The 69,802-nt window shown below is 50.6% G+C and overlaps 12 protein-coding genes across 12 annotated transcripts; 6 read left to right on the forward strand and 6 right to left on the reverse strand.

The window, feature by feature from the left end:
* Positions 1-4,488: 4,488 nt before the first annotated feature.
* UCRPA7_5606 (putative asparaginyl-trna synthetase protein) lies at positions 4,489-6,115 on the reverse strand (the record flags this gene model as incomplete). Its single annotated transcript, XM_007918151.1, has 5 exons — positions 4,489-4,516; positions 4,718-4,778; positions 4,851-5,772; positions 5,845-5,962; positions 6,078-6,115. 5 exons carry the CDS (start codon positions 6,113-6,115, stop codon positions 4,489-4,491), a joined length of 1,167 nt encoding a protein of 388 aa, XP_007916342.1.
* Positions 6,116-8,369: 2,254 nt separating this feature from the next.
* UCRPA7_5607 (hypothetical protein) lies at positions 8,370-9,662 on the forward strand (the record flags this gene model as incomplete). The annotated part of the gene is made up of 4 exons (XM_007918152.1): positions 8,370-8,565; positions 8,629-8,741; positions 8,836-8,974; positions 9,064-9,662. 4 exons carry the CDS (start codon positions 8,370-8,372, stop codon positions 9,660-9,662), a joined length of 1,047 nt encoding a protein of 348 aa, XP_007916343.1.
* Positions 9,663-12,711: 3,049 nt separating this feature from the next.
* UCRPA7_5608 (putative transport protein sec24 protein) lies at positions 12,712-15,549 on the reverse strand (the record flags this gene model as incomplete). Its single annotated transcript, XM_007918153.1, has 1 exon — positions 12,712-15,549. The coding sequence occupies one exon, from the start codon at positions 15,547-15,549 to the stop codon at positions 12,712-12,714; it is 2,838 nt and encodes a 945-aa protein (XP_007916344.1).
* A 733-nt stretch (positions 15,550-16,282) lies between these two features.
* Positions 16,283-19,299, forward strand: UCRPA7_5609 (putative cleavage and polyadenylylation specificity protein; the record flags this gene model as incomplete). Its single annotated transcript, XM_007918154.1, has 2 exons — positions 16,283-16,428; positions 16,515-19,299. The coding sequence occupies 2 exons, from the start codon at positions 16,283-16,285 to the stop codon at positions 19,297-19,299; spliced, it is 2,931 nt and encodes a 976-aa protein (XP_007916345.1).
* A 3,435-nt stretch (positions 19,300-22,734) lies between these two features.
* On the forward strand, positions 22,735-26,054 carry UCRPA7_5610 (putative phosphatidylinositol-4-phosphate 5-kinase its3 protein; the record flags this gene model as incomplete). Its single annotated transcript, XM_007918155.1, has 3 exons — positions 22,735-24,011; positions 24,069-25,035; positions 25,086-26,054. 3 exons carry the CDS (start codon positions 22,735-22,737, stop codon positions 26,052-26,054), a joined length of 3,213 nt encoding a protein of 1,070 aa, XP_007916346.1.
* A 1,238-nt stretch (positions 26,055-27,292) lies between these two features.
* Positions 27,293-27,806, reverse strand: UCRPA7_5611 (putative oxidoreductase-like protein; the record flags this gene model as incomplete). Its single annotated transcript, XM_007918156.1, has 2 exons — positions 27,293-27,403; positions 27,567-27,806. The coding sequence occupies 2 exons, from the start codon at positions 27,804-27,806 to the stop codon at positions 27,293-27,295; spliced, it is 351 nt and encodes a 116-aa protein (XP_007916347.1).
* A 780-nt stretch (positions 27,807-28,586) lies between these two features.
* On the forward strand, positions 28,587-29,312 carry UCRPA7_5612 (putative integral membrane protein; the record flags this gene model as incomplete). The annotated part of the gene is made up of 2 exons (XM_007918157.1): positions 28,587-28,837; positions 28,901-29,312. 2 exons carry the CDS (start codon positions 28,587-28,589, stop codon positions 29,310-29,312), a joined length of 663 nt encoding a protein of 220 aa, XP_007916348.1.
* A 7,048-nt stretch (positions 29,313-36,360) lies between these two features.
* On the forward strand, positions 36,361-37,225 carry UCRPA7_5613 (putative high-affinity nicotinic acid transporter protein; the record flags this gene model as incomplete). The annotated part of the gene is made up of 5 exons (XM_007918158.1): positions 36,361-36,396; positions 36,453-36,856; positions 36,931-36,948; positions 37,011-37,140; positions 37,223-37,225. The coding sequence occupies 5 exons, from the start codon at positions 36,361-36,363 to the stop codon at positions 37,223-37,225; spliced, it is 591 nt and encodes a 196-aa protein (XP_007916349.1).
* Positions 37,226-39,512: 2,287 nt separating this feature from the next.
* UCRPA7_5614 (putative mfs siderochrome iron transporter protein) lies at positions 39,513-41,437 on the reverse strand (the record flags this gene model as incomplete). The annotated part of the gene is made up of 3 exons (XM_007918159.1): positions 39,513-40,444; positions 40,509-40,851; positions 40,919-41,437. 3 exons carry the CDS (start codon positions 41,435-41,437, stop codon positions 39,513-39,515), a joined length of 1,794 nt encoding a protein of 597 aa, XP_007916350.1.
* Positions 41,438-55,155: 13,718 nt separating this feature from the next.
* UCRPA7_5615 (putative mfs monosaccharide transporter protein) lies at positions 55,156-56,772 on the reverse strand (the record flags this gene model as incomplete). Its single annotated transcript, XM_007918160.1, has 1 exon — positions 55,156-56,772. One exon carries the CDS (start codon positions 56,770-56,772, stop codon positions 55,156-55,158), a length of 1,617 nt encoding a protein of 538 aa, XP_007916351.1.
* A 1,261-nt stretch (positions 56,773-58,033) lies between these two features.
* On the reverse strand, positions 58,034-59,667 carry UCRPA7_5616 (putative nicotinic acid plasma membrane transporter protein; the record flags this gene model as incomplete). The annotated part of the gene is made up of 5 exons (XM_007918161.1): positions 58,034-58,121; positions 58,194-58,614; positions 58,679-59,197; positions 59,256-59,342; positions 59,397-59,667. 5 exons carry the CDS (start codon positions 59,665-59,667, stop codon positions 58,034-58,036), a joined length of 1,386 nt encoding a protein of 461 aa, XP_007916352.1.
* Positions 59,668-63,383: 3,716 nt separating this feature from the next.
* On the forward strand, positions 63,384-64,502 carry UCRPA7_5617 (putative amidohydrolase family protein; the record flags this gene model as incomplete). Its single annotated transcript, XM_007918162.1, has 1 exon — positions 63,384-64,502. One exon carries the CDS (start codon positions 63,384-63,386, stop codon positions 64,500-64,502), a length of 1,119 nt encoding a protein of 372 aa, XP_007916353.1.
* Positions 64,503-69,802: the final 5,300 nt, after the last annotated feature.

The following is a 69,802-nucleotide window of genomic DNA, read 5'->3' on the forward strand; positions in this document are numbered from 1 at the left end:
TCCCTTTCGTAGTAGGCGGCGGCTGGGCTGGGCTGGGCTTGCTTGAGCTTGCTGGGGCCATCAATTGGCTATTGGCTGTCCTTTGATTCGCCCAGAGCCAGCCATCCATCCAACGTGCGAGTCGCTTGAGTGAATCACTGGGGTCGTAGCGAGCTACTGTATAGTAGATAGAGAGTGGCTTGCTTGTCGTGTGCTCTCTTCATCGCTCTGTCTCTGTCCTTGTCTCTTGTGACGCGTTGAGCTCACCGAATGCCTCTTCAATCACAGCCATAAGGCGCAATCAGGCAAGGGTCCCATCTCAGACAGCGCCTTTCCAGAACTGAACAGAGCCCCGAAACGCCCGCTTGGCCTTGCCAGACGCCGAAAGAAGATCCAACCTGCGTGCGTGGGATCATGGCCGAGCCCTTGGCGGAATGCTTGGCTCCACACGCCCCCGAATCCATCCATCCATCGAGGGATGCGCATCTCAGAGTGTGGAGCCGGCTCCAAAGGAGGTCTGGCAACCCTGACTACTATGCAGTAAAGCCCGACACAAAGTCGAGGGACCTCCGGGACCTCTTGCGGATCCCACTGAAGCTAAAACAGCCCTGGTTGCAGAGCTGACGCGGCCTCACTAAACTCGGTCCATCAAAGAAGAGAGCCGTCTACTCTAGTCTAAAGCAGTTGATACTTGGCAATAGCCTTCTAAACCCCTTCCACTAATTACCAACTACTACTAAGATAATTGCGAGTCACTGTACTCTTGACCCTTTTGACACCAACCACACCACCAATTGCTCACCATGCACAGTCCATCATGGAAGCCCGGCAAATTCGGAATCTCAGCTCACACGCGCAAATGGCGACACACACATAGCGTACAGACGCTATCGATGCCGGCTTTTCCTGCTGCATAAGGTTCAATGGGATGTGGGAGAGACAGGAACGAGCGGAGCGACAAGCACCACCAACTGCACCAACTACAGTACAAGCGACCGTTGAAAGGACCATTCATTGTTGGCGCTTGCTGTCTCCGAGAGCTGCGAGATACAGCGGAACTTACAACTAGCCGCAGTTGTGACATCTAATAGCACATCTAGTACGCAGTAGGCTGTCCATGCCAAGCGAGCACGCAAGAAGAGGTAGGAAAAGGGGGTCGACCTCGCTCGTAACCGTGATGTTATCTCGACCACTCCACTGCGCGGGTTTACGGCTTTACGTACGGCGTCGCGCCTGACTGACTATTGATGATCTTCGAGATGAGCCTTCGTCTACTCAAGATAGTCTTGGAGATGCCGTGGGTACAAGCTTCGTCACGATCCTCCGCCCCATGTGGATAAAAGCGGTGCCCTATACCCCCCTGAAGGCATCGTGTCCAGGGGGCTTCCCTGGTACGGCGTGGCATACCGGCAACGCATGAAAATGTAAGCTCTACTCTTGAAACCACAGCCCACGACGATGCCCACACGTGCTCCTTTCTAGAAGGCTTTGAGACGAGGCGGCATTGCTCATCATATCATATGGCCCGACTCTTAAACAACGCCTGAGCCTATGAGAGCCGCAATGTCGTCTGATCATCTCCAAAATGTCCCCTGTTAAGGGTGCGATCGTCCATGGGGAAGGGCATGTGTGACACAGAAATCATCATTCATGGCCGACTGAGCCGCCGAGAATCAACAACTGCACCCGCTGCCAAGCTCTGTTATTCGACCTCTCCCACCTCGGGTTGCTTGGCGCCAGACGTGATATCTTCTTGTGTGGGATGCATGATTCGATTGACGCTCTCTTACCATTTCTTGTCTTGGCTTGGCTCTGGTCCCATCTTTCACTTCTCGGCAGCTCTTAAGCTTGATTGTTGCACATACGCACTGTGGATCCGCCCCAAATCCCTGCATAATGTGCTCGCGAATATCGCAAACCTGCTGTCTGTGTAGTCTACTTTGTTAATGGAGCCTGTGACCGACACTACGAAGCGTGTGGCGGACATGCATCCCGCAGCGGGAGCTGGAGTCATGATGAAAGCTGTCTGAAGAGAAAATGTGTCGAGAGGCATGGACCTCGAGCCGGACCGATCATCTACCGGCCCTGTAACCTGATGTTGGAAGAGCCGTGCAGACCACCAATAGCAATCAGACAGCCGGGCAAAGAGCTCACCCGCTGCCAAGGTGCGGCACCGAAAAACCACGCTGCAGATGCAGGTCGTAGAGATGACATGCAAGCAGCTTGCTCGACAAACCAACGAGCCAATGTAACGACCTCGGTTGCGGACAATCTCCAAGTGTCACGGCGGGGAAAAGCAGCGAAGAGTAGGTCATCACCAACGGTTCGAATTACTTCTGCCCATATTCCATTTCTTGTGCAGCTCTGCGGATGGCAGGGTTGCATCTCCCCGTTCGTTCTGGTTCAGATCAGAAGGGGGAACGAACAGACGGCCAGATGGCATCATGGGGAAGGATGCAATGCGGGTCATCTAATCAAGTTTGAATAACCTTGATTAAGCTTCAATTCTCGCAATCAACTCTAATCAACGCCACACCTTGCCCCAGAGACTGGTCAATGGCAATCGTTACCTCTCTGGCGCACCGGCATATGTGAGTGCTGTTAATACTCCTCCCTGTATTAATTGTTCTGTCTCTCTACATTGCTCTCTCCGTCGTGAAGTAGAGTTACTCTTGCCATGTCGACATGAATGCTTTGCGATTTCATTTGTACCTATACATTCCGTTCAAGGGAGATATCATTGCCCCCTCCAGGTCCTCATGATCGTTCATCCACGGCGAAGTTGCTGCATTTGGGGAACAAGGACTGATAACCCGTTGCCGCATGCGTCATGGGCCATCTACACGCACACTATCTTGCGAGCCTCTACTGTCAGGCCGCTGAGATACTCCCATCTAGAGACCTAATGTGTGATGTGCACACCACGCACCCAAAAGCAGAGGGCTGTCACAAACGCAGGATGGCAAACCGTCAGCGATCCTCCTCGTGTTGCCCGATCCGGACTGATGCCCGCTCTGTCTGTCCAGATACATACTTCTCAATCTAGGTACAAGAAGCCGACAACTCGTGTTCGTTTACTCCTCCGCCAACGACGGCCACCAGTGCATCACAGACGAGGGCCCGAAGAGAGTGCCGACTTGCGTCCGCCGTGCCTCCGTATAGTCGATCCTTCTCGTCCCCGAGTCCGAGGACAAAGTATAACAACCTGTGCCCCCCCTTTCGGCTGTTGAGGCGGCTGCATGAGGACGTCTGGATAACCTATTAAAGTTTGAGGCACACCACCCGAACACCAGGCAAGTAGGCTACCCAGGTGCCCTGGAGGGGATGGATGACGAGGGCGGCAAGGATACGCCAGGGCCAATGATGCCGGCTCGGCAGCAGTGGACGGGACCTCTGAATCCGGGCCAGCTTCAGCTATTCGGGAGCCCCCTATAAGACGGTGCTTACTGCACTGCGTATAAGGTAGAGTGGGCGCCGGATGGGTGTGCATCCAAATAAGTTGAAGCTGGGCCGCTAGAGCAGAGTGCTAGAGATAGAGCGATGTGTGCAATATCTGCCGAGGTGGCGCCGCATTCCGTTCGAAACGTCTTTTGTTAACCGAACTGCCCAGTGTCTGCGCCGTGCTCGTGAAGTAGAGAGCGAATGCGCGGGAGCTGGCGGCCACCACATCGTGGGCGCGCCCTATTACTGTACTAGGGGTTTCTTACGAGCAATGGGGACCCATGGCGGAAAGTCGGCCTTACGAGGGCATGACACGCCTTGAGATAACAGGAAGAGAATGTAAGAACGCAATCAGATAGGATCTGACGCTGCGTCTCCAACCGTTGGAGATTGGTGAGCGGACTATCAAGATACGCTGTGCGCGACCAACGTAACGTAGTGATACTGTGTGAAATAGCTTCAGTGCCAGTGAACATACAATTGAAAATCTATCGAGATGGGTGTACAGTACACGCGGGCCTTCATCTAGTCTACCGTCATCAGACATCATACAGTACAGTACATATCTCCGCCGTAATATCGTACACAGGATATTGGTACATTGAGGGTATTTCCCGTTGAAATTGAGCTCCCTTTTCTGCTGCCGCTTCCCAAGACCTGGAAAGTGATCGGCCGGTTCCCGTCTCCAAGTCTCCGTTCAGCCTGATTTGGGGGCCAAAACGATTTGAATTGCACTCAAGAGGCAGGGAGCCGTGTCCGGGGCAATCCACAATTTTGCAATTGCCAGCCTGTACGCAGCCTTGCGCGCCTGGGGCCAGGTAAGGCCGTAAAGGCTCGGGAGACCGCATGGTGAATGGGTGCTCCGAAGGACCCTCGAAACCTGTCATATGCAAGCCTCCTCGTGTCACCGTAGGCGTGTCTCTCGTTTAACAAAGTACCTCGAGGGCAGGCTGCATAGACGATCTTTTCCATGAGTAGGCCATGGGTATCGGCTGCCAGCGTTGAGTCACGAGCGTGATGGCAGCCAGTGTCGCACAAAAGTGTCTCCGAGACCCAGGTAGGTAAGCCTTAACGAACACCGCATAGCAGGAAGAAGCTAGCATCAAGACATGGAGGTCCGATAGAGTTCAGATCCGGTACTTTGTGTCTCTCTCAACAGTCACACCGGCCGAACCAGCGAGGAAAGGCAACAACGTCTCGGATACTTTGCACACCAGAGAGGTAACCGAGGAATCGGTCAAAGCCAAGGCCAAAACCTCCATGGGGAGGACAACCCCAGCGCCGTAGGTCGACGTACCACTCCAAACTGCCTCCCTGAGCATCTGCGCTCATGCTCCCGTCTAATCCTTCAGCACCTTCTAATGGAGAGATCGGTGTCACAATGCCATGCATGCTCATGGCTTCGAGCAGCGGTGCTAAACGGTACTCACGCATCGAGCCGCCCGCGATTTCACAGAACTCTGGAACAAGTAAATCAAAGCAGTCCACGGTGGTGCCGGGTAATTGTATATCAGCGCCAGATCGGCCCGATGGTGATTGACTCGGGAGCATATAGAAAGCCTTGATGTCTCGGGGGTAATGAGTCACAAAGACAGGCTTCTGTCCTCCCCCGACAACCTTGGCGATATACTTTTCATGTTCAGACTGAAGGCCGGCGCCCCAGACAGGCGTGTGCTCGAAAAGGTCCTCCTTCTCCTTTAGAATGTCGATTGCTTCGGTGTACGTCAGACGCGGCCACTCTGGGAGCATCAGACCTTTCCAGCGCCCGTCTACCTCGTCTCCTGGAGCAAGATCAGACGAGCTGCCCTTGCCGCGCCAGCGGATCTCCTGAGCCACCTTGGACTCGTAGAGATTTGTGCTTATATGTCGTAACATGTCTTCCAAGAGATTCATGACGTGAACCATATCATCCACAAAGCTCATTTCTGCTTCAAGCATGTAGAACTCACTCAGATGCCGAGACGTATCACTTTTCTCTGCACGAAAAGTAGGAGACAGTGTCCACACGTTCCCAACAGACTGAGCTAATGCCTCGAGGTGAAGTTGTGTCGACACAGTCAGATACTTGGGGGATCTGAAGAACGACTCTGCCTTCTCGCTGTTCCCTTCCGGAACCGGTACTTCGTTGGCGGGAGAGACAGTGAAGACTTCTCCAGCGCCCTCGCAGTCCGACGATGTGATCACTGGCGGTTGTGTCTGGACAAAGTCTCGGTCCGCGTAGAATTGGGTCAAGCTGCCGATAACCTGGGATCGAAGTCTCAGGAGAGCCGAGTTGAAAGGAGTCCTCGATCGTAGGTGGGGCATGGTACGGAGGTATTCAGGAGTCTGATATTTCTTTTGAATGGGAAATGTCTAAGGAGATATGATGAGTCACTTCCGCCACGTTGGTACAAGGTACGAGCTGGGCCACTATCGAGTGCGTACCTTGGCATCGGATGGCCCTAGGATGTCCACCTCCTGAGCGTGTAGTTCGTGGCTCTGGCCGGTGCCAGGGGAAGGGACCCATGAGCCTCCCAGGCGAACGGCAGCCCCAATAGCCAGGCTGTATGTAGCGGTGTGTCAGCTCTAGATGATCCCAAGACAGGAATACCGGGGCATTGGGCCACTACCCTTCAGCTTGAGCTGCAGGGACGAGTGCCTGCAAAGGCGCGACTGACGAACCGTCCCCGATGGCGACGAAGGTGTTGGACTTCATTGATCGGATGGATCTCACGAAGCCATTGACGATGGCATTGTTAGCCTCGCTCTTCGGCTTCCACTCGAGGAGCTTCGCGATTGATTTAGGCGCCTCTGTAGACACCCAGCGACGGCATGATGAGGGTCTGGAATGAGGTCTGATGTCTTTCCATGGCCTGGCCCATCGCGTAAGACCGATTGGTCGCATGGCTTATCCTCGGGAGTGTTTCGTAGAGCGTTGACCGGACAAGCTACCTCACAAGCATTTGGACAGCTGGTTGGCGCCACATAATTGCGCAGGAAGCTTGAATAAGGCGTCTTCCGTGTTCGTGATGAATGATGTGAGCTTTGTATCATGAAGCTCTCTCGAAGGGGAGCTCCAATGGCTGATAAATTTCGATGTCGGTGGATCATTCATCCGAGTGAGACCTCGGCCTTCACTTGCCTGCCGAGTACGCATGGTCACGTGATAGAGCGCTACCGATTGTTCCCCTTCTCTCCTCTTTTGCAGCCTTAAGCTCCTCCTTCTTCTCTGCGATACTCGCCAGTCATGAGCACCAGGATTTCAGGACAGTCCTACATAAATGAGGATTTACCTGGCTTTGGCAGTTTCCGGTGCCATGAGAACTGCGCAGGGAATCCGGCAGTTGTGAGGGAGAGCGTACTGTATGCTACGCAGGCAGCGGTCGACGGCATGAGATACAAGGAGCTTGCCTGTACCACAGCGCTCAGATCAAGCATCCCTTGAGAACATCAGATCAGATCAGATCAGATCCCGCACACGGCAGCTCCTCTCAGCCTCTTCGCATCCCCCCTTGCGCTAGGGCTGAAGACTAGTCCGGCATCATGAGCTACACTAGATGCGCTTGATCTGCCCATCGCGGGCTGCTATACGCTGCGCTTCATGATCCGACCGACCTACCCTGTCCTTGCGCCTCACCCGGCTGATCATTTTCCAGACATTGCTGCTGCTATTTCTGGTCCGCTCATTAGCTACGCTGTCAAAGCTGGACAGCTAGAGACGCAAGCCACAGGGAATTTTATGCCGGATCCGTGCTGTTGATTGCGCCGGAATGTCTCGCCTGGAGACGCCCCGTGGACCCGGCATTTCTCCTACGGCATCCTTGCGGAGTTCTTGGGACTTTGACTGCAGCTTGGCCTCCAGCCACACACTGGCTTGCTGGGAACGGATGTTCAACATCCTTTTGTCCACTGTCATCTTTCTTCATCTGCTTCTAAGTGACAGGCGCGGCACCGGTGAGTCACGAGGTGTCTTTAATCACGACAAGCACGAAAGCCTGACGACACGGACTTGCCTGCGCAGCCAAGCTTAGTATTCTCACTTGCAACCGCCTCACGGAAGTCTCGAGTGACTTATTCCCGGGTTGACGTGTTTCTCTTTCTCTCTACAGCTCCCAGATGCGTGAACTACGGGATTTATGAGCGTGTTCTCGGCCTTTCCTCGTCCTTCTCCTGGCGCGGCTCGAGGAGTCTCTCCTCTTTTTCTTTGCTTCCTCTCTGCCTATTGCTGTTTCTAGCTCTCGCTAGATGCAAAACATTGCCAGTCCCTCAGCCCATGGACTGGATCTTTTTCAATTACCTTGGCCAATGGGGGATGTAATCTGTCTCAAGCAGGCGGCACTGTTGGACCTTACACAGATCTTGTACACTGACGGGAAGCTGCAGCGGCGCCCCTCATTCACACAATCTCACTAGATCGAGCCATGTTTCCATCTACCATGAACCTGGGATCTTCCCGGTGTAGTGTACCGTTCGGTGCCGCGCCCTGGCTCAATGTGATAAGTATGATATGTTCTGAAAGGACGGAACGGACAAAAAACAATACAGTCTATAATAATCCGGAAAAAGTCCATCTCGAGTCCCCGGGCTTGCCTTTTACTCCTGTCCTAGACAAAGAGTGGATAGCCAGCCCATTTATTGGTGGTACAAGTTCACTTCTCAGATCAACGCTCGCTTCTTTTCCAAGGGGATAGGACACACCTTTTTAACATACCAGCGTCTACCGGCCGCAACCCTATTGTCTTTACGTCGTCTCTTTCGGCCTTCACATCATAGCGCCAATGTATATAAGATCAGGCTAGTGCCTGATCTCCTACCCCTGATCAAATGTCATTATTCAGATGCTTTATCGTAATTCCGCCGAAGTTACTCAAGTCCGTCCTTCACTTCTCCAGACTATCCAGCGGTAGTACAAAACGGATTCGAGCTATTCCTCTCATTCCATATACTTCGACCCACCAGACATATCGGCCATGCCCTCAGGAAGCTCGAAATCTTCAAAGTCTTCAAAACCGAAGCCTTCAGATGTAGCAGCGGAGACCAAGAAATATTACATCCCGCTCATTAAGAAGAACTACTCTGATACATGGAAGACTTCTTCGCTACTCTACATGCGCCCATGCAATCTGGAGTTCGGACGATCAACGAGCCTCGCGCCCCCTAGCTTTTGTGCGTTGGTTGTTGCTGAATTTCACAAATATCGTGACGGATTCATACTGACAGGCCTCACAGATGTCTACAATGATGACCCGGTGGATTTTGCCATACGATGGGCTACCATGAATGAGACCCCTGTTGCGTTCATCTGCGCAGCCAACGACAAGAGACCTGGCGGAGACTGGGAGGTGAGCAACCCTGACGCGCGCGATCGGGCCCACGGACCTGGCTCCGAGCGGTGATCTCTCGGGAATTTACTGACGAGATCTTTTGGTCTGATAGACTGGAGTCATTGGCTACGAAGAGAGGCTATGTCGGCGATCCAATCTTTCGGCAACTTTATCTCACCCAGAGCCGGGAAGTGGAGTGGATTGCAACTACCCCATTCCCATCGAGGGCGGGATTTACTCCGAGTCTGTTGGTATGCTAACCACCTACCTCCCTCCCTGCTCAGCCCCATAAGCACAAGCTACGCTTGAAAGTCACATCTGATAACAAATCCACATTCAGTTGTCTTCCGGGGCCCGCACGACAGGTACGAGAAGCTAGCGCCCGAGGACTGGCGAGCACTACCGGTAGTGTCGGTACCGCCGGAGCGGTGGCCCAAGCTAAACCAGAATGGCACCAAGTACTCGTTCCAGGAGGAGCGAGAGCTGGTCAAGAACAAGCTGCGCGCCGCGCTGACCATTTGCGCATGGCATAGCATCAGCAGCGTGGTGATTGGCGACTTTGGCCTCGGCAATGGCTACCGCAACCCCCCGCAGGAGCTGGCCGAGCTATGGAGGGAGGTTCTACTCTACGACCCCGTGCTTCGCGGTCGGATCCAGACGGTTGCCTTCGTCTTTGAGGACCACTCGCAGAGCACGGCCAAGCTGATCCTGGACGATATCGCCAAAAAGAGCAAAGGTGGCAGCGGCAGTAGCAGCAAGGGAAAAGGCAAGTCGTCTAGCAGCAGCCACTCATCTGGGTCTTCGTCCAGCAGCTCGAGCGCCTCATCCGGTTACCCGACAGACTATCAGATCTTCCAGCACGTCTTCGATCCGAGCGAGATTCAAAGGGTTCTGAGTCAACCAGATCCCCGATTGGGTCTTGGGAACCTCATCATGTAGGGCAGGGGCCGTCCAAAAAGGGAGCGTAGGCTTGATCATTTACGCACCAGTTTGTCCGAGAGGGAACAAGTTTGTACGCACGGCGGCAGATCGTCACAGCCACACACCGAAAAAACTTGATTTTTTGTTTCTTTCCTTTTATTTCTTTCCTGTGTCATCCGAAAGGGAATTACAGAGCAGCTCTCGCGGGTTGCTTCCTTTTCGAGTCGAATGAAGGGGGCGGTGTTGATAGAAAAATGGGCAGCGTGTGGCTGGGGACTTCTCCTGTATCAGATTTCACGGTGAGGCTGGGGGCACAATTCCTCCTCCTCCAGCTCTCGACTTTTTATTTGTCTCTTTTTCGCTAGCTTCCCTCACCGGTCAGCGGATGACGGAATCATATCAAATCCGTCGAGTTTAGATTCCTAATTAAGTACATTGGACCATGCACATTGATTCTTTCTGTGCGCGGATTGCGCTGCCCGGAATCCGGGGGCCCATGACGACTTGGTCAGCCTGCCCAAAAAGCAATGATACAGGCTCACTCTTCAAGTTAGCGCTTGTTTTCGGTACTGTAGGTAGTTTAGAGCACCAATGGTGCAGGATCTGGGCGACTATCTAGGACCCTAGCTGCATTGGTTGGTGTGAGACATAATTGTTTCGCTTCGGTGATCTGCGGTGGCTTGCCGTAGTCTGTTTGTGTCAAAGTCTGCAGCATAGCGGCTATTGGCTCGCGTCAGGGTGTCATGACCCTGTGCGTTTCCCTTTGCTGGGCAGGTGTAATGGTGATGAAATCGTTATTCTCGTCACATTGTGAACATGACGATGGCGATGATGGAAAGTCTGTCGCGGAGACTCACGTCCCTTAGACAAAATGCGAGTGACATGTATTGACGTGTTTCAGAGACACGGTTGAAGGCATGGATCTCTGATGGAGAAAATATGACAAGATCAGATCTAGCGATGCCAGATCAATTCCTGACCAATGACTAACAGTCGAGGAAGCCGGTCGCGATGCACGTCCCCATATGACAGCTGAGACTTGCTCAAAGGGGTTGCGGCGCTCAAGTGATCGACGACGGTGTTGAGCTATTTCAAGATCCAGGGCGACGATCATCCGGATATCAAAGAATCCGATGACCATTCTCATTGAAATCAACCAACAGTACTCGGGCACTGGCTGGATCATATACGTTCTTGGGAAATGGGGCCAACCTCCATGCAATGCTTGGCACACCGATTTCATCCCGAGCGGTGACCGGTGAGGCTAGACGAATACCGACGACTGTTCGCCCACAACCCGCCGGGGCAGCTGCCAACAAATATGGTGATGCTGCGTGAGTGACATTGGATACCCTACCCATTGCATCTAAGCTATCCCTTTTGTTGCCTCCTGCGCCCTCTTCGGCCGTGGGGGTGTGGCTTCAGCTTCTCTAAAGAGGCTTGAAGTGATGAACGCCATCTGCAAGATAGTGAAGACCGATTTGTAATACCTCAAATGCTCAGATATGCCTAGCTTTGCTTGATCCCATCACTGCCCAGCATTCATGTCATGTCCCATGAGTAAGTGCTCCATCAAGCACCAGGTGTCGAGTATTATCAACAAGAGACAGGTCTCGTTACACCGTACGCCTCGAGTGGAGTGTGGCTTGCCTTGACAGATTTCTCCTGCGCAGCCTCCAAGACACGGTGCCAGTTCTGTGTCAAGTAACACCACCGCCTTTCCCCCAGGATGTTGTAGCCCCCCACTCGACGTAGCACAAGGTTTGAGATCGAGTCACACTCATCGTACATGCCGGGTGGCACGAACGGGATATTACGGCCTCAAGGCTCTTTCATTCTTCCTGTCGCAAGCCTCGCCGCAGACCTAGAGTGCTCCCTCACCCACATCCTCCCACTTTCACTCGACGGGTCATCTAGTCATCCCACTTTCTGGCTGATCCTGGGTGATCTACGGTGCATGCAGTTGCATTAGCTCGAGCACCCCCAGCGAAACGCGGGCGTGACCGACGCCTCGTCTCCTTTCAGCCTCCCCGACGGACCAAGGGGCATCCCACGCCCGGAAAGGCAAGTTGCGTGTCCCGGAGAAGGAACTAAGAAACCGTTTGAATGAGCGGCGGAGGCGGAAGCGCCAACAAAGGGGGGCCGGAACTACGCCCGAGCGGTGAAGAAAAGAGCCTCGCGTTCCTCGAATCCGGTTAGCAGCACCTGCCCCGAGGCTTCGGAATCAAAGACAGCCGAGAGAGACCATACCAAGTTAGGGCCTCATTGAGAGGGTGGCGCGGATTTCATGATTGACTTATCATTTGTGACTAGATTCGGCGATATCGATAATTTGATCTGTCTTTGTGAGAAGAGATGATGATGATGCGGCCACGCACATCTGTAAACAGCCGGTCTCGCAACAAAGCTGAGGAGATCGGTCTCATGATGATTGGGGCAGGCTAGACCGCGGGACCTAAGCTGAGACGTAGGTAAGGCGTTAGCACTTGGCCGGAGGTGTGCATGTCTCACCTGTCTCAAGGTCCTCAGTCAAATCTGCCACTATCAAGGTCAATGCTTGGCTTGACTCTGGGGATAGAGGTTCTCGCTTAACGGCCTAACTTCGGACACTCGCTGAAGTCGTACAAGCTGAGAAGAGACGTGCCGCTGTCACTAGAGCTGCTGCCATGGCCATGAGTGATTGTATGGCGTCCAGGAGGACGGACTTTGGTATATTTCTTTCTTTCCAGATATTGCTACATGCTTTAAACCGATGGCCGTTTCAGGCTTGCCCGCTAGACTGTTCATTTTTCCTCTCGCTAACCCACTCCATGAACAATATGCAAACCTTCACATCTATGCTGCCGCTGTCGCCGGTTGCGCCAAATCACAGAGCTGCTGACTGAGGTGGCGAGCTTCCATTGATTCAGACGCTCGACAGAGCCTAGACACTACCAATATGATGGTCTTAGACCAGCGAAATTCGAAAGCGTAGATGCTTCGCTAGAGTCTTCCCTCTTTCTTTGACCAGCCAGCTGTGAATCATCACGTCAGTACGTGAGGAACAGTTTGAGTCTAATTTTGAATTTCAGCTTACCTCGAGCTGCACGCCCTTGTGGATATGCACAAGCCAATCCACATAACTCTGAGCCTCATTGTTCCGGTCCTCCACCAACATCCTCGCGAACTCATACTCGGCACCGTCGATACCCTGTCGTGCGAGCTGAATCGTAAGACCCTTCGAGCCGCGCGTGGTCTTCAAGAACTCAACGATATTCCGCACTTGGGCGTTCAGATGGGTTTGCAGAACCGGTATCGAGGAGGTGTAGGCATCCAGGCTTTGGAGGGATGTCTTGTCGTCCCCAAATAGATCGCTGATGAGTTCGGGTGACGTTTGTGCGTGAAACCATAGCAAGCAGATTTGTCCATTGTCGACCAAGTAAACACCGCCAACCTCCACTCTGCCAAATGATGCCCGGACTGAGGGAGGCACCTTCAAATATCCATTCTCATCGGGGAAGCCATCTTCTGGCTGAAGATTGTGAATCGGAATCATTCGCGGGTAGAGATACAGACTGAGCTCTAAGGCACCTATTGAGCGAATCATCCTCATCTCATGGACACGTCGATCCGAAGTTTCGCTGCCGCCCTTGAATGCCCTTGACTTGATGAGGCCCAGCATGTACATACAGAACTCTTTGAGCTTCTCTGGCATAACCAATTGCCCAGGCGGGTAGTTTTGTGACACGTAGTTCTTGCGATATCCCGCAATGACATCGATTGTCTTTTCTGTAATATTTTGCCGAATTTCCTTCAGTGAGCTGGAGGTGCTGGCCAGCTTACTGGCGGCCTCCTTGGCGATGATTGACACCACGGCGTCCTGGTCCACGAATTTCATGCTTTCCTTCGCATTATCGCTCACACTGGCTACCACATTCGAGCATCGGACTCTGCGCTCTCCGTTTGCTGTTGTGTAGAGCAACGCAGATTGGAAGTGAGCGTCGAGTTTCGAGTCCAGCTTGCCATCGTAGCTGAAAGTAACGCCGATTGCCTTGTCGGCATCTATGACCCCTATCTCGAGGTCGGCACCGAACGTGTGCTGGATGAAATTGCCGTGATATGCGGAAACCTGCAAGCCGTTTGAGCATCGGACCTTCATAAGAGCCTGGTATCCAGTTTCCCTTGTGACTGCATGCTTGATCTCAATTGACAGCTTTGCGTTATCCCTGCCTCCGATGAAGTTGGGATAGTAGAAAGTCTCTCCGCCGGTGACAGCAGAGACATGGCCAACCGTGGCAATATCTAGGTAGCCACCATTTGGCGCTGCCATAAAGAAATCTACACCAATACCTGCCGATGCCATCCTTTCAGCAAGCTTCTTCCAAGCTGGATGTTCGGTTGTATATAGCTTCTTGTCAATCTCGCCACCTGGGTGCTTGCCATCATCACGCATGAACAAACGACCTGGACCCCATGTCGGCAGGGCAGATACCGAGCACACAATTTTACCTCCGGTCTTTTCCAAGGCGGAGACGGCTGAGTTGAGAGTTGACAAAAGGGCAGGCTCGGGGTTCTTTATGCTGGAAAACATCTGTGGTAGTCGGGTAAGGAGCGAAGTAATGACTGCCTTGGACTCGTAAGGATCTACGAAAAGCCCTTCGCTCAGGGGGACGAATGGATCCTCCACGTCTGGCATTATCATCATCTGGGCCTGCTCGAGTGTTGAGCTAACATTGTAGAAGTGAACCTCTTTGTCGAAAGTCACGAAGCCAACCCTAGCATTGGGAGGTATCCTCGGCTTGATCTCGCCATTCTCGTCCCTCTCGTCATTCTCATCAGCTCCATACAGTGATGACAAGATGCCTTCACAGAACGCTTCTAAGAAGCCCTTGTTGAAAGATTCCTGCGTGACGTCTATTAAGAAGAGCCAGCGCAGACCTACCGGCTCTTTAGTCCAGTACTCCTTCGGAACGAGGAACTCAACTGTTCCCCTGGAAAGCTCTGGCCGTTGATCTCGATCGACACGAACGCCTTGAGGGGATGTAGCACAGAAGTACTCTGCTGGCGTGTCGTTGGGATAGGTGCAGAGATTGCAAACGAACTTATTTCCACCCGAGCGGAACATCATGAAGGGATTGATGTAAGCTCGGCACCGCCGGCATCGCGGTGGGCCCTGCTCGCCAAAGTCGAGCACGGGAATCTCAAGCTCTCCAGGCTGCAGAGACGCTAGTGGTTGAACAATGAGTCCAAGGGGAAGGCCGGTACTGTGAAGAGCCTCGGATGTGGCTGGGATGTTGTTGATGGTGAGGCGGGTGAATTTTGGTGATGAGTTGCCCTGGTCAAAGGCAACGAAGGAGACGGTAGCCGGTGGAGGGACATGGCGTTCAAATGTGGGATAGACGTTGTTTAGGTAGTATTGTTGCACAGAGTCCCTAGAGACGGGCACACTGGGCACCTCATCAGGAGAGACCTTGTTCGCTGGCACGAAAGTGGGAGACGGCTCAGGAGCGGCTCCATTCCTGGCCGCAAACTCGGCCGGAGAAGCAGTGCTGCCAGGGATGAATTGAGGGTTCACCGGTGCAGGGAAGCCGGGGTTTGGCTGGCCAAATTGAGGACTGGCCTGACCGAACTGCTGCTGCTGTGGGTTGAACATGGCAGGTTGCCCCACGAATCCGGTAGTTCCTGAGGGATCGGCATTCAAGAAGGCTGTGGCGGGCGTGCCTGGTGGAGGGAGGCCGTTGAAGGCCTGAGACGAGCCTGTAGCCTCGACGGTGTGGTAGGCGTGCCTGTCCTTCTTCTTCCTCCTGGCATGATGAGGCTCTCCCCCGAGCGACATGCCTCCCATCTGGGCAGCAAGGCCATCGTCTGGCTGCTGGGGACTCTGGCCCTGTGGTTGACCCTGTTGAAAATACCCCTGAGAGTCCATGGTCGTGATGGCGTCTTTTGATACGCTCACTCGCTGGACGGACACACAGACTCACTCGCTCGCTCGCTCTCTCACTCACTCAAAAGCCTCATATGAGTTGAGGTGAGATGAGACTGAACGCGGTGAGAATGATATGCTGAAGTCAGGTGAGGTATGAGATTTCTCGCTGTTATGGCGGGCAGCTTGATTGATGCTGGGCCAAATTCGTGGTGGGGTGAAATTGGACACGATATCCTTCCGGCTAGTTTTTCCGGGGCCGAAACGCGCATGGAACGGACCGTAAGTTAGCATTTCCAGCGGCCCAGGCCCGCTGAAGCGGCACCTCTGAAGCGCCTAGACGTTCCCTAGAATCTGGTCTAAATCGGCCGATGATATCACTGCTCAGGCGGTTCCAGGGGAACAGAGGACAGACAGCCGCTAAAATTTCCTGCAAGTCAGATTCCCCACCAATCGATGCGCCTACCAATCACAGCTTCCCATTCTCTCCCGGTCGCGAAAGGCAGGCACGACCGACCGATGCTCAGCTCTTTCCGTTGTTTGACCCAACCAGGCCAGAGCTACGAACTGCAGGCGACAAGGGAGCATCTCTAGCAGACAAAGAAAAGATTCCCAGCACAACATCAAGAACACTCAAACACCATCTTTTCTTGATTATCGTCGTAGATTCGACTGTTGCACTACCAATCGATGCTTACAATGCCTGTGAGGTGATCAACAAGGCCAGACAGCCACCATGTTCACCTTTGTTCCCCTGCAAGGAGCGCTCTCCGAGTCGACGGCATCGCAGCACCTCCTCGAGCTCGATGGCGGCGTCAAGGTCTTGATTGATGTTGGCTGGGACGAGTCGTTTGACGTGGAGAAGCTCAAGGAGCTCGAGAAGTATGTTTCCTCTACTGCCCTGATCCCTTCATTATTTGGGACGGGGAGCTGTAATGCGCCGGCGGCCACTGACAATGTCGTTCCAGACAAGTCCCTACTCTATCGCTGATTCTTCTTACCCATGCGACTGTCTCTCACCTTGCTGCATACGCACACTGCTGCAAAAACTTTCCTCTCTTCAACCGCATCCCAGTCTACGCGACACGACCGGTCATTGACCTGGGACGAACCCTTCTGCAGGACCTCTACGCCTCGACACCAGCAGCGGCTACTACCATCACCCACGGCGCGCTCGCCGAGACAACCTACGCATACTCGCAGCCGCAGACGGGCGAGCACAACTTCCTGCGCCAAGCTCCGACTTCCGAAGAGATTGCTCGATACTTCTCCCTTATCCAGCCTCTCAAGTACTCACAACCACATCAGCCCCTTGGCTCACCGTTCTCGCCTCCCCTGAACGGCCTCCAGATTACGGCTTACAACTCTGGTCACACTCTCGGAGGAACGATTTGGCACATACAGCACGGCCTAGAATCTATCGTCTACGCCGTGGACTGGAACCAGGCGCGCGAGAATGTCTTCGCCGGAGCCGCGTGGCTGGGTGGCGGGCACGGGGGAGCCGAGGTCATCGAACAGCTCCGCAAGCCGACAGCGCTCGTGTGTAGCAGCCGCGCGCCGGCGAGTCTCTCGCGCGCCAAGAGAGATGAGCACCTGCTGGACAACGTGCGGGCGTGTGTCGCGAAGGGCGGCACGGTGCTCATACCCGTTGATTCGAGCGCGCGAGTCCTGGAGCTGGCCTACCTGATGGAGCACGCCTGGCGGACTGATGCTAGCGGGAACGGAAGCGCTTTGTCGACGGCGAAGCTATACTTGGCCGGCCGTAGCGTGAGCAGCACAATGCGACATGCTAGAAGCATGTTTGAGTGGATGGACGACAGCATTGTTCGGGAATTCGAAGTCTTTGCTGAAGGAGCGAAGAAGGCAAACGGCAACGCTGAGGGGACGAAAGGCAAGGAAGCTGGACCCTTTGATTTCAAGTATCTCAGACTGCTCGAACGCAAAGCCCAGATTGAGCGCCTGCTGAGTCAGGCTGCCGAAGATGGGAGTGCAACCGGACGTGTTATTCTTGCCAGTGATACCAGCTTGGAGTGGGGATTCTCTAAGCAGATTCTTCGAACCATTGCCGAGGATCCCAAGAACCTTGTCGTATTGACGGAGAAGCCCAACCTGTCATCTAACGAAAAGACCTCCATTGCAAGGACCCTCTGGCAATGGTGGAATGAGCGACAGGACGGCGTTGCTACTGAACAAACTACCAGCGGGGACACAGTAGAGCAGGTATTCGGCGGCGGCCGTGAGCTGGAGGTTGAAGAAGCAAAACGGGAAGCTATCAAGGGAACCGAACTAAATCTCTACCAACAATGGCTTGCAACACAACGGCAGCTTCAAGCCACTTTGCAGAGTGGCGGCGCCACTGTTCTGGAAACTGTTGGAGATGGAGTTGATGATGCTTCTTCGGAGTCTTCTACGGAATCCGAGGAATCAGAGACCGAGCAGCAAGGACGGGCGTTGAATGTCTCGACGACGATGGGCCAAGCAAGCAGGAAGAAAGTAGTATTGAAAGACGAGGATCTGGGTATCAATATTCTCCTGAAGAAGAAGGGTGTGTACGATTTCGATGTGCGTGGAAAGAGGGGACGAGAAAGGATGTTCCCCATCCCCATCAGGAGAAAACGAAACGATGAGTTTGGTGAGCTTATACGGCCTGAAGACTTCCTCAGGGCAGAAGAGCGAGAGGAGGCGGATGGCCAGGATGCTGCTCAAGGCGATAAGGGCTCGAACGAGGAAGGTCTAGGGAAGAAACGGAAATGGGACGATATTGGTGCCAAGAAGGGAGGTTCCGGTGGACCGAACAAGCGGCCGCAGCCTACTAGGACAGTCTCGGACGACATTGATGTTCTCCTTCCGTCTGAAGGCTCAGCTGGTGTTGCTGACGAGTTGGACGGCGTAGAGGATCCAGAGGAAGAGGAGCTGCTGGGGCCCTCCAAGCTTGCCATTTCCAAGGAGACGATCGCCATCAACCTGCGGATCGCATTCGTCGACTTCAGCGGCCTTCACGACAAGCGAAGCTTGACCATGCTGATACCCCTGATCCAGCCGCGGAAACTCATTCTCGTTTCTGGCAGCGAGGAAGAGACACTGGCTCTGGCAGGAGACTGCAAAAAGCTTATCGGCACGACCGACGGCAATGCGGTCGACATCTTGACGCCTGCGGTTGGTGCCTCGGTGGATGCTAGCGTGGACACAAACGCCTGGATTGTCAAGCTGGCTGATCCACTGGTCAGGCGGCTGAAGTGGCAGAATGTTCGGGGCTTGGGCATCGTGACGGTCACGGCAATGTTACTTGCGACGGAAGCTGCCGAAAAGGAGAAGCACCCGCATGCCATTGGCGACGACGAGGGCGCCAACAAGAGGCAGAAGACGGCGGAGGAAGGCGACGCCAAGGACGGCACGGAGGAGGAGGAGGAGGAGGGGGGGGAGGCCGGCGCGGTCGTGCCGACACTCGATGTCCTCCCGACGACGATGGCCTCGGCGGCGCGGTCGGTGGCACAGCCGCTGCACGTGGGCGACCTGCGGCTGACGGACCTGCGGCGGGCGATGCAGTCGTCGGGCCACACGGCCGAGTTCCGGGGCGAGGGCATCTTGCTGATTGACGGGTCGGTGGCGGTGCGCAAGTCGGCGACGGGGCGCATCGAGCTGGAGAGCATCGGGCTGCCGACGGACGGGGGCCCGGCGATGCAGCAGGGGGGCACGTTCTACGCGGTCAAGAGGATGATCTACAATGGGCTTGCGGTGGTTGCGGGGGCTTAAGGGGATTGATCGATCTATTGATGTACTGCTATCTGTCTGTATTACATGTTACTGTACATCTATACTACGGGGTGCTGTAAAGTGAGGCGCATGTTTACTTGGAGAAGAGATGGAAAATGGTTTATCGAGAAATCCAATGCTATCACGTCCAGCATGTTCATCCTTCCTGTTCCGCCTTGAAGTGTCGACAACGAGAACGTGATATCTTATGTTGTTCTGTCCTGTCCAAGGGTCAAGTCAGGGGGATGCAACCATACCAATCTCCTAAGAATGGTAATGCATCTCTGCACGCCCAGCCACGTGGCAAAAGTCGACCAAGGTAATTTTCCATTCTAGCATGTGATAGCTCGATCATGCCATACCATAGCAATAATCGCACGCGCACACACCCCATCACCAACAGGCCAGAGAGACGCAGAGACGTAGAGAAGCATCAGACTCAATCATCGTTTTGCCATGATGAGGCCTCTCTCGAAAGGACGTACGTACGTATACACACCCCCATGATGTATGTACTTGGTAGTTTAGGGGATGCAACAGCACAGACGGGCCGGCGTGGCGGAAGACATATAATGTCCGAGGCAGCCGCTTTCAAATCACACAGCCTCATTGGTATTAAATAGTAAAAAAAGGTAGTACCCGTAGTAGGCGAGGACCCTGCGCACGGAAGAAGGCACTTGGCGCGTGCGAGTCGCTGCATGTTCGGTGAGAGGAGACGGTCAGATTGGCTGCGAGACGCGTCTTCGCGAAATGAGCTGTGGGGGAGAGGCAGCAGGAAGAAGCAGCACCCAGCGCCGGGAGGGACGGCAATGTGCCCGGGGGACCTTGCTCCTTGTTTTTGCTTCGGGGGTTAGGTCATACGCAGTATGGCAACTACCTGACTGCCTATAGGTATTCTGTTTAGTAGTACAGTAACTGAAGCAAATCAATGAGTGTTCCGAGAGCGAAGAGTGTCTATCTGCCGTAGTCTGTAGCACAGAATAATGTGCAAACAAATGACTTGGAGATGTTGAATCTTGAAAGTTGCGTCATCTTGAAATGCCAGGTTAGGTTATGATATATATCATATACCGGTATCCAGGGTCTTGATGTATGCTTGACTGGATGATTTTGCATTTAGGCACTTTCCCGTCTGGATGAACCCTTTCTTGTCTGGTCGTTTGTTCTCCCCTAAACCAAACCAAGGCCAGGATGATGACCTCATACCTAGGAATGTTCCGCTTTGGGGGGAAAGGAAAACCCATCATCCTGTATCCTGGCCTTGGTTCGGTTCAGGGGACGGCGATCATCGTCACTCTCTGCCATCGCTGCCAGGGCCCGTGGAGAACTTCATGCATGCGTTGTAACCTGCACTATAGACTACACAGTCTACAGTACTCTACTCCAGTTCAACAGGTCGTCATCACATGGACGCTATAGAGAAAAGAGAGAATAGCGGTCAATGGCTGCAAGTTCTATTCGAATATCCCGGATGGTCTTGTTAATAATAAGGGATCCAGGGAGAAGGAATCCCGGAAATACGGGTGTTGATGCTGCGCCTCGTAGATATTTGTCCTAGTGCATGTGAGTCCCTGCCACCGCTGTGCATGCATGTATGCCGTGCCATACTACATAGTGTGCCCTGCCATGATGATCTGTCATATCGCTCTCCTGCAGGGTCTGACTTGCTACGGGATACTCTTCTTTCTTTTGAATAGTATGTACTGTTCGATATCGAACAGGACTGTAGAGAAGAGAAACACAAATCATCCATCAACTGTGCGGTGATGTGTCAGCAAGTACACCAATGAGACGAGACACTTGACTCTCAGCCGCAATTCTGGAGGATTTGAGATTTGATTGACTGCTGAATGCAAATGAGACAATCGAGATATTGATAGAATTAGACGAGTCCAGGTCTGTCTGGGCTGTGAGTCCACGTTCTGTTCCTGTTTCGTTTTCGATATGCCTTCCACTCTCATATCTCATATGCATGTATATATACACATACATACATAGCAATGTTTCACCGGCTCAACTTCTCTTTCTCGAGGTCTATATCGGCAGCTCTATCTCGTCTCCATTCATTATATCAAGTAGAACCGTTGATATACCACGATAATCATGATACTTACTACTACATGTACTGTCCATAGTAATTCAAGAGACTGTTGTGAGGGTAGCACACACCAAATGAAGAGATGGATGGATTTGGATGGATGCGCTATTAGGGGGGGGGGNNGGGGGGGGGGGGGGGGGGCGATCCAAGCGGTCGGTCTCGCTCAGTTGGTGTTTTGGTGCCTGTCGGGCTGAGAATTGCAAGTGGCCCCCCCCGCCAGCATTACCTAGGTAGCATTAGCGCCCCCTCACCCCCCGTGCTAACCCGACTCATACCATGCAAGTATTTTAGGTGGCCCATACACAGTAATTGTGCTGTAGTGTGCATGAAGGGTACATTGGCTTGTTAAAGTGGCTGGGCTAGGGGCTAGGGGTGGTTCTGGCCTTCCGCCCGCCGCCTCCCTTTCTGTTTGGCTTCGCTGTGCTTACTATGATAGTGCTGTTAGGTACCTAGCTAGGTAAGGTACCTAAGGTAGGTAGGTGCTTGATGCTGTAGTCCTGGGTGGTGCTGGCTGGTGCTGGTGGCTGTTGGGCGCCCGAAAACTCGCAATCTCGTCAACTTGGCGACGACAACGCAACGACGACCTCCTCTCCACTCTCCACTCTCTATTCTTCCTCATCTTCCTCCTCCAATCCCCGTCGCTTTCAGCCCACGACTCACGATCTCAGCATCTCCCAATCGCCATTAGAGACTCTGAAGACGACACCGACGACGATCAAAAAAGTTAGCGATAACGAACATCAACGATTTAGCGGACGCACGCAAAAAGGATGCTGGCGTAGAGCGCGAAGGAGAGCGATGCAGATGCGGATGCGGATGCGGATTGCTGCGAATTGCCTCACGTCCGCCGCCTCTTTCTCCTCGTCTCCGTCTCCATCCCCGTCTCCCTTCCTTCTCCAACTCCACCAATAGCAGCATTTGCAGTATCTAGGTCGAACGGCAATAGCATCACTCACCCGATCATCATCCATCCCCATCATCGCGTATACACGACCACCGACAGAGACGACTAGGACGAGGACGACACCATCCCCCAGGTCGATTCAATCCCTGAACCTCAATCAAGCAGCTTTTTCTGGGCTGCCTTGACAACGGGGCCAGGATTGACGAGCCCTTCAATCTCCCCTGTTTCTGGCCATTCTTTGCGAAGGCCTTCTTCCATTGGCGGTGACGATCCCCTCGGCCGGCGTGTGTAGTCTTGTCAGCTGCACTCTGATCGCGCCCCCTCGACGACACGACTCTCCGGCTCCATAGACCATCGAAGAGCGGCGGCAACACCAGCATCGAAGACGTCCGGGTAGCTCATGCATCTCTCCCCCGAGAGGATGCCAACCTTCATGAACAGCCACGCTTCGCCCGACGACACTCAGGTCAACGGCATCCTCCGCCTCGATCCCGCCAGCGAGTTCGACCTCGCCCGCGAAAAGGCAAACGGCCAAATCACCTACAAGGCCCAGTCCAGCCGCTCCCACAGGACAAATGACAGCTACGACGACTCCTCCACACACTCTGCACAGTCTTCAACCTTTTCAGAGACAAAACCTCGGATCAATGGGGATTCAAACTCGACCGCCTCGCCGAGCATGAGTAGTCCCGCCGCAACGAATGGAGTCAATGGCGGAGGAGTCAACGGGATAAGGCAAGGAGAGAATGGAAAGAAGCCACTGCCAAACGGCATCTCGACGACGACAACGCTGGTTGACCGCACAGTGTCTCACCCTCAACATCAAGCCCAACATCCACCACCACCACCACAACAACAACAACTGCAGCCGCCCCTGACCATTGGCACCAAAGAGAACGAGCCCCTCGAGTCAAGCCCCAAAGATGCCATCCCACGCACCTCTGTTGGCTCCTCTGGGGCTGCTGGCTCCGTCCAACAGTCTCCTGTCGAGATGTATATCAAGCAGGTAAACAAGGGAGATGTCACCACCGTAGACAATGGCACATCAGGTCTCACAACCATCCCGTCCAACGGCACCGTTCCGGGATTTTCAGCTACCAGCCAATCCAGCCAAGCCCCCTCAACCCCCAGCCCGGACCCCAATGTACAACAACAAAGACTCTCACCACATCGCTTCTCCTCCCCTCCCGCCTACCATCCCGCCGGCTCGAACCCAACCACCGGCGCTCCTAGTGCTTTGCATCCCCCTTCCGCAGGCCTGAAGCACCGTCACACCCTCGAGGTACCCAAGCTCGCACCGCCCCGCGGATCACGGGATGGGATGGACTCGGCCATTGCCAGCGGCCGCTTCTCCCCCACCGCTGCCTCAACACCGCTCGGCGGCCGGCGGGCCTCACTCAGTCTGGTTAGACGGACGACGCGATCGCTCCATAGTGAGGTGCCTCGCGACGAGATACTGCCAGATGAGGACGCTCTGAGATGGGCGGAGGCGTACCGGCAGAAGAGGGCCAGCAAGAGGAAGAGGCGCGAGGAGGAAGACGATGACAGAGTTCTCGTGGGCACCAAGGTCGACGAGAAACATGCCAACTGGGTCACCGCATACAATATGCTAACGGGCATTCGCGTCGCCGTGTCCCGCACAAACGCGAAGCTGGACCGCCAGCTGACTGATGCAGATTTCGAGGCCAAGCAGAAGTCTACCTTTGATATGTAAGTAAAAGTGCCCCTGATGGCTGACCAGCAAGGATACTAATCATTTGCCTGTAGTGCCGGCAACGAGCTTGTCCCATCCGCAAAATACGATTTCAAGTTCAAGGATTACGCTCCCTGGGTATTCCGTCATCTCCGCGCTCTATTCCGACTCGACCCTGCCGACTACCTCATGTCTCTCACTGGCAAATATATACTATCCGAACTAGGCTCACCTGGCAAGAGCGGCAGCTTCTTCTACTTCTCGAGAGATTACAAGTACATTATCAAAACGATCCATCACGCCGAGCATAGGTTTCTTCGCAAGATATTGAAAGACTACTACAACCACGTCACCGAGAACCCGAATACTCTGCTCTCCCAGTTCTACGGCCTACACAGGGTGAAGACGCCCTTTGGCCGCAAAATTCATTTTGTGGTCATGAACAACCTCTTTCCCCCACACCGAGATATTCACATGACCTTCGACTTAAAGGGTTCGACGATCGGCAGAGATTACAAGGAGGACGATCTGAAGAATAACCCGAGGGCGACTCTCAAGGACCTGAACTGGCTGAGGCGGCAGCGACATCTAGAGCTAGGACTGCAGAAAAAGCGGCTATTCCTAGAACAACTGCATAAAGATGTGCGGTTGCTGCAGAGGTTACAGATCATGGATTACTCCCTCCTGATCGGCGTCCATGATCTGGAAAAGGGGAACGAGGAGAACCTCCGCGCCAAAACTCTCCAGGTCTTCAACCCCGGTGGCGAAGTCTCGGATGAATTCGATCCTCACTCCATCCTCATGCGAACGCCGTCGAAACTAGAGAATCAGCGGAGGGCGCGGGAGCTACGGCAGATGATCAAGGCAGAAAGACCAATACCCATGGGCCAAAGCAGCAGGGGAATGCCTGAAGAGCTGGGTGACGAGAAGAAGTCCGATCTCATATTCTACAAAGATGACGGTGGCTTGAGGGCAACCCATGAAGACAATACCCCCGGGGAAGAGATATATTACCTGGGAGTGATCGATTGTCTGACACACGTAAGTTTGCAGTTCCGGCCTTTCAAATGTATCCGCTGACGTTCCTATAGTACGGCATCATCAAGAAGATCGAACACTTCTGGAAAGGTCTGTACGGCGATCGTACACAAATATCCGCCCTACCCCCTCATCAATACGGCGAGCGATTCATAAATTTCATCGAAGGAGTGACCATGTCCCACGAGGAGGCCGAGCGAGAAGCCATTGAAAAGGAGCGGGCTGCCGCGGAAGCTGCCGCGACCAGAGTATCGGAAGGAGACGCTCAACGCGCCGGCAACTGGAGCAATAGTCTGCGTCGCAAGTCGACGACTGCGAATATCCCCCCAGCGCCGACGCATCTCCCTCCACCTCCCCCAGGCCCTCTTGCGTCCGGCGCAAGGTCACCCGAAGCCGACGAGACGATCCGCAGGGCCGAGCACCAGGCCGAGAAGCACGGCGGCAGAGAGGAGGACATACCCCAGCGCATCCTCAGGACAACTACAGCAGCCACAGGCGCTATACTTCCGGCGGCGGCGGCGGTGACGGCGGCTGGGTCGAATAGTCTCGGGGCCGCCCTCAAACACGGCCCTCCGGAATGGGAGCGACGGGAGTCCACAAACCCCCCGGGACTGCCAGTGCTCGAGGAGGCTGCAGAGGCGTCTTCGACCGGGGGCCGAAGCGGTAGTAGGATCAGCCACAACAGCCAATTCAGCAGCCGGACGACCGACTCAGACGCGCGGCCCCTTACCCCCGCAAAGGACGGCGAGGAGTACGGCGCAGGCTTCGGGACTGGGATCCTGGCGACCCACGGAAGCGGGAAGAGCAGCAAAGCACCGCCAACGCCACCGAAGACTGGATACGGACCTGGGTTTCTGAAGCCCGAGAGTGCAGACAGTGGTGTGGGCGTCGGCGCTGGATCGAGAGCCCGGAGCGGAAGCCAGACGTCCAAGGCGTCGACGACTGGCAGCGCGCGCATGCGGAACCAGATCAGTCGGGAGAGTTTGGATAAGGCCCTGCCGCCCCTGCCACGAGCTGGATGAAGCACGTAACATAGCACCATGCGCAACGTCTCAACATGTCCGAACCGGATGGGATTCTGGATCAGGGGACTCATGGAGAGGGCGGGAAATCCCTGTAATACATACATATCACACATACTATACGAGGGCAGTGATAACGCCTTCTGGAAGGACTGGATGGAGCTTCAGCAACAGACGACCCGAAATCCTGTGTGGACGAATGACCATATCCTTTTTTTTTTTTTTACCTCCCTGTCTCCTGTTTCTTTTTCTTTTGGTCTCCATTCGAAAAAAGAAAGACATGATACCACTACAGCATCGAGCAGCATAAAACCAGCCTTCATTGTTTTTTTTTCCCCCTCTTCTACTTTCTTCCCTTAATCAACCCGTTTCTTTACCGACACCGGGGGTTCCTGCTAGGGATTATATCCTCTGTTACATTACAATCGACCGCCTGAGATCTCCCACGGCACAGCGTGCCTCGTCTAGTGAGATCACATCAGATCAATTCGGCTTTTTTTCCTTTGTCAGTCTCTCTAACCATCAATCAATCAATCAATCGGCGGGCGGGCGGGCGGCGGCACAATTGCACAACTGAAGAGGCTGGATTCTTGTTATCTTACGACTAGATGCTTAAACATGGCGGGGAGTGAGAAGACCCGAGTGTGGAGAGAGGAACGAAGTGCAGGAGAAAGGGCTGGGGCAGAAGAGGGAGGAGACATAGCTATAGTAGAATGAGTTCCAAGTGGCGGGGCCAGGCCTGGACGGACCAGGTGGCATTGATTGTTGTATATGGCTTCGATGATACCTTATAGACTTCATTGGATGACTGTCAAGACTAAGACAAGAAATGTCCTGGGTGTCTGTGTGAGCTTGTGCGAGATTGATGATGTGATGCCAGCCTGTCACGTAACAGGTCTATTTTCACTTGTGATGTACCGGGGTTTGAGTAAGGTCGGAGAGTATGTATATATTGCAAACCATCAATCATGTGAGTTGGATATGTCCTATGTCCTAGGTACCCCCTATAGCAAAAGTCTTCTCTTTTTTCTTTTCCAGAAACGCCCAACCAAGCAAGGTAATGTTGATGTAATGTAATGTGATGTACAGCCGTGGTAGTTGTACAAGGTCCAGGAGGGTTTCCCCAGTGCTGCCGTGTTCTTTTGCTTCACTGAGATACAGTATTAAATTCGCCGCCGTCCCCCTACTCGGCATTGAAGCTCGTTTACATTATTGATTCGAAGTGGATAGGGGCTCCCTCATCGCGGGCTGGTCTCGACCTCCATCTTGTTGGCGCCCTCGGCCTGCAGCTGCGCGAGGCGCTGCTTCTTGTTGTAGTCTGCGACCCGCCACTTCTTGAAGTACGTGACCTGTTGGAGATGCCGGCGTTAGCCCGTTTCTTGTGCCTTGTCATCCACCCCCCATCCCGTTTCATCCCATCCCATCCCATCCCATCTACTTGCCGTCCGTGAAGGGCGGAGGGTAGGGTAGAATACAAGAGCCCCAAGAGATCAAAGGAAGAGGCCCACTCACCCACTCGGCCGCACAGTCCCGCTCAAACTGCGCGCCCTCGGCGCGACACGCCTTGGCGGCCGCCGCGTCGTCCTTGATGGCGTCCAGCACGCCGGCGCGGTCGAGGCAGGCAAAGTAGCCGTCGCGGGCCTCCCAGCAGCGCTTGCGCTCGGTGCGGTCCGGCGCCCGCGCCCCGCTGCGCACCTCCTCGGCGCGCTTGTCCGCGGGGGAGGAGGCTTTCCAGAAGTCGAAGACGCCCATTGCTCGTTGCAGGCAAGGAGGGCAGGGGACTGGTCGACGGTTGAGGAAGGTAGGAACTGGACTGGGGGTATCGATCGAGTCGTCGTCGGGGACTCGACGGAGGGGTCGGAGGAGCCCTTTGGTGGGTGATTCGAGGGTGAGGATTGATCTCGAGTTTGCTTGTATGTCTTGAGTTTCTTCAGAAGAGATTTATAGTCGCAGTTTCTTTTATACAAGAGAGAAGAGAATGAAGAGAGTGAGAAAGAGACAGTCGTCGCCGCAGTTCCGTGATGATGTCGACTTTTAGAAGGGTGGAGCTCTAAGAGTGATACTAGGTAGCTCCCGAGAGCTTGCCGGCCATTGGAAATTTAGTGGCAGAATGGAAGGCGGTCAACTGTACAAGGCTTAGCGCCTGCACCCTTGAGATTGACGTTGCGCTTTCTGCCGCGCTGCTGGTCCTCTCCTTATTGACTGACTGAAATAATGAGGACTAGCAACACCAGCACCGCCATCACGAGATAGCAACTGGCTAGGCAACAACAACATCATCCCCGATCGCATTCGGCCATTCACACCCTACGTCGAAGACTTAACAATATTCATCATCGCCTTTGTCTTTGCTTCCGAGAAAGAGACCCCTTTGGAGGCTGGTGCATTCTGTCGCAAAGAAAACAGAAAGACATGATCACTAGGTAGCGCGATCCTCATCCCGACTATTCTCTTCATAACGACCCCGGACATCTCTTAGCGTCTTTCAGAGAGATCCCGAGGTATACCCTTTCGAACCAGACAACAATACAGATGGCGCGACGGAGGAGACCCCCGCGGTCGGGCGCGCTGACAGAGCTGCCGCCCCTCAAGATCCTCGGCCAGATCGCCGCGCTCCAGGCCGTCTTCTACGTCGCCGCGCTGGTGCTCATGCTGTTCAGCACGCTGGTTGCCGGCACAAAGTTCACGCTCGACATGGTGTTTGGCTGGTCTGCCGTGAGAGGAGACACAACGCAGGGCTGGCTGGTTGCTTTTCTGTGGATTTTGGACGGAGGCTTGTTCATGTACGTTCTCAGAAGAAAGCATTTCTCAGGACCTTGCGCATGCTAATCTCTTTCTGTTCGCAGAGCCCTCGCTATCGTCCTCATAGTCATCCGCTCGAAACTCGTCCTCGACTTCGCGCTGACGGTTCACTTCCTACATCTCCTCGTCGTCTCGCTCTACACAGGCCAGATCCCGCGCAACGCCTCTTGGTGGGCCGCCATGGCGCTGTCAAGTGGTCTAGCTGTCATGCTGGGGATGTGGGGGTGTCGATATCGCGAGTTGCGGCCCATCTCCTTTGGCGGTAGCGGAGGCGGAAATGCTGCTGCAAACGGCGCAGCTGGTAATGGTGAGGGGAGCAGTAATGCTGGCGAAGGAGGCTCCGGGACACAGGGCGACGAAGAGCAGGGCTTCTCAAGAGGCAGGGGAAGGGGGAGAGGGCGAGACGGGGCGGGGGAGTACGAGATGGTCAAGATGAATGGGGATGCGGCTCCCTAATGATGTCTTGGGATACCTTGTCAAGTGAGTGTATTATCAGTATTATAGAGCACGCAAGGCGCTGGATGGGACCTATGCATGTAGCATATTTATGGCGTTTACGGATTGTATGAATAGAGGTAGAAGCACATGCGTCGAAATCTCGAGATATGTCTTCTACCATGGCACGAGATTCATGCATGAGATAGTTGCACATTCGATTGGCAGCTTCAGCCCAGCGGTAGCACTCCTCTGACGGTGCAATTATGCCCAAGGCCTGACGGGAGGAGTTCCTTGAGACTCTACAGCGCTCTTCGAATTTAGTTTAGTTTAACCTTTGGGGCTCAGTTGTTAGCCGAAGACGAGACAATGCAAGTGATTTTGAGCTGGCTGGATGAATATGCCTGGCTGCGACAAACTCGTACGAGGCAACCCTTCCTGATTACGCTTTGAATAACGACCAATCCGGTCTGATACCTTCAACACATGAGTCTCAACACAAATTTGGTTCAGATGACTGCACCTGGCTCATCAGAACAGCCGTTCAGACATGCTTTGAGCGAGAGCTTGAATTTTCCGCCCTGTAAACTGAGGTCATTAGGCTAGGCTTAACATTATCTGTTTTATCGTACGAGGAGTGACCTGCAAGACAATGGTGGTCAACAACATCCTACCATGCTGTATCTACCACATTGTATGTACCGGTACAGTACATGCGCATGTTGATGTTCAAATATACTCCGCTACGTAAATCTGAAGCCCAAGTTCTGGTGTTACGGCCTGGTGCCATTGACGAGCTCTTGCAGGCCTCTTCAACAACACTCAGCCACCGAGATGCTAAGCAAGGCCGTGAAGTGCTGCCATACGTACGAGGTCCTGCATACACATCCGGAATCATCAAGGTCCAATCCGATTGGAGAGGAGTATCCTGAACTGGGAACACCAGACCCCTAGATCTCAGCCGTCCTCCAACTCTATATCTCCCTCCGGTCTAGCTTACTTACTGGTCAGCAAACATTCTCCCTCTTCCTTTTTGTGTTCGCAAGACAAGGCAGGCAAAACCTCTGGGTGAAGGGTGTGGGGGCCAAAAATTGATACGTGTGTTTACACCATTGGTTCTGCTTATCAGCTGAACTATCAATTCAGTACATTGATTTCTATTAGCACGGTTATATGGGGTTGGAAATCCACTTCTAGAGACCGCTTGAGGGCGGACATCGTTATGTTTCAGTCTGGATAGCAACAATCATGAAAGGTATGAGCCAGAATAACCCGGTTGTCAGCCCAGATGCAGCGCCAAAGGAGCAGGAAGTACCTGTCGACCCAAATAAATATGGAGGCCGTTCGACAGAACACTCAATATCGCAAGCAGCTCCCACAGATGCCAGTGACCCCGTTCCGACCCGAGGTCAGGGTCGGCCGGAAATATATGAAGGACTCTTCGAGCGACCCTTCGATGAAGTTCTACACGCCGTCGGAGATATTCACATATTTCGCCAGAGGCCTAGCGATCGTCGGCATAAACATCCAGAGGGCTATGAAATCTTCCTGAGCACGCTACAAAGAATGCTTATCGTGTATCTTCAGCGCCAGCTAGTAGATGTGGGGGGCATTATTCATCATAATATGAAAGCGCCGGACCAGGTGATGGAAAAGGCAAAGCTGCTGTTAGCAGATTATTGTGCGCCCAGCTTCTGTAGCATTCCACTAGGAACTAAACTAACCTTCCTAGGTTCCGCGGTCCAGAATTACGACTTCATGGTAGAGAAGACGTTGCAATCGAAAAGGGCTGGTGAGGCGGATCCGTTCGTCATCTCAACTACACAACCTCTAGGCGTGTTACTCATGAAAGACATCATACCGGATCTGAATATGCAGGGCAGGGTGAGCAATGTCTTAAAAACACGCTTTCCCGACGCCTACAACAACGATAAGCCTCGTTATGACGATCGAAAACCTATCCTTCCTGGCACATCGCGCCACGAGAGGTATATAGCAACAAACCTCGCTCACATATATGAGCGACTGTGGGCGGGCATATCTGGAGGGCTAGCATTGATTGGACCAATGCTCATCATGATCCTGCATAATGATCTTCTGACCACTCTTTTGACGGCTACTGTAGCTACATTGTTGTTTGCGATAGCGTTGTCACTCGCCCCCTCGGACATGAAAGCCGAGACTGTCTTGTCGTGCGTTGCTGCATACGCCGCAGTACTGGTTGTCTTCATTGGCGCCAGTTCCTGATAGATCTTGGTCGAGGTCTCTTTTTCTTCTCCTCTGGGGTTTATTAATTCCTTCTCGAGGAGAGTTGCGCAGTATCAATTCGACTGTCAGCATGGTTTCGAGGTTATTGCCGTGTGGTTGAGAATTTGTAGATCGACCGACTACCATGGCTGAGCCCATGCAAACACTTCATGAATCATGATTGACGAAATTCTAATTGAGTAGAAGAACGAGACACGCATTAACCTCTAGTTGGTTTCTTTATCCATTCGGGCTCCCTTAGGTAACTTTAGAGTTATGGCGGTTTGACCCTTCCAGAGCCACAAGTACCTCAATAGCACAAACAGATTCGTCTGTTGCAGGTCCGGATATAGTCGCAGCATTTTCAAGTCATGGGGGCTCTCTGGCATCTTGTCTGGCAGCACTACGAATGCTACGGATTTCATAATGTGAATGCTTCAGATCCAGGTCCCGGCTCGACATTGGGGGGTGACTCGAAGAACGTGGCCGGTAGGAGGCTCATGTCCGCATTCAACGTGTGGTCGATGCTGGTACCCATTGCGATAGTTTCGTGTTTAGTGATATGATATGACTGGGGAGTCTTAACACGGGAAATGTCGTGCGTCGGATTTAGTCAGCACGAAGCCAATGTGCTTGATTCCGCCTTAACAAGTCAGCGGGGGACCGAAAACCCCTACGCTCTCAATTATTCAAACATGAAATGAGGCGCACGTCCACTAGCTGTTCTGCGATTCCCGCCCTTGTTGAAGTCTCTGGAGTATAATACCGATTAGTGTCTATTTATGAGTCTATATTCTACTCTTTAACTCTCTTGGTCTAGACTGAGTATACAAATGTCTCTGTTCAGCCTCGACATCTTGCCACCTTTCATCAACGTCATGTTGTAAGATCCACCAGTTGACCGTATACCGCTCTTGATATCTCCGAACAAACTCCTCATCGTCGTCCAGCGCCTCACTAATATACACCCCATCAGCTCGATCGTATTCGAACTGACGCTCCACGCGTAATAAGAAATGTCTACGAGTCTCGTTGAAGAGATGGAGAGCATAAGGCACGTCGTATGGTATTGTGGCCGAGTCTGTGAGGATTGGACTTGGCTTAGCTAGGCGTGCCGAAGGTGACAAGGCTGATGCAATCGTCGGGGGTCGAGACACGTGGGTACGATGAAGAGAGCGGTATAGAGCCCACACGTCTCCGAAGCAAAATGCACTTCCTGTTCCCCATCCTCCTGCCGTAGGGTGCGCTGCGTCCCCGACAAATGCCACACAGTCATCCTTAGTTAGATTCTCCAGCCACTTCGTGGCTTGAAGCGGATAGGCCTCGATCCCCGGCAAGGCATCCACAACTTGCTGCACCAAGCTATGCCAGCCGACCAACTTCTCCTTGATCCTGGCTACACCTTGCTTCCCTAGAGCGTGCTCCCATCTAAGAGTGTTGGCGAAGTCCTCGGGCTCCTGAAGAAATGCAGCAAATGAATACGTTCCAGGCTCTAAGCGAGATATAATGACGACGTTCGACCCCTTTCGGAATGAAGAGGAGTCGTTGGGTAGGTCCTTGATATGCGCGACTCGTACAAGCGGAAAGTTGATCCGGTATGCAACAAGACCTTTGTACTTGATATCTGTTTCTGGGACATATTGTCTCCGAATTTTCTGTCCGAGTCGGTTAACAACAAAGCCGAAATGTGTATTTTAGATCTTACAGAATACAATCCATCCGCCGCAATAACAAGATCCGCTATCTTCGCTTGTCCGTTCCTAAAATGCAACACAACCTCTTTCTGACCATGCAATGTTATCCGCGGTTCCAAGCGGACAATTTCGCTCTGGTAGTTCACTACGCCATCCGGCACATCCATCATCAACGTCTTATGCAGCAGAGGCCGCGAGGCACGGCCTTCCTGCATGTGCCGTGGCGTATCGGGCGAAACTGCTGTGGCAAGTATCTCGCCTGTCTTCCAGTGACGATGATGGATGCCATCTGTGTTATCGCCCCGGTATAAGACCTGCTGGAAGTGATCCCATGCGGCGGGTGACAGCATACGGCGCAGGACCTTGATCGCCGTCACCATCACTGCGATCTGCGCTCCGGACTCGCGGACGGCCGGAGCGCGCTCATACAGCCGCACCTCGACATCTGAGAGACGGGACAAGGCACCAGCTGCAGATGCGCCTGCCAAACCTCCACCGATGATAGCGATGCGGAGTTTCCTTGGCGATGACGATGGGGTGTCAGTATGCGCCATGCTATATTTACAAGATAAGTGTAGAGACTCGTATCAGTCAAAGTCCGTATCAATCATCAATTGGAATATATTACCGATCGCATGCATCCCACGTGGATAGCCCCGGTCCGGCTGCATCACACCATCGCCGATACCGCGAGAGCCAATCCTGTAACCCGGATCCATGGACTTGGGCGCGGCAAGGACTCAGCCGACGTATCCTTGACCCCCACCCACCCCATCATGTCACTTCGGAGGGGATATCAGACATGATCTGTCTTGTAGGTATTCGTGAGGTTCATTGAAAAGAAGAGTCGCGCACTTGAAAGCTCTTTTGGTAGTGCATGTTGCCTTGTGTGCCAAGTGTAAACTAAGCTCGTGTAAGTTAGATATGCACTGGCTGGTCGGTTGCACGGTACAATTCAAGAGACTCTTCCGTGACGCGAAATTGTTCGGGCTTGTCTGTTTCGTCTTGCACCTCTCTATTTTCAACTAGTTTGGCAAAGCGATGTCATTTATATATTTATCTATCGATCGCAACCTAATCAGGCCTTGTGTCAATTATGGCTAGCGGTAACACCTTAATGCCTCCGACCATTGACGATGATGAATTAGAACATTCTAGACAAGAGATGGTTGAGGAAGATCGTAATGAGGAAGCGGAACGCGAATCTCGGCGGTCTCCAGCTGTCCACAACATCCCCGCAGAGCTCTATAAGAAGGCATGGAACAGACTGATTGCTGATTGGCAGCTGCCCCACTTCCAATGCCTCACGCACGCCGCACTCAACACGTCAGTCATAGTTCTTCGTCCTTCTCTGATTCACACAGCACAACATGCCAACTCAAGAATCCAGCGTGATCGTGTTCAAGATACCTGATAGACTTGAAGCCTAGTGAATGGCTTCCTCCGAATCATCATCGAAGTCTGTCAGCGTCTACGCGATGTCATCTTCCGGTTCGTGGCCCCATCTCCCGCAGGCACCACGTGTATACTGACCTTCCATTGCTTAGAGAGTGGCGATAACTTTCCAGTTATTATTTCTCGGCAGAGCGGGGCTGTAGTCAAAGAAATCGGCCCTGGCTGCATCCAGAAGAGAGGCAGACGAGTCACAAGAAATGAGGTAGCTGCTATGAGACTCGTAAAGCAACATACAGATGTTCCCATCCCCTTGTTGTTTATATCATACTTCTTTATGGTCGGAGACGAAGAGCATGGGTCAATATCAATGGAAAAAGTAGAGGGAACAAGTTTAGAGAATGTTTGGGGAGAATATAACGACGAGACGAAGGCTTATATATGTCGAGAGATATGGCGTATTGTTGGGCAGCTACAGAACATCCCTAGACCACCCGAACTTTTGCATCTCTATCAGTGTAGCGCTGATGGCTCCCCAAGTATTGATGTTCTTCTTAAAGACTTACAGACTCCACCTAGGCCGCTCTTCGACGACGAAGCACTGCGAGCAAGGATATATGAACGCTACTACCACTTCTGGGGACGCCTCTATGAGGGCACTCTGCCCGAGATGCTTCCCCGATCCGATATATCAGTCTTTACCCATGGGGACCTCACACCAAGGAATATCATGGTCAAAGATGACCACATCACTGGGGTTATAGACTGGGAGAATGCAGGATGGTTTCCAGACTACTGGGAGTACGCAAATATCATGAAACCATCTCGAGATATTGATTGGATGCATTGGATGGATAGGACGAAGCTAATACAATGGGATATTTCGGCGATCAATAAGGCAAGAAAGGTGTTGTTTTAGTCTCTAGAGCATATTTCTCCAAGATTTGCAATAGCATGGCTGAATCACTATGCTAATACCGTGCCTCCACCACAGGCGGAGAACAGAGCTTCCGTGACAAAGAATTGCCAGGGATGGGTCATTGATGTGCTCCGATTTCTTCAATCTGTTGACGTAGTCACGGAGGAGATGGTTGATGCCATGGAGGCGATGGTTCAGCCCATTTTCTAGAGAAGGACTTGGTAGCCTTAAGCTCGCTGTTCTTTCTTTCCTCTTCCTTTATCTAGCTTTCCATATCGTTGTCTTCAACGAGGGTTCAGAGCACTATTTCCTCTTCATTCTGTTGTAGCGTTTAGCCTTAAAGCTTGCCATATCGTTTAGTGTATAAGATGATAGCTGTATGTCAGATATTCAAGTAATATAAAAACTTCTTGGTATGCTTTAAGATATGTACCGAAAGGGAATTTGGATAGGGAATTCCGACTTATACTAATCTCACAATAATTTACTAATGGTCTTATTTAGATAGGAATATAGCATATCATTAGTTCTCCTAATAGTAGGCATGACTTAGCTCAGATAATTTCTTAGGTAATCCCTCCTGAATTGACAGACCTTCAAGAAGTCGGAGCGGAAGCAAACACAGATATGATAGAGACAATGCTATCAATATTATAAGAATAATCTATCATATCTAGTTACAATATAGAACAGACTCAGTAGCCAGACTCATAATAGCCCATAAGTGGAGGTAAAGAGTCATCATAACACAAAGACCCAAAGTCGTTTTCCGGCTTCAGACGCCTTAATCCCTACGATATCAACTTACCGTGTCTATATGCCTGAGCCACGACTGAGCAGACCTAACCCTAGGGTGAGCACTCCCTAAGCAAAGCAGCGGCAGTGTCTAACTAGTTTGGGATACTTGAGCTGTGCAAATTCGTCGCAGACTACCTCCAAAATTACGCTGGATTTGTCGTGTGCCGCCTGCTGCTCGGTATCTGCGAGTCCGCTTTCTTCCCCTCCCTGAACCTCTACGTGTCTATGTTCTGGAAGCGTGAGGAGATTGCCAAGCGCGCCATTCTGCTGATGGTCTCCATGTCTTTGGCCGGCGCATTCGGTGGTCTCCTAGCTTATGCCTTGACTCAGCTTGATGGAGTGGGTGGCTATTCTGGCTGGCGGTGGCTTTACTTCATTGAAGGTCTCATCTCGTTTGCCTTCGGCATTGCCACCTATTGGCTGTTCCCTGATAATCCAGAGACTGCCTATTTCTCGAACGAAGAAGAACGTAAGGCTGGGAAGGAGCGGCTTATGAAACGAGGCAACTACGAAGAGTTCTCTTGGGTAGATGTGAAAGCAGCCCTCACTTCACCAATTTGCTGGCTTTCTGGGGCCATTCAAATTTCAGTGTGCACCCAAGTATACAGTGAGTGACTCCAAAGTCGATAGGTTTGTTTTCATAATGTCATTAACATTACCCATTATGAGCACCTTCCTGCCCAACATCGTCAAAGGTCTCGGCAATACAGGTCTACAGACTCAGTATCTTACGATTCCAATCTACATATCCGGTGCCATTGGTGTCATTGCCGCAGGTTATCTAGCCGATCGATTCCAAGTGCGCGCCCCAATCCTCCTCAGCTTCAGCCTTACTGTTATTGCCGGATACGCCACACTTTTGGGCACACACAACCCCGCAGTAAACTACTTTGGATGCTTCCTCATTGTCTTCACCAGCTATGTCTACACAGGCCTCAATCTCACGTGGCTGAATGGTAACACGGCGCCACATTATAAGCGGGCGACGGCGATATCAATGAATCAGACGATTGGAAATATGGGTGGTGTTATTGCTGGGCAGATCCATCTCGCGCGGGAGTCGCCTCACTACAAAACTGGCCATGCAGTCAGTTTGGCTGGTATTGGAGTTGGGTGGACATTGACGTGGGTGTTGTGGTGGGTGTTGTGGTGGGTGTTGTGGTGGGTGTTGTGGTGGGTGCTGAGGAGGGAGAACAAAATGAAGGCTGAAATGCTGGGGGATGGACTGGTTGACGAGAGCCGGGGAGATGCTTCCATGAATTTCAAGTATCAGCTGTAGAGTATGGTGATAGGCTATGCCTTTGAGATGAACTAGATTGAAATCACATTACCGCCGTGAGTTGCATGGATACTATCATGAGTCATCATTTCCTTACTCACAATTAGCTGAAACTAGATGTGATCTGGTTAGGAATCATAATAATCGCGAGACTTTGTGGGGATTGTCAAATGGCTTCTTGTTGATAGGTTCATAGAGCAGGGGAAGATCCGAAACGTGAACGCAGCAAATCTCGATAGAGGGGTTGAAAACATTATATTACCATGGAGCGGCATTCATGTGGGAGAGCTTCTTCTCTCCGAGAAGTCTAAGAGACGGCAGGGAGAATCAAGTATAGACTTTATGAAGCGATTGCAAAACTTAAGGAGGGAATGCCATGGCAAAGTGGTTGTACATGCTCTGTTGACATAGGTTGAGCGTAATCAACCTATAAATCTGAATCAGAGATCAGTTCATTGAAGATTACCCTAGAGGTGATGAGTTCTTAACTTCGGAAAGTTTAGATAGTAGACAATGAGAGCTTTTGCTTCAAATTGCCCATTTTCGGGTAAAATATCTCAGAATTCCGTACGTATAAGAGCGCTAACAGAATTTTTCTCTGTAACCAACAGCAGTGTACAAATATAGGGAGGCGTCCCTGGAAACGCTTTTGATATTATTGGTGAGGTTCTATTGAATAGGAGTGGCCTCAAAAATCCGACATCAGAAACCAAAACACTCCATAGTTTCCCAGTTGTGCAAAAATAGAGCAAGGGGGTTAGGGAAATCTATCACAAGTTTCAGATCAGGCCTTGTTATAGAGGAGAGGGTAACTCAAATTCGACAAAACAAATTTTATTCTTGATAACTTCAACGTTGTAACCCCAGAGATCCCGATTTATATTTACACTGTACCAATATATTGGAATTTGTTCATCCCTTTTTCATAGCTGACAGCTCCTTATCCTTTTCAAGGCTCATCAATTACGATGCCTATCTCATCCAACAACTCTACAGAAGTGATCCTATGATCTTATCATTATTATCAGCATCAGCAGAGAAATAAAGATCTAGTCAGCCTTGACAAATTATCGGTTCAAGAGCAAGTACCATAGTGCGAAGAGAGTATTATATTGCAGTAAGGCTGACTAGAGCAAGGCCTCTTTGATCGTTCATCCATAGGGCGTACATTTTGGACAGAAATGCGAATAGACCTTTCCATTAGCAAATCACGCGCTTACGACTCCACAGTGTAGCATGCCATGAGACTTCGCCGTATAGGGGAACCCTTGAATCACTGGCTCCTATACCGCCCGTCTTCGGGATCAAGTCTAGTCTGATGAAGACCAACTCCTAAAGAAGTAGAGATTCCTCATTGAAGTCAGGCTTGATAACAAGCGGATCATATTGTAAAATCAGTCCTCGTCGCCCAAGACCCTTCATCTATGAAACTTGTCAGTAAGCACCTTTATCCTCACTGCAATTTGTATTAGAGACGCAGATAGACAGGAAAGAATGATAATTCTTGTGAGAGGTTTCTATTATTTACACAAAGACATCATACAGAGCAGTCACCAGTCATAATCCCGTCTGGTATTGCCCTACTGAATAATAAAGAGAACTGAGCTGTCTTAGTTCAAGGCATCAGCATAACCCTACTCAGAGAATTGACTAGCTCGACACCTAGTAGATTAGACTTCCTACTCATTTGTCAGAACCAGACAAGTTGCGTGTTGGTCACTCAGAAATAACCTTGGTCACCCTGATAAAAAGACCCAGGGTGAGCTTATAGCAGCGAGGCTCACCAAGTTCACCCTATTGGTCCAAGCGTAGTGAGTCCTGTATATGAATGTATCAGATACCAATGCTTGAGACCCGTCGAACTGTCATATTGAATATCCCAAGCTTCTTGCTTAGAAGACATTGCCCTTGGTTTGCTTCAGTTTCGAAACATTCAAGTTCCGGATCAGCGCCACCCAGATAAACGACAAGACCATAATAGCAGTGCCAGCCGCAAGCATGCGAGTTTGGGCATAGCCGTACGCCTTCTGGATACCAATGCGCTCATCACTACCCTTGGGATAGCTCAACTGCACATCAAGATCTCCATAGATGCTGGCAATATCGTCTAGAGAAACATTAGGAAGATATTTGATCAAGGCATTCTCAAAAACATTGGTCCAGATAGCACCCGAGATGGTATAACCAACAGAGCCTCCGACAGTGCCGGTGACGTTCAGCATAGCGAGGGCGGCTGCCACATGCTGATGATCCACGGCCGCAAGCACAGCGAGCTGCATGCAGAGAATGAATACACTGCCTCCAATGGCGATGAAGATCTGGGTCATGACGATATAGCCGATATATCCTGTCGGGTTGCGGAAATAGATCATGAGGCCCTGGGCGAGGATGTAGAGCGGCACACTGACCCAGAGGAGCCATTTGAAGTATCCAGTCTTGCGAATGCTCCAGCCAACCAGGAATAGAAGGAATCCAGAGACAACGCTGAAGGTGTTGTTGACATAGCCAGCCTCGGCAACTGACAGGTAGTTGACGACTTGGAGGAAGGAGGTGAAGTAGGCATTCCAGCAGTAGTACGAAATCATGTAGGTCAGGTCCAGAAGGCAGGCGCCAACCAGAGTTCGGTCTGTCAGAAATTGGAACTTCAAAAAGGGCACAGGGGCGAGCCAGAGCTCGTTGACGCCGAAGCCGACCAGCAGTACAAATCCAACTACAATCATGGCAATGATATAGCCGGTCGCCCAACCGTTGGGTGCAGAAGACGCAATATTAAACGGAAGGAGGAAGATGATTAGACCAGAGGCGAAGAGGAAGACACCGAGAGCTAAAAACGCGATCAATTGAGTTAGTCGCGGTGAGCCAAAAGAAGCGAGTACACTATAACTGACCGTCGAACTCAATGAGGTAAAACCAGATGTTTTGCTTCAATGTTCGGCCACTAGGCTCCTTCTCGATGACATGGAAAGCTTTGGCTTTGCGAAGGTTGACTTTCAACAATATGTACAATGGCGCACATACTAGGGGCAGAATGAACGCATATGTAGCGAAGCCCCAACCCCAGCCAATGTCATAGAGCATGCTTTCGGAAGCGTAGGACCCAGCGAAAGCAGAAATCATGTAGGGAGACGAGGTGAAGGCATACGCGAGGGCTCGATTCCTTAGATTGGTCGCATCGGCGGTGACGACATCGATGCTATAGATAAGACCAGTGAAGCCGACTGAGTAGAACACCTGTCATCTCACTTCATTAAACTACTGCCGCCTCCTCTGGGTAAGACTTTTTTTGGCATTGACTTACGTTGGCAGCGCAATAAGTGGAAAGGTTCTTGCTGGTGGCCATCAAGATCAGGCCAAGCTCTGAGAAGGCTGCCATGACCAGAAATCCTTCAGCTCGACCCCACAGATCTAGAAACTTGGCCAAAGGAATGAAGACAGCCGCAGTCATGGAGCTTGCGACGACGTCCACGACGGTCATCAACGAGTGCTCACCCCAGTCACTGGTGACATAGGGAACCAGATTGCCCGCTGTGGAGCTCTGGAAAGCGTTGAGCAAGTAGACGAACCAGACGGAAATAAGGACACTGATCAGCGATTTCTTGGTCCAGGCCAATGTGACAGCCTCGATATCCCGGACACCATTCTGAGCGTCTTCGCTAGGCACTTCTTGATCGGCCTTGAGGGCATCATCGAGCGGGATCGTGGTTCCGTCCTTGTCAGCATTGGCGGTTGTGTTGACAGCTACAGGCGTGTCGTCCGTGGTGGGAGTAATCTCATCGCTGCCGCGACGAAGGAAGCCGGGTCTCAGTGAGAGTCCCATTGTGAAGTGTAATGCCGTTGAGCTGCAAAACGACTATCGGTGGGCGAAAAAGCAAAGCGCAAGCACACACAAGATGTTCAGGAGGAGAGGAGATCGAGCTCTTTGTAGGGCTCGCCGCTTTGCATATGTCTAGTCAGTGGTGGGTCGATGGGCTGACAGGGGTCTCGAGAATGCTACGCGTCTGATAAGATTAGATCTTTTTGCATGATGCTCCGATGGTGGCAACCCCCTGTTAGCGCAAAAGATCTCTTCACTTAGCAAAGCTTAGTTTGTGCAGTCTCGGCCCGGCTGGGACCATCTGGTGATCTACCAGTCCATGCATCTGTGAAGAAGTTCGGATGACGGCTTGGCTGGGGTTCTAGCTGGCTGGGCGCTTTAAGTGGACACCTGAGAATTCGAGAAAGGATGCTATTCACACAAGCTACACGAGAAGGGCGAGTCTCGAATTCCATTCACGAGACGATCAATGGTCAGAGAAGAACCATGTTTGAACCTCGCATGACCATGTCGATGTGCTACGCAGGAGATTATAGTGTGATCTTTCCGGTAACCGGCTCGCCCACTGGAACCAGCATGGTGCTTATGAAATGATGAGAGGGAAGAATTATGGGGGTCTGGCTCGGCTATCTACTCTTAGAATGGTGGAACTGAACTTTTGGTTAGCGAAAACCGGGAGGGGTTTCTTGAACTTTGCAGAAGTGGCGCCCGACTACGGCAAAGTGGGTGACAACGGGACGAGGAGGAGCGTGACTTGAGGGTCTCGAAGCAGCCTACGCGTACAAGTCTGTAGCAATTGGAGCTTCGCTAAATGGCGCAATGCGGAAGGATCAAGCCCAAATATCAAAATCTCGTACGAAACCCTATGTTGGTCTTGTTGAATGTGGGTAGATTACCCTATGAAAATCTCGGAAATCCGAGCTCAGAGTGTGAAGGAACATCGAATTACATAACTAGGGACACGCCACATGCCGCTTTAGCCGCTCGCTAGTTGCAGAGTCCCACTTGTCGTGCATGGAGGACCCATTGAAAACGGCGGAAACGTGTATGATTGGTCCCAATACTTTAACCCTAACTCTCTTTCGGTGTTAGCGGAATGCTCCAGCGTCCTGTGAGGACTCGCTAAATGTTATCAGATTGACTAATATTATCAGATCAAAGCTTTTTATTCTGGCTGTCTGACATGAACCTTGTCAGGCGCAGGTGGAAATGATCCCTCTAACAGTTCCTACCTGGATATCGGGAGTGCTCGGCGGGTTGCCAATAGTATGAGTTAGCATGTGTGCTTTTGTTCACCTGCTACCTCTTAACGGATTCACATATCGAAGCATATCTCCCGCAACAATATGCTAGCTTTGGAGAGTACGGCCAGATGAAATTGCATTAAGAGTCTTCCAAAGATCACAGAAGGCTAAGGTAGTAACTCGTGATGGTACTTAACTTGCCATTGAGTAGCGAGACAGAGAAATTGAGGCTGATCACTGTGTATCTATATGAATAAGCGTGAGCTTTTGACACTCACCACATACGCTCACATAATGCCTCATAAGATAGAAGTGACTTTTTCAATTCTGATACCTTGACAACAAATGGTTTTTGTTTTGAGATACTCATGCTCCCATCGCGTAGTAAATCGCTACCGTCTAGGGGACTTTGAGTAAATTTCAAGTATCGACTCCATCTGAGCCTCTCCAAGGTTGAAAATCTAGACTCTATTAGCCGCTAGCAGCTCTATCACGTACTGCAGTGATTTTTCATGCCAACCAAATCAGTTATAATGAGCCATTTATTATAAAGGTGTAGGCTTGGGGTTGACCTCGACATTGGCCTTCAACCGCCTGACTACTATAGAGATCAAACTGTGGAAGACAGCGACATTTATAATTTATGCGCAACAGACATAATCAACGAAACTTCTAGCAACATCAGAATCATTTAGCTAGTTATGTTAGGAGGCTTTTTAAATGCCGAATTGTGGACGAATTTCAAGAATACAACTAACTGTACGATACTGGTTACTGACGGAAAGGGCAAAAGGTATTAGGTGTCACTATTTATTTAATTTATTTTTCGTTATAGATTCGTCTCTCTAGAAGCTTTAAACGAACGGGCTTACGGGAAGCTAAACAGAACTGTACAAGGAACAATCTCTTCAAGTGACACCTGTGATCAAATGCACTCATAAAGTATGAAACTTGAAGGTCAACAAAACGTCAATAATTATTGAACGATGGTTCCTTTCAGCCTATACACTACAAATTGACTTCCGCATCATACTTTTGCGTTTGCAATGACATCTTAGTCTTAGTTGACTCGAAGATGACAACACGCCTGACAAAGCTTGGGACAATGGCTTCAACATCTTAGGGTAGCTGGAGGAATACAATCTGTAAATCGTTGTGTCTTACTGAATAAAACACAGCACCGTCTCCATGTCAGCTTAATGCCGCGCTTCCGTGACAGCTAGGTGCTTACAAATGTCTTTTATGCTCAATCAGGGTGGAGAGACAATAGTCTATACATTCTAAGAAGTCAATTACAATTTGTGCTCAGCTAAATATGTCGATGGGAGGCTGGTACCCCATAAAGTGAAAAGCCGAAATGCAGGCAAGCAGTCCAGTGCTTAGCCAGTGTCTTATATTCGTGCAGCTATGCCCACTCTATCTGTCTCTCCGCTTTCTCCTTGCGAGATCATCTACATCTAATTACACGGGCAGACATATCAGTCCTTTCATTGTGCTTCATTGTGTCCCTATTCCTTGAGATGATGCGAGGAACCATATGCCAATTTGTCTCTGCAGCCTCTATCGTTTCCCCTAGGGTAGCGTCGCGACAAACACCGAGCCATCAATGACCTCCAAATTCAAGACCATGTTGGACAGCTCATGATCCTGTTTGGTTCCATGATATCTCATCCCATACCCCTTGTTCGTTTCGGCATCAATACCATTTTCAGATGCAATCTTGCCAGCAGCCTGCATTGTCTCACCCCAGAAGCTCAATAAGACATCCATCTCGGCTTGCTTGTTGCTGACTTTGCGGGCAGTCATCGCGGAAAGGCGCTCTGCAGCAACACGTGACAATGTAATAGGGTCCGTCTGTAGGTCGAGTGCTTCTTTGTACAAGGTCGCTGTGACGGGGTCATCGTGGGTTGTTCCAGCTGCCATCGGTAAGAGCTGAGTTTATAGCAGCGTATTGATCGTGAAGGTGCGGTCTGGTAATTAAAGAGCCGAGAGATGAATGGACTGTTGCTGTGCTAAGCGAAGCTGATTGATCATCTTGTCTTAGCAATTATTTCTCATGTAATGACAGTGTGGAAATGAGGCCCACACGACAGCGGAGGTTTAGCGCAGCAGGATATAAGCTTGCTATTATGTTATTGTAAACGATTGAGGTCTGGGATTTGAAATTGAATATATATATATATTTGCAAGTATAGTCTCCAAAGCAGGTGCAGCAGAGCAGTGGTAGTAGGGGATAAAGCAGAAGATCAAGGAGAAAGGAGAGATGAGCATGAAGGGGAACCCTTTAAAGACCCTCAAATCCCAGTGCTCACGTAGCAGCTGAGAGAGAAAGGGAGTGCTACCAGCTACCCTCCTTCCGGTGGATGGGTCCGTTGGGCGGCATCTCTCCTGTTTCTCTGCCGTGTGTGAGTGGACACGAGCCCGGCGCCTCATTTGCCGGTGTACACAAGTGTGCAGGGAAGGCAGGCCCCTCAGAGCGAGGCGCCTCCGAGTCTTCGTGCCTCGAAACACACAAATCTTTCGTACACAGATGTGCATGTGAGGCGCGAAGAGAATGCCCCTAGGAGGCCTGCGCCTCAGTCAGGTTGCAGCCAATGAAAGAAGAGAAACACGAGAGCCTACGCAATTGTGTGATTGAGGCGCATGTCTCTCTTCACCTCACCGAGCTTTGTGTCTGCTGATTGGCCTGGCTGTGCCGTGTTCCCCACCTCCCTGCCCTTGTTATGCTGCCCAAATTACGCCCGAATAACGTGATACACAAATGTGTGTTCCTGGTGTTCTTTCACTTTGCGCCTCACCGCCGTGCACGCTGTTCATCGCGCTCCCAGTCCCGGATGTCCGTCCATCAGTCCTACCTTAAAGCATTTCAAGTTTATCCGTCGCCGAGTCTCACCGGCCTTAAGGCTGTCTCAAAGCAAGCTGTGGCGTGGCTAGTTAGCTGACCAATCCCGTCGATGGATGGTTGTGCATTTGTCATACATTCTACGCATGCGGGTTTGCGGCTTCATCCTCGGTTTGCTACGTTAGGTTTCGACGGCTCTTTGTTAGGCGTATGAAAGACAATCATACATTGTATCTTTTTAAAGTGGCTACACATTGTTAGAAGTGCTTTCCCGAGACTATCTGGCTACATCTCTAGAGCAAACATGGCCGCCGTTGAAGCTCCGCTAGTTGAGCTGCCGGACCTGGTACAGGACACATCCGATGTCGAGTCCCTTAGTCCCAGTCATGGCAGTCTTGACGACACCAGTTCCATCAATTGCTTAGGCGTCCCTTACGTCTCAGAACAACTTTCTTGGACCGATGTTGTTCCTCCGGCGGACGATTTATCGCGCGAACCGTGGTTGTCTGTTGAAGAAGATCGTGTCTATATGAATCGTGCGTCACCACAGCACACAGCGAAACCTTCATATAGGTTCTCGGGATGTCAAGCTATCAGTGAACAAGAAAACGAAGCCGTTCGGTTTAAGAGGGTTAATCTATCATGGCAAGACGCTACCTTCTCAGATATATGGACAAATCGTCATTCATCAAGACATCAACAGAGGAAGAGCCGACAAAACAGCGCGCCACCCTCTTGGATGAACTTTTTGGGTGCAGGTGCCAGAATTGACGAGACCGGACCTCCCGTATGGGTGGAATCGAACAAGTCACGTCCTCCAAAGCGGCGTGGAAGCACAGAGCGTCGTGATGAGCTATTGTCTGATAATGATGATGAGGACGATGAGGATACGGGTCGTAATAGGCCGAGAAAGGCCACGTCTGCCCGTCAAGAAGGTACCCGACATACCTGGGCCTGCCCTTATGCTAAATATGATACTGTCAAGTATTTTTCGTGCGTCACATTCAAACTCTTGAGGATTGCGGATGTCCGGCAGCATCTAAGGCGAAAGCACATGGCTGCAAAGTATCACTGTCCCACATGTGGCAACGAATTCTCGACAATTGAAGCGATGGATATCCATGTTAGAGACAGATCTTGTGCCCCTATTTCACTCCACAGTGAAGGTGTGAGCGATGATCAGTGGCAGGTAATCGTCTCGGCGGCAGGAAAGCAGAAAACCGAAGCAGATCGATGGTACGACATATGGGATATACTATTTCCATTGCTATCTCGACCAGCCTCACCATTTGCCAATGATCTTTATACTGAAACACTACAGCAAGGATTAAAGAGTTACTTAAGGGAGGAGGGCCAAACCATCGTCTTCAATACTCTAGATTCAAACTTTCCCGATGGCGACCTATCAACTAGAGTAACTCAATTGGAAAGGCTTGCTGTAAGTGTCATAGACCACCTTATTTTAGGTCTGACAACACGTATGGGCGACGCTCGGGACACCAATGCACCGTCACTTGTCGCCAATCCGTTAGACAAGGTGGAATCTCGTCTCCCTATAAATACTTCAGGAGCTTTGCGGCCCCTTTTTTTGCAGCGGTCTGAACCGTGGATGGTCGAAGAGCTCCATGTGCAACACGAGAATTTGCAGCACCGCAGCAGCTCAAGCGTGTTGGTTGATGTGCCCAGCCGGAGTCCGGCTCCAGGCGGTCAAGGTGCAGGGCACCTTCACATCCCGCATAGGACCTCGGAGCGTCATCAAACCCTGATGGTAGACCTGCGGCCACCACGGCTTGAACTTTGCTCTGATGAGCTAAGTGAAATTATGACTGAGAATACGGGTTTCTCGATGCCTCCGTCTCTTCCTACTGAGTATGATTTTGAGGAGCAAATTGGGAGCGGAGTCCGACCCCTCCCTGCCGCCCTGACCACAAAACAATCTGAACAGTCTGACTTGAATGTCCATACTTGCTCTGAATGCGGGAGAGACTTTGTCAATAGACGAGACCTCAGGCGGCATACCTTTACCATTCATTCAAAGAAAGATATGGAGCTTTTTCATTGCGCTTGTGGACTAACCACTGCGCGCAAGGACAATTTTCGGCGTCATGTTAGAGTGTGCCTAAAGATTAGGAAGCAGGTTCAACCCTACCGCTGCAGCTGTAAGCAAGAATTTACAGATCTTGAAGAAATTATCCATCATATTTCGACATGTGGAAGGGGCCGCTTGCGAAGACTGCGGCAGGTAACAGGACTTGAAACACAGACTGTGGCGGATGAAGCAACTGAGGAAGTGGGCTGTTGATAGGTTAAGCTATCTTACCACATTGCCTCCAAAGATAATTGATAGACTACTGAATGAGACTTGACTTGATTCGAACTTTCTAATCTAAGCAAGTGATGGTGTTGGCTGTAATGAGCAAGGTGTTTCCTGCACGACTTAGACATCTAAGAACAAAGCATAGACGATGTAGCCGGGTTTGCGAATATGGCGCATTGAAACATTGTATTTGGAAATTCAGACAAGAGGCTAGTAAATCATCAACTCCGCCGTCCATATGCGTGGGTACCTTAGTAAACATCCTGGATGGCCTCAACTAAGGCCCTGCACGACGAGTTGGGCAGGCATTTCACTTAGTTAAGCCAAAATTATATTCTTATTCCTGTTATAATTGAATTACCAATATTCAATACTAGCACCCAACCTTAGACTTGGCTTCCTTGAAAAGTTTGTCTATTCTCTAAGCTTAGGAGCTATAGGGGACTTTGTCACTGTAATTGGAGTAGCTTCAAGCTCTAGGTGTCTGATAAGTGCCTCCCGAGGCCCCGCAGAACCCTTTCCCCGCGTGGGGAAGAGGTTCTCCCCTCGTCAGGTAACCTCGACTTCTCCTTCCGGAGTAGATCTCCCCATGACAAAAACTAACTGCGTTCTGGTGTATACAAATTGACTTGATTGTAAAAGCGACTTTCGAGATTTATATTCGCATTTAGGTAGAAAGCAATCGTCAGAAAATGAAGCTATACCTCCCATTGAATCTCCATTCATTCTTAGGATACTAATTAGTAGCTCAAAGAGTCAAAGAGTAATAGCGATGCCGAGAGCGGAAGCTTACATAAGTCCACAATTGGGTCCCGAAGTGATTGACCCCATCTAATTATTTAGGATCTACTTCTCCCGCTCAACTGCGCTGCTTTCTTGAGTCTCCACTTGTGTTCTACATGCTGAAGGTGACCTTCCACCGGATGTGATTGATACAACAGCTTCGCAAGAGTAGAGAACCCGTGCAGTTCACGCGGCTCGGCGAGGCCATGTTCTACACTTTCAAAACAGCTCAATTGCACAACAAACAGGTCAAGTCGGATGAGGATGGCAGGCAGTCAGGACAGCGACTGATCATCTCCCGGGCATGCGACCGCTGTCGGCGACGGAAGAGAAGGCTTGTGAACAGCACATCATATCAACTGATTTGAGCTAATGTTCGCAGATGTAATGGAGAACTGCCTTGTGAGAACTGCGTCTGGTGCCATACGGCAGCATCATGCCACTATACCGAGCCGCGCGAACGCCGCGCAGTGTCTGCTAAAAGGTGCGCCAATGATGACTCCCTTTCCCCCTGTGTAACAAGCACGCCTGACAAACTCCCAGCCGCTCTGGAAGTGCAGCTCAGGAGCTCCAGCGCTACCGAAGCATCCTTCACAATGTGTTCCCCTCGGTCCATCCTGACGACTTGCACAAGCTCTCTGGGTACGACCGCACCCAATTACTACGCAAGTTAGCATCTCCCACAGTCCCGCTTCCAAGTATTCAAGCAAGCGATGGCGGCATCACGCCTCAGTCGACATGCCCTGAGGCCGAAGATCTCGAATCACTCCAGCCTGTGCCTGACGAACGGGACATGGAACGCGATCTCGCATGCAACAGCAATAGGGCAGGCGTTAGTCAACGTACAATCGCCAATGCGAACATTAGCCATGATGTTAATGCACTGCCTCTCTCAGTGAAACATCCCACTTCGTATCTCGGCGTGTCGATGCCGCCAGCAGTGCTCAGGGTTATACGATGGATTTATCCAGACTGCATGGGCGTGTTTACCGAACTCCAGGCAAACAATGTGCAGGCCGGACAGAAACCTCATGCTCCAAACCTCCCCTGCGATCTGCCCGAACATGACTTGCTGGACACAGATGCATCCTCGGCCTGGGATGAGGTCCCCCTTATCAATGCCTACTTTGAGTATTTTCATCCTTCTCAGCCTTTGCTTGATGAGCGATCCTTCCGGGCCACATATATGGCCCAAAGCCGAAAGGACAGACGCTGGCATCTTCTGCTCAATGTGGTGCTTGCCCTGGGTAGCATTGCGTCCAGCACGGCGAATGATCTCGGCCACAGGGCCTACTATAACAAGGCAAAGCAACTTCTCGAACCGGGTATTTTCAGCGCCCATTGGGAAACTGTACAAGCTCTGGGTCTGCTGGGAGGCGTGTACCTACATCATATACAACAGCCCGATGAAGGAATTGCTATGGTGGGATCTGCCTTGCGGCTGGCATTGGCATTGGGCTTACATCGAGATTACTCGGCGCGCTTTGCGGCCGTGGCACAGCGTGACATGGAAGATCCGAACACCATACCACCAGGTGCCAGCCCTCCTCTCACCTTAGAAATGCGTTCTAGGATCTGGTGGTCACTTTTCAACATGGATACGTGGGGCTGCAATGGACTCGGCCGCCCGAGCATGGGCCGGTTGAGTGGCGCGGTGACAACCAAGGTTCCTACCGAGCCGATCGTGAGTCTCACAGGCCTTTGATACAAGAGTCACATTTAAACATTTGTGCAGGGAAATTCTGCGACTATGACGAAGTTTTTTGAGGACAGTGTCGGGTATTGCATGATTAGCACACGCATTGAGGATGCGATGGCAATGTCCCCTTTGATCGCCGACGATCAGCGCAAGGAACTAGACGAGGCTCTGACAGAGTGGTTCCGGACTTCCTCAGTGCACGACAATGGAACAAATGAACCAGCGCGTATCATGCTAAGCAAAAATGTGCTCAGATGGAGGTACCGCCTATCAAGAATCATCCTGCATCGGCCATTATTGTTGTTGCACGCTATGCGCAAGACGAACCGCGGTGGCATGACTTCCCACCAGATAGACTCGATCGAAACGTGCAGAAAAGCCGGTGGCGAGTTGATCACGGATATAGCAACGACGTGGCAGGGGCAAAAGGCCTGCCAGTTTTCCGGGACGCATGCGGCGTGGATCTTGTATCAAGCAGCCATGGTTCCATTACTCTCCATGTTCTCGGACTATCGAGATGCAGACATTGTAGCGGATTGTTCGCGACAGGTGGAGGTAGCCAAGGCTGCACTGTTGGACCTGCAACCGTGGTCATTGATGGCAAAGCAGTGTCTCGAGTCGGTCCGCTTGCTCCATGAAGCAAGTCGACGCTACTCGGCCCAGCAGCAAAGTCAGCCAGACCCTCACAGCACTCTGGCTCAGTGGTCGAATGCGTCTGCTCAGCTGAGTCCGGATGGTGGAAGTCTCCATGATCTGGACATTTGCGACGGAACCAAGCACGACAGCTTGAGCATCTCGAGTCACGACCAATTCTTTAGCAACGACATTCTTGACAATCTCGATTGGTACACCGATTGGGACAGTATGGACTACGTGCACGACTTGCAGCATGCCGAGTGAAAACCCGAGTAGTACGGGCGCGGACATTGATGGATGCCATTCTTTGCGTCTGGACCTCTGTGACATAAAGTACCGGTAGCAGTTGTACAAATGTTTGTTTACTCATGTTCGTTAATTATTTTTTAGTTTGTATGATCATGGAATTTAGGCATCTGAGAACAATTTCTTGCTTTCAGAGCTACCATGGTAGAAACGGCGAGAGTGTGCAAGGGCAAGCGAAGAGCTTGCTAGTAGGCATAAACAGCCCTGTCGAAGGCTGAAAGGGTTCCAAAAGGACAGCAATTGCCCTATCGTTTACATTCTCGGTAGTTCACCTACGAAGTCTTTATGTCGGCCCCTTGGCAATGTACTTCCCAGCTTTACAAGCTCCGCAAAGTTGACGAAGATGCCAACTGTGCTGTTGAAACATCAGTGCGCCAAAGAGGGACATGCAGCTGCAGGTGTCTTCGGCCATTGTGCAAGTGCCTTGGAAAACGCATGACTCGTGCGCGCGCATTCTGGAATCCTTTTGTTTGGGCCCCCACTGCCTTCACCTTTTCCAAATCGAGGGCGGAGTTACCAAAGGGGAAAGCTCCGCTCACTTGCAGCGATGGAATTCTTGCAAGTCGACAAAGCTGACAGCCGCGCGTTCCCCAATTTGAAGCGGGCACGCGACAGATTCCAGAAACGACAAGAGCCACTTGGGAATCTCGCATCTACTTGTAGTGTCCGCCTTTGCGCTAGTATCTCTATTGGGTAAGGGGATCGAGTCGTTTAATTGCTCCTTGCTTCGTGTTCTTTAGTCCGTCAGTTCAACATCCTTGAGCAGTTGACACAGTGACGATCGAGTTGCTTCTGACCTCCTAAAGCAGATATCCGCACACATCAGGCTTGCAGCGACAAGTGGGCCTCGTTGGCGCGCAAGCGAGTCTTACATCGGGCAATTGACGCCCGCCGTGCGCTACACAGATACTTGTGGCACCAAGCAATTCCGCCTGTCTTTTCCGATCTCCTGAAACGGCGGGGTTCTATGAATAACAGGGCTTTGTCGGCTCTCATCACTTGTCAATTCTTCCGTTCGTCCTGTCTCTGACTGATATCTTCGTCCCTGCTGCGGCTATATGTGTTGCCGACTTATCTTCAGTCAAGAAATCGACTTAGCAGTCATTAACTGCGACTTTGCAAGCGAGCGCCGTTGTATACTTGAATAATCAGTATGGATCCATCGATGATAATGGACGAGATCCAAATCAAGGCCTTGTTGGTTCGTGAGCGGTTTTATCGAGACTCCATGCAATGGCAAAAGCTGCGTGACAGCTATCACCCCGATGCGTCCAAGACTGCCATCAACATTTCATGGTAAGACATCGGACGTAATCTCACTCAACTTGACTTGCCCAGAAAGCTGAAATGCTTGGTCTAGGTACGGCGGGGACGTAGATGGTTTCGTGTCTGGGTCAAAGCAGATGGCTGACGGAGGCGCGGCCGCCTCGCACACCATCTCGCCAATAGAAGTGGCATTCAATGGTGCTAAAGCGTTGTCCTTGTCTACGGGCAGTATAACAGTGCGATTTGAGAGAGACGGATCTTTCTATGACTGTGTCTCGTGGACGCGCTTCGTCTCCCGACTTGAAAGAACAGCCGAAGGATGGAAGATGTTAACTCTAGAAGCTATCTATGAGAGAGACTCGATTATTCCAGTCGTACCGGGAGCAAGTACAAGTGTTTCCTTTAACCCGTCGACAGCTAGACAAAGCTACAGGTGTCTAGCATGGCTCCTGGCACAGAAGGGATATGTGATCAACGACAGGCTCCCAGGGCTGGACTGGCCAGAAAGCGTTCAAAACTTTATGGATAACCAGTATCAATGGCTCAATGAATAGCTGCTTTCATGAAGAGATAGACCTTGAGAATAATAAAGATCGTCGTATCGCGGCAAGCTCCTTATCCTACGCACGTCTCGGCAGTCTGCAACAAGTCAATTGGAAGCACGCTTCGCTACATTGAGGAGTAAATACTTGGTCTACAATCCCCTAGAACTGTAGTCTCACACCTAGACAGTTTCTTAAGATATACAATGGCTCGTCGAAATGACCCACTTCCAGATCTGATACCGAATCTTAAGGGTCGCGACTCATATCCTGCTGGGATAACCGTACCTGTCCCAATGTGGAAGTAGGGCGTGGCCAGGATAGGCGAAAAGATCGATTCGCTTGACCGGCGCACAACGGCACCCCGGGGCTACCGGATTGCGCAAATTGCCCTGTTTTCGTTGCCGATTTTGGATGCCATCAGTCACCAGCGAAGACGGATGGATGCAGTCTTGCGCCCAAAAGAGGCTATACCTGCTTATGCACATACGTTCCGCACTAGAAACGGCTAAGCGCCGCTGCCGTTCTTGTGCAACAGCAGTTGACTTGTTAACACCCTCACGCTCTACCACCCAAAGTTACGCACTTAGCTGCGTCGTAGTCTGCTTAGATTCAAGCATTATAAAAAAGGAAAAGGCTCCGAGAAGGTTGCGCGGAAGTTTTCTTCCATCCGGCGCGCATGAGACGGTAAATTCATCACAGAATGTCGTTCAATCCAGTCTACAAGTCTGTAGAGACTGAAGGATGCAGTCTGCATTATTGGTACCAGGGCTCGGGTCCTCTGCTCGTCATGATTCCCGGTGGAGGCGGGCTTGGGTCGACATACAACGCCATCTTTCCATATCTAGACAAGAATTTCACAGTCTGTACCTTCGATCGTCGTCAAAACGGCAACAGCAAAGTCGAAGTGTCCAAGCACCTGAACTTAGCTCAACAGGCACGGGATGTTGTTGCGATTATCAAAGCTATGGGGCAAGATAAAGCGTGTATCTTCGGCAACAGTGGCGGAGCACTTATCGCGCTGCAACTATCCGTCAGCTACTCAGCGTATGTGGATCGGGTAGTTGCTCACGAGGCCCCGACGGTGGTCGTTCTAGATGATACGACTTACCACATAGACCGAGCATTCATGATACTGGATGCCTACCACACCCACGGAGCTGAAGTTGCGCACCAGCGTTTTATAGAGGAGCATAAGGGCTACGAAAATAGTCCTCCCCTTGTGCGGCCCTCCGAAATGGATTGGGAGAACTTCTGGCAGTAAGCTCCTCATGCTTATCTATTGCGGCTTCGAGGCTGATCATTAGCTTTTCTTTAGGTATGAGTTTATCTACTTTACTATCTACTGCCCAGATATCCGACAAATTGTCAAGAACGGGGTTTCAATCGCAGTGGGTGCAGGAGAGAAGAGCGGAGATGCATGGTATGCTAGGACTACACTCAAACAGGCAGAGATCTTGAAGTGCAAACATTATGTCTTCGCTGGTCATCACGGTGGATTTGAAGCAGAGCCTGCTGAGTTCGCGCCAACGCTCCTTCAAGCTTATGAAGACCTGAAGAGGTAGACAAAGATATAAAAGGACCAGAAGATATGGTTTTTGGTCGACAGCAGAATCACGGTGAAAAAGTGAAAAAACCCCGATTGAATTTGAAATCTCGCAAACTGATTGAAGTCTCGATGGAAATAAACTCGAATACTCTGATATGTCGACCTCAGTATACTGAGAAATCATCAAGCGAGCTTTCACACCAATCGCCAACGGATTGCTCGGAAGCACCAATCAATGACAAGATGTTTGCATACTATAATGCCCAATGGACAGCAGCCATAGCGAGACCGCATTACCTTAGGGATACACATATCCATTGGATAGCAATTCGACGGATAGGATATTGCAATTTTATGGCATCAACACGAAAGTTTCAAGCAGGTACTCGAATGGCATTAGGATGCAATTGACACCCTAAGACTTATGCATAGTTTTGAGCATATTGTACAAAGTGTTTGCGCATTTCCCTCCTCTACGTTCCCCATATTACCTCTGTCCCTTCACCTGGCACATATCCGCTCTTCTTTATTGATGCTTCAGGCCTTAGCTTGCTCAAGCTCGGTTCCAAGTACACCAGTGTCCGACTCTGTACCACTTGCAATAAGCTTATTTCTTCTGGTTGATGTGTGCCACGCTTTCCGACCGGATGTGAAGTACTCATCGATTTGTTCGAGGGTGAGCCTCGCTGTCTCAGGAACGAAGAGAAACATGAGAACGGCAAGGACCGCCGACACACCAAAATGGAAATATCCCACATTCGTTCCCATATTACCATAATCTGCGCTCAGCATATAAGGTGTCCAGAAAGACGACCCGAAGGCGAAGATCTCGTAGAATAAGGTAGTGTTGGCTTGACCGTAAGTTCGTAGTCGGACAGAATGCATCTCAGCTGAGGCTAGCCACACGCAGGGTCCAATAAAACCCCCGAAGACGAATGCCCAGATGCAGAGGAACGCCACTAAGACTTTCTGCGCGATAGGATTGCTCTGGTCCAAGGCCGTGCCAACGGCCCCGACGATGAGCATGCATACAGACAGTATCGAGTAGCCCAGAATCAAAGAGAATCGTCTGCCACCATACTCAACAGTCCAAGAACCAATTGAGGCCCCGGCAAGGATGGAGACTCCAATGATGACGTTTATGACATAAAAGTTGGAGACTCCCACACCCTGGAGGAACAATGCCGTATATGGTGCCACAAACTGTATACCACTGATGGCTAAGCCCACCAGGATCAGAGCAGACACCGATGTACGGCGAATATCGGCGCGATGAAATATCTCTGTCCAGGATGTTGTCGAGCCCAGAGCTCGTTCGGACTCTAAATGTCTCAAGACGTCGTTGATCTGCGTCGTGATCTGCTGTGAATAAGCTGGCTTACCATAAAACCTGCCGAAAGACTTGCGCGCAGCTTCCTCATTCCCCTTTGTCATCAGCCATCGAGGTGATTCGGGAAACATCCATATGCCTGTTCCAAGGAGAATTCCTAAAGGAATTTGACATATGACCGGCGTCTGCCACTGCCAGTTATTGCTCGGATCGAGAGTTGCGGAGCCTGCGCATACGGCCGTAGCAGCAACGTTACCCATTGCTAGACCGACATTGAACAGACCGAGCAAAACACCTCTCCTGTTCGCGGCAACGCACTCCGCCCCATAAATGCTTGTCGCCGCCAGCATTTGGCCAAGACCCACAGAACTGATACATCTGCAGACCATGTAGTTGATGTAGCTTCCAGAGGTCCCCAGCATACCGGCAGCACCCACAACGCTCAGCGCAGAGGCGAATGCGACGGTCCCACGGCGGCCAAGATAATAACCTGTCGGGCCGGACAGGACTCCGCCGACGCCCATGAAAAGACTGGCCAAGTTGATCAAAGACTGTTTCATCGCTGACAAGGTGCATGTTGTGGTGGGGGCCCCGGTGGCCGCGTCAATGGTCGTCTCGCAGGATCCAAAAGCGCTTTTGAAGGCAGGCATTGTGATGACGGTGCCAGCGTACCCATTGTCAAAGTTGGATATCCATGAAGCGAAGGCAATCCAAATGGTGAAGAAAAGCATGGTACGTGTTACGCCTTGCTTATTTGATGTGTTGGCATCGGAGGCATCAACATCCTCGTGGTGTTCGGAGCGGCTGCCCGCGTTTGAAGCCATGTTGAAGACAGGTGAAGCAGTTTCTCCGGATTCGATAATTAGACAGTTAAAAACTGACAATCTGGAAACCAATTCAAGTCAAGTGAGAGACTTGACTTATATGATGGTTTCTACACCTGCGAGAACTGAAATACTATGGACTATGCTGAGCACACAGACATTTTGGCTGCTCATGTAGTCTCTACGCTAGTAATTGCAGCACATGTCGTGGGAATGGAACTCCGCACCAGTTATGGGTACGAGACCTCTTTAAACTCGCTGCTTGTTTCCTGATTAGAAACTTACTAGTTGCAACTCCGCCACTAATATGGAATAGGTGGGTGGGTTTGTAGAAGCAAGCTAGGAAGCAAATGCTAACCCCGTGGGGAATGGCAAGGAGAACTGGAGTCAATCCTGGTCTGTTAAAATTCCTAAGTAATCCACACATATCTGAAACATAGCTCTGCGCATAGGGAAAAATCCTTCAACATCATCTTAGAATATACACAAAGGCTAGATAGGTCCAATCGTACCGCTGCCGCTGCACCCAAGAATCTAGAGACAAAAAGGAGTTCATCGCTTATATCGAGATATATCCTAGTGGCCGACGAACAAGAATTGGGAGAGCAACAGAGCTTGAAACATAGATTGTGGCAAATACTAATACTAAAGAGATGGACTGGGAACAAAGAGAAGCTTTCTTGCCAGACGGTTCTTAAAGATATTTGACAGGCTATTTTTTGAGGCTTTAAATGACTTACAAGAGGTATTTCAAGCAAAGTCTTCCTCGGCATATCACGTATGTCAAGAATAATGCATGGCTATGAAGCTTGGGTCGTGAATATGAAAAAATGACAGAATTTTGTTTTTGGAAGAGTCTAGGCAAGAGCGTAATGAATCATGAGGTCCGCTATCCATACGCATGGTAATCCGACCCTATAAGACCTCAACGAGCATCCGCAGCGACCGCATGACACGACTGTCGTCAGAATGTAGGCACTAAGAAGGAGTTTGTTGGCTCTTAGATCAGGGCATTGGGAAATAATCGGAAGGGATTCTGTCGATATGGCGAGGAGTTGAGAGTATGGCTCCACTACAACTAGACACCAAAGAGCTCGCTGCGTATCATTATCGGGATCTAGTCTCTAGGTTTTACGGTGAACCAATGAAGTCGAGTCTGAACATCTTCCTTCATCTTATAGTATTATAGTATCGCTGCCTCATTGGACTAGAAACTCAGTGCTAGGAGTTGAATCTCCTAGATACCTTCCTGTTCTGTTCACTAAAGTTGGTATTTGAAATAGATACTCTCGTCGCCTAGACCTGTATCGTCAATGCCGTCTCGTATCTTGCGCGCTTTGTCTTTGTTTCTTCTCGATAATAGAAAAAGCATTATCCAAACGCATAGCCAAGACGACAAGCAACACGCCAAAGCCACAGACTGTCCGGTGGTATAATAGGGCGACTCATTTGTTAAATAGATCTGGCCAGAGACAACTCCTCCAATGTTACCAATAATCTGATTCATAGCCAGAGCAGTGCCACGCTTATATTGAAACGCTGTATTGCCGTTGATCCAGATGATGTTCAAGCAGGGTAGTACATTTCCACCCAAGACGACTAGGTAGCAGGCAAAATAGCGAGCATCGGCGTTTTTCGTACCTAGCAATAGAGAATATCCGATCACGGTCAGCAGGCTGCCACTAAGCATAATTGGAGCACGGCGCTGAATACGGTCTGATATGGCAGCGAAACCAAAAATGCCAAGGGCGCCAATGACATAAATCGGGATTGTCATATATTGAATACTGAGGCCTTTGTAGCCGATGCCCTGAATGATTGTGGGGAGAAACACACTGATACCTGGTCGCAGCGCCTCTCGTCAGTATATCATCCTTCCGGAGTAAGTCTAAGTGGATCGACTCACTGTAGTTGTAGACATCTGCAAACATCTGAATGACTCCGGAAAGCCAGCATATTGGGGATGTGAATGCGGCCTTGACCTGAACCCAGTCCACCTTGCTATCAGCATTAGGCTCAAGTCTAATATGAGCGAGCTCCTTCTCCTTGGCGTTCAAAAAATAAGCCTTGCTTGGGTTGTCCGGGTAAAGAAAGAAAGCACAGATTCCCCAAGCGAAGCTGATGGCTCCTTCGATGAAAAAGAGCCATCTCCAGCTCTCATAGCCGCCAACGCCGTCCAATTGTAGCAGAGCGTATGCAAATAGGCCACCAAAGGCCCCGGATATTGTGATCGAGACAAAGATGACAGATGATCTCTTAGCAATCTCCTCACGTTTCCAGAACATGGAGATGTAAAGATTAAGTGACGGCAGTAGCGCGGCCTCGCACATTCCCAGCAGAAGCCGGCACGCAACGAGAGATCCAACATTCTTCTGGAAACCGGAGAAAGTGACAACCAAGCTCCAGGAGCAGATGAGAATTGGAACTACAGGCACATTAGATGAGCACAATGTTGGTGAGTGACATAGGCTTCCGGAACTGACTGAACTTGGAAGGCCCAACAACCTTCAGTAGCATCGTGCCGGGAAATTCGAACAAGATATAGGTGACATAGAAGATCGACACAGCCACTTTCAGAGTTATTAGTAAGGTTAAACAAGCGAAATTAATTTGATGCAGCGTACTGTTTATCTGTGACCCGTGGAGATGAAGATCCGCAGGCAATCCGGCAACCTTAGCATTTCCAATATTACTTCGATCCAGGAAGCTGAGAACATAGGTCACGAATATCACGGGAAGAATGAACATGTCCATTTTCCTGACCAGTTTCTTCTCTGCCTCTGGATCTATCCCTATGTTGCTGGTGCCCTCTTCAGCAAGAGCAAGTTCGGAGGAGTCGGCATTTTCTATGGGCTGTTTCTCTGCAATCATCATTGTCGGCAGTTTCTCGCCCATTACTCAATATGTGCTGGTCGGTGTTTGTGTGGTGCGTTCTGATAGACTTTGCTTTTTTTTTCTTGCCACCCTCCTGTGGGTGTACACCTTGAGACTCGGGGATAAGAAGCAACGGAGTGGGGCTTTGGGATTACTAAATGATCAATTGAACTGATGTACAAGTCAACTAGATGGCTGTGATTTTAGCTGGTTTTATGCTTGAATGGACCCATGGCTTGCAAGTTTGAGTTGATCATGATTGACCAAGGTGTCTGAGGCTGTTACGATAGGTCTTGGCCAAGAGATAAGAACTAAAACCAATCTAAACAAAACAGGCTGTTTTGGTATGGTCTATTGCCTAGTGCTTTTCGAGGTAAAAACTGGATTAGCTATCATTCAAGTTAGTAGGCTCTCCGCAATAGGTTACTCAATGCCAATCATACTCTAATAGAAGATCAGAAACATTTCATGAGGAAAGCTGAGAGGTTGAGTTTGATAAGACACGGAGAGATGTGTTCTTTGCCATACTGCCTACAGCGTCTGGCTATCACTAGAATAAGATCGACTTATCCATTGGCAGATAGATAGACTGATAGGAGGCTGTCACAAGAGATACGTAACAAACATCCGGTCCGTTGTGGCGGGTATCCGACGCTAGCTCCTTTCTAGCATGGTCGACGACTATGGTGTATCTCGCCAGTGGCGCACTCCATCGAAGTGCTCGTTGTGCTTCCTGGGCCTGATGGGGATGCCTTTTCGCGCAGAATGCAGTTGACCCGGACACTATCTTCCCTCAGTCTCTGCATGCGCTTCGGCTTTTCGTTGGTCTTCCGTCATGGCATGCTAATTATTGTACAAGTGTGTTGCTTACCTCCCGCCGTAAGCACCTATCAGCGCGATCCTAACTCCGATAAGCACGTCACAGAGTTGATGGTATCAGATACGACAACCGCAACAAGGCTTTAAACTTTCAAAAGTACAAGGGGCTAATAAATGATATGTCTTCACCACACGATGCTTTGATGAGTACTATCTCGACTGCGTTTAGAAAAGTTGCGATGGTGCTCAAAAGCCTTGCTCCCGAGGGTACTCTTGGAAACCCATACACCAAAGGCATCGAAGATAGCGATCACTTGACTAATGGTGACGTGGATGATGACCTAGTCAACGGCTTTGTCTCGCAAGCCCCTGGTCTGAGTCGCCCAACCGATTTCTACCCAATTGATGGCGCTTTACCAAGAGCTTTGGCACCAGAGACAGCTGCACTGCGACGACTCAAGATAAGGTAAAAATCTGCAAAAGTTTCAAAGAAAAGACTTATCGAACTATGTGATGATGGTTAACACGTAGCAGGATTGTGGGCGGAGGTCTGGCAGGAGCGGCAGCTGCCGGAACACTCTCTCGACTTCCAGATGTCGACATAAAGGTATACGAGAGAGCTGACAAAGTTCGTGAGGCAGGAGCATTGATTGGTGTTATGGTTTCTGGTAAGTGAATTGTCTCTTATGGTCAGTCTGCGTTCTATGACTTTGGCAAAAACCTGTACGCCATGATATACTAACAGAATGTAATCAGCTGTTCGATCTCTTTCAAGAATGCTCTCTCCGGCTGGATGGAATAGGCTGCAGCATCTTCTATATCGCGGCACTGGCATTGAAGGTATCATTCACAGGTATTGGCGGACCGGTGAGATCTTGACTTATGCAATTTCCCCGCACACTCCACGACACATGCAAGAGGGCCGAATCAGCCGGGTTGCCCTTCATGATATACTCATGAAGGAGGTGCCAGAGGGGGTTATGACCTATGAGTGTCATGTCATAAAAATTGAGAACAGAGCGCAAGGTGGCATGACTATTCACTTTGAAGACGGGCAAACAGAAGATGCCGACCTGGTCATCGCAGCGGACGGGCTCTATTCTGTGAGCCTTTATCATTGTCTTGCAATAAGACCCATGACTAACCTATATGTAGAAAATCAGACGCCAGTATCTACCAGACGGGCAAATTGCTTATAGAGGACGGGTGTCATATCGACAAAACATTCCGGTGGAGCTGGTAGAGCACATCAAGGGACTGCCAGATGACACCTCATCTTGGCGAAGAAACGGCGAGGTTGTCTTTCTTTCGAAGCTTGGTGAGTCTATATGTTACAGTCAGAGACCTTTCAGAGGCTTATATGATTTTCACGATAGAACCTGGAGTTTATTCTTTCGTAACAATGGCGACAGAAACCGAAGAATACGCAAGCACTTTAAGATGGAAGCATTCCATGGGTCAGAAAGGCATTGAGAGGCTGCTAGAGCATTTTAAGGCAGGCTTACAGTTTAATCTAACTATGATTGACATCTAACTAGTCCATAGGAGTGGGACCCAATAATAAGCGAAGTCATCCGTGTTCTTCCAAATGTCGAGGCGTATCCTTTACAAGCAGCGCCTTGGATGAAAGACCTGATCCGTGATAATGCGGTAGCCTTCATAGGCGATGCTGCTCATCGTATGTTTCGGCCAAAGGCGAAAGCTGAATTAGAGGAAATACTGACTATTTTTCTCCTCCTAGCTACAGCTGGTGCATATGGAGCGGGCTGCTCATTCGCCTTTGGGGATGTGCGAGCTCTCTACCTCTCACTTTGGCGCACGCACGCACCAAACGCTTCTGCAGCAGATGCATCAGCATATGATATTCCATATGCTTTACACCTATACAATGAGACTAGACGCTACTTCTTGCAACGTGTTGAGCAGCAGACAAAAATGGATAAAGTGGACATTGCCTATGTTGCAGCAGCGCTAGACGAGCAAGAGTGGATAAGAAGGTATAGAGAAAGGTTCACCATCAATTGGTGGCTTCTTGAGCATGATGTAGATGCCAGGTGGCAAGAAGTTGAAGCCATGGAGAGGCACTTGTACAAGTTGCAGAATCCAGGTGAGGTGATTGACAAGGCAGTTCGCACTGTCGTAGGTGATTAGGTACAATGCTAGGCACTCATATGAGCTTTAATAGCTGCGATGATTGGAGGTCTTTTGATGTATCCATGTACCTAGATAGATCTCAACTAAAAGGTATGTGCCTACATCTATATGAACAGCGTAAGGCTCGGAATAGTTGCGCCAAGGTGAAATAATTTGCTTAGCAAACGCCCTATGCTTATGGCCTCCATCTAGCGCGATTGGCAAGGTACCTTTCCAGGCCTCTGTGAAAATATGTTTTCAACTGTCATCTCGAGAGAGATATGCTGGCATTGAGAACATAGTTGAAGGAGTCTGGACAGCCCATCCGCTTTCCTCTCTTACCAGCCGTAGGCTTTGAATTTGTGATATCTATAAGTAGGACCATACTAGGTCTAGAAGAAGGTGGATGCCTATGGTTAAGTCGCATAGTCAATGGTAGGATCCTTGTCAAGGGCTACAAGACAATATTCAGTCCACGCTAAAGGAATACGACCTAGTTGAACGGGTATCCGTTGCTTGCCGGATCAGCGCCTGCATGACCGGGGTTGACGATAGGCAAATCGCAAACTGCCACCCGCGGATTCAGTTGCAGCTTAGCCTGGAACCCCTAGATTAGACATACAGTTTATGAATTCTTATTGGAAGGGTAGAATCGAGTTAACGTTGAGAGAAGATGAGAAAGAAAGAAAAAGAAAGGAAGACTGAATTTGTGCATCAAGTTTTAAAGTCATTTTTATGTTAGAAGGCGAAACTAGGAGTGCTGTTATCTTCTTCGACTCGTCACGATGCAATTCAAGATTGTCTTCGAAGAGGCGTTTGCGTTGCCCACATCATTGTTTAATAACAGCCCGATTGGTTTCACTCGTGCCAATGCATCCCCTGAAGAAGACCTGAACACCAACCTTCTCGATATTCATGGCCATCGACTGCGTCAGATGGACGAGAACGGCGTGGAGCTCATGATTCTTTCTTTGAATGCACCCGGATGTCAAGCAGTCGCTGACCCGGCTGCAGCTGCAGCAATGGCTACGAGTGCGAATGATTATCTCGAGGAGCAGGTTCTAAAGAACCCGTCACGCTTTGCGGCTTTCGCCGCCTTGAGCATGCACAATCCTATACAAGCTGCTGACGAGCTGAGGAGATGTATGACAGGCAAGAAAGGTTTCGTTGGAGCACTACTGAACGACTTTCAGAGCAGCGGACCTGACGGCAATACCATGTTGTTTTACGACGATTCACGGTATGACGACTTCTGGAAAGTGGCCGCTGAACTGAAAGCCCCTGTCTATATTCATCCTAGAACACCGACCCCGTTGATTGACGCGCAAATGTGGAAGGAGCGGCCATGGCTCAACCTCAGCGTTCTGGGATTTGCAAACAGAGTCAACATGCATTTACTGGCTATCATTACTGCCGGCGCTCTTGACCGATTTCCTGATCTCAAGTTGGTGATTGGTCATATGGGAGAACATATTCCCTTCGAAATGTATCGCATTGATCACAAACTAGATCGCGAGAGATTCCCTACCATGAAGATGAGAAAGGATAAGCTGGTACGGGATTATTTCGGAGATCAAGTCTTCATTACCACCAGTGGCCATTTCAGCACGCCTGCTTTGACTTGTTCCATCACGGAAGTCGGTGCAAGGAGTATCCTGTTCAGCATGGACTACCCCTTTGAGAGCATCCCGAATGCATGCAAGTGGTTCGACGAGATTCAAATGAATCAGCATGACCTCGTAGATATTGGCAGAAACAATGCTTTAAGACTGTTTCCCAAGTTGGCGGGAGAGCCACACAATTTGAGAGAAGAGAGCGCTTGGGAATGCCAGGTTGGCGGCTTGAGAAATGGAGATACGATCTATGGCCTGTATAACAAAAGCTTCAATCAACGACTCTCGTAAAGTGATCTAGCGGTCATAACGAGGTCTGTAAATAGTGTACTAGAACATTCTGTGATTTGTGTTGATTGCCATGGTCTCAATTAAATACACTATGAACATTATTTCTTAGCGACCAGGACTTGACTTTACGTACATAAAGAGACGACCGAACACACTAGGGACCAATGCAATTGGAAACAGTGCCATCACGGCAGTACTAGATAAGCGCTGAGGTGTATTTTAGTAGACAATTGGACCGTACCGAAGTCGGATGTGTGTTCGGGTACTTATCGCCCGAGCCCGCTTCGCAGTTGATAAAGCGATAGAACATTCTGTGTTGATCTTGAGTATTACAGGCAAGTCATTTCATTCCGCCCCGAGATACGCACTGCCATACTGCCTTATCAAGGCGCAGTGGTCGCAACAATGCTACAGATTCATTGCAGCGGTAGCCCATTCGAGATGGGACTGCGACACGGCGATCTAGCCAAAGAACTTATCATCGGAAGTATCAAGTTCTACTCAGCTTACTTCCAGTCCAAATCGCATCTCGATTGGCATGCCACAACTACAGCAGCAGAGGGCTTCCTCCCGTTTCTAAGTAGACACTGTCCGCACCTTGTCGAAGAGATCCGTGGTATCGCCACGGGGGCTAGCCTACCGTTTTGCGACATTCTCGCTCTCAACGTCCGTACAGAGATATCCATGGGTCTTGCTCTCCCAAGTGATGGCTGTACTTCGCTCTTCTATAAGTCAATAGAACCAAATGAAGGCGGTGTACTGGCTCAAAATTGGGATTGGGAAACGGCGCAGGGTGCCAACTTGATTGCGTTGCATCTTGAGCCAGCAAGCCGTCCTGCAATCAGCATGATTACTGAGGCAGGTATTATAGGCAAGATTGGGTTCAATTCGACAGGTGTCGGCGTATGCCTTAATGCAATTCGTGCTCGGGGTGTTGACTTCAACCGACTACCGGTTCACATTGCGCTGCGATCCGCGCTGGAGTGCAGTTCGGCAGAAGAAGCCGTGAAAGGCCTGACCGAAACGGGCGCTGCAGCTTCATGTCATATTCTGGTCGCCGATGCCAAAGAGGCGATGGGCCTCGAGTTGAGTCACTGTGATACTGTGCAGCTGCCGGTCCGCAACGGGAAGTTTTCGCACACAAATCACTGGCTTGTGCCGCATACAGGTCCGGATGGCCCCATCAAAGAGAACATATTCCTTCATGATTCTCAGCATCGCTTAAATCGCCTGAACAGCCTGCTAGAACAACTCGGAACAAAGGCGACGACAGTTGAGGCCATAGGTACAATAAGTAGCATTCTAGAGGATGAGGACAACTACCCAGCTTCGATCAACAAGGCAGTATCAAAGCAGGCTAGTGTTGCTACACTATTTAGCATTGTGATGGATTTGCGAAACAAGGCGGCCATTGTCAGGGTAGGGCGGCCTACAGAGCCACTCGAGAGACTAGCATTACAGCTGAATTAGGTCTTTTGTTCGCCTTCATGATGTTCCCAACCCGCTCGCAACCTTGCCCTGAATGACATCTTCAAAGTCAGGACGTAGAAGCTCAAATCCCTCCGTAGTACGCCCATATGTAATTCCTCCTAAACGGCTCACGGGGCGAAGAATCTCCCGAATATTATCAGCTGCTTTCGAAGAACTAAAATGATCCGTGATTGAGGAGACTTACCGCAGGGTCGATGATATTCTTGTCTTCATTGACCGCATCCTCTCTCACCCAAAAAGTCACTCCTTCCAAGATGGCCAACACGCTCGTTTTCTTGCCGGGAGTTTCACGACTCTCAAACTCTCGTACATCCACAAGTCGACACTCCACCGCAAATACTGCTTCCTTGACCCGTGCCGGCTTGACGCATGAAGATTTCTCTTGATGTAGACCGCTTATGTCCCACTCACTCACACCATATGGGACATTCACAGATGTCGAATTGGCTGCTTCAACAAAGTGTTCCGATATCATATTTAGCACACCTTGTGCAATTAGTTAACAGTGCCCCACCACAATGATTGTCGATACTGTTTGAGGATGTTCATTACATTCTTCCGTATCGATCAAATTTTTAAGAGTATCTTTAGCAGTATCGAGGCTGGTCCCCGTGAAGCCTACCGTGAAGAGCGGAGGGTCATAACTGATCATGTTCATGAAGCTGAATGGGGCCAAGTTGGTGGACTTCCCTGCAGAGTTTAAGAACTGCCTATCTAACTCTCACGACTATAGAGTCACCATGCTTTCCAATCGTACTTAAAAACGCGATAGGCCGAGGCGCAACACCCGAGATCATGAGTTTATAGTTAAAGATTGCTGGCCGGCCAGGTGCATATGGGTTAATCTCGATTTGTGCTTTGGCTAGGCTCGCACCGCCATCTGTGCCTCCCTCACCAAATGTCCAGGTTGGGCTGACTGTCTGCGTGTAAGAGAAGCCAGGTGATTTGCTTCGCCACTGTGGCCGAGATGACTCCACGCTCTTGAAGTCTGGGTGAGGGTTTCGCTGAATAGACTTCTCATGTGCGACTCGCATCGCTTCTATCTCCTGATTGTAACAGCGATTGCATTGCAACCCAGATTCTTTTGAATCTGCCATAATCTGTCTCTGCTAAGGTGCAAAACTTTCAACTATGCGCGGAAATAATTGTCGTCTCATGGGTTGGTTAATTCATTGGTATTATGTCTATATGAGCTCCTTTACAAGTCAGTAATGCCTAACAACAATGTTGAGCACCTATCTCCTCAGTCTATAATGATGCCTAGCTACCAATAGGTTCTTGGTGTCATTGCATCAATGACGTTGGGGGTGCTAGTAACCATCGCTATCAGATCCGCAACAAGTAGGACAGCCTGCTAGCTCACGGGTAGATACCGGTGGGACCTGACCCTAGCACGCTACACTACTGGTCGGATCTGTGAGCCTGCCAATAGGATATCTGACAGTTTCTAGATGACATGATTTTCAGGCCGGGCCCCAGGGATGGATCACATCCGTTCGCGTGATAAGAGAGACGAGTGGAGGCTGTTTCCTTGAATGCAGAAGCTGCCACGAGTTTGATGATAGATCTCTTGAGCGTAAATCTTAGATTCTCTATGACATTATTCGGCTAACCTACACGATTGCCGTTTGCTAAACATCTAATCACTCAGTAGTCTCGAACGAATCCTGAGCCCAAAGATGGACCTCATGATATGTGGTATGTGCGGTGCCCAGCACGACACTCGCTCAGCAAAGTCGTGTAAAATATGCGATGATCCTAGACAATATGTCCCTCCTGATGGGTAAGTGGGCGCAAGCTTGCACATTTATGTATATTTCTCCTTTTTAGAGATCCACACCATGAAATCTACTGGCTTTTACTGACTAGCGATGCCCCATAGCCAAACTTGGACGACACTGCGAGAATTGCAGCTCTCCGGAAAGTATAAGAATGTTTTTCGCCATGATAAATACCATTCCGGTGTTGTCAGTATATTCACTGAACCACAAGTAGCTATTGGACAGCGAGCATTTCTTCTGTGCACCGAAAAGGGCAATGTTTTGTGGGACTGTATTACCTATCTCGATGAGCTTACGGTGCAACGCATCACAGCACTCGGCGGAATCTCTGCCATAATCATCTCACATCCCCATTACTACTCCACTGCGCTGCACTGGGCGGAAGCGTTCGGCTGCAAGGTGTATTTATCAGCCGAGGATGAGGAGTGGTTGATGAGAAAAGGGCCGGCACATTCCTTCTGGGAAGGACAAAGGATGGAGCTCCTTGATGGGCAATTCCTCGCTGTGAAAGTTGGCGGGCACTTTCCGGGAAGCTCTGTGCTACTCTGGAAGAGCGAGAAGAAATTATTTGTCGCCGATTCCATAACCGTCATCCCGAGCGGCGTGTATCACATCGATCGCCCTGCGGATACTGCAAGTTTCACATTCATGTGGTCCTATCCAAACATGGTAAGCTGGAGTCCTTCTATTGGTCTACAACCCTTTCTCCTTTTACCTTTGCTATACCCCCCGTGGTGGCTCAAGAGTGCTAATGCAAGTGGCCGTGGACAGATCCCACTGCCTCCGGATGAAGTTCATGGCATATGGAAAGCTGTTGCAGATCTTGATTTCGAAGACACTCACGGTGCGTTTTGGGCAAGAGACACTCGAGGTAGGAGCAAGGAACGGGTGCTGGAGAGTGCAAAGATCATGGTCAGATTCATGGGGTATGCAAGTCATGCAATTCAAGAGGAACTTATTGCGGCTACAAGGCCGACTCAAGCTGCCTGAATTCCTAGTTGAAAAAATTGCTAACCAATTGACATTATTGATGTTGTAGCACCCACTGCCCAAATTCTTCCCAACTCATGCCATTGCTTGGATCGGCTAGGTTTGGGCCCCATCCAGCCGCTGGGAGTTGCTCAACCCATGGCTCCAAGAAGTGAAGATCGTGCATCAAGTCGTTTCTTGTTCCAAAGTCTTGACCATGCTCGGCATCAGTCAATTGAGTTTCGGTGCTATGTGTCTCTGGTGTGTTATCTGTATCTTCACGAGAGCCTCCCTGGCTCGGCGAACCTTGTCCTTGAGATTTTGCCGCCACTACGATAGGGTTTGAGAGATCTGTAGTAACACGAGCGAACCGTTCCATCGTACCGGAGAAGCCATCACAATTCTTGATTATGTTCAAGCCTGTCTCCAAAGACATGACAATCTGATCAACATATTCGGAAGTCTTATTAGCTTCGTAGGCAAACTTGCCTAATGCTAGTATCATTGCAAAGCTTTCCATATAGTACACATCCCATGACGTCTTAGAGTTGAACACCGAGTTCACGAATAGTTCGCTGAGGAGCTCCATGCCCCTGATAGCCGCATCAGTGCATCGCTTCGCCAGTTTCTCGGATATTCCGCTTGTGGGACTACTCGATGAGGTCGAGTTCTGTGACATTTTGGCTGCAAGGAAAGGGCGTGCCAGGAGCGTAACGCTGTACTGATACAGAATCTGAAGCATAATTATTGATCGCAGATGCGATGATAAGCATTGCGAGACTCCTTTCAGATGCGGAGACAGGTTATGTTGCCAGTCATCTACTTGCCTAGAAATGTCCTTGGCAAAATCAACGTGGCTCTCGGATAGATCATGTAGACTGTATTGGTTCTTGCATATCGTGCCAATGAGCCCAAGGAGCGTAGACTGGGCATTCAAATACCCTATTGGTATGATATCCCCCATGTCAAGAAAGCCCTCAGTGGGGACCGGAGTGTTGCACTCAACATCGTCGATCGCAGACGGGCGGCCAAGTGAAGAACACTCAATCCGCTCAAAAC

This window comes from Phaeoacremonium minimum (genome assembly GCF_000392275.1).
Source record: "Phaeoacremonium minimum UCRPA7 unplaced genomic scaffold PA7_03_scaffold_419, whole genome shotgun sequence".
Classification (NCBI taxonomy): Eukaryota; Fungi; Ascomycota; class Sordariomycetes; order Togniniales; family Togniniaceae; genus Phaeoacremonium; species Phaeoacremonium minimum.